Source organism: Pseudorasbora parva, chromosome 4 (assembly GCF_024679245.1).
Source record: "Pseudorasbora parva isolate DD20220531a chromosome 4, ASM2467924v1, whole genome shotgun sequence".
NCBI classification, from domain to species: domain Eukaryota; kingdom Metazoa; phylum Chordata; class Actinopteri; order Cypriniformes; family Gobionidae; genus Pseudorasbora; species Pseudorasbora parva.
Window position 1 is genome coordinate 27840444 of NC_090175.1, and position 72089 is coordinate 27912532.

The 72089-nt window shown below is 38.5% G+C and overlaps 2 protein-coding genes across 2 annotated transcripts; both read right to left on the reverse strand.

Moving 5' to 3' along the window:
• Positions 1-6466: 6466 nt before the first annotated feature.
• On the reverse strand, positions 6467-49097 carry sts (steroid sulfatase (microsomal), isozyme S). Its single transcript, XM_067441425.1, has 10 exons — positions 48723-49097; positions 42971-43124; positions 42524-42645; positions 33778-33900; positions 13694-14108; positions 10980-11116; positions 8168-8305; positions 7857-8016; positions 7464-7585; positions 6467-7208 (listed from the first exon to the last, which is right to left on the reverse strand). Exons 2-10 carry the CDS (start codon positions 43114-43116, stop codon positions 6820-6822), a joined length of 1752 nt encoding a protein of 583 aa, XP_067297526.1. The 5' UTR covers positions 43117-43124; positions 48723-49097; the 3' UTR covers positions 6467-6819.
• LOC137073191 (uncharacterized) lies at positions 23823-26248 on the reverse strand. The gene has a single exon (XM_067441423.1). The coding sequence runs from the start codon at positions 26171-26173 to the stop codon at positions 23876-23878; it is 2298 nt and encodes a 765-aa protein (XP_067297524.1). The 5' UTR covers positions 26174-26248; the 3' UTR covers positions 23823-23875.
• Positions 49098-72089: the final 22992 nt, after the last annotated feature.

The following is a 72089-nucleotide window of genomic DNA, read 5'->3' on the forward strand; positions in this document are numbered from 1 at the left end:
ATAATAGGTATATGAGCTAATTGCATTTTCTGTATAAAGTTTCTGTATTTAATAGAACATAACATGCAATTATGTTTAAAAAATTTATTGAATATTTATCTGAAAAATATATCAAAAGAATATATTGAACAACAGACCCTCTTAAAGCCACAATATGTTGTTTTTCGGTTGCTTATTCAAAACAAAGGCATAATCTAGATTCATGTATTCTTTTTTTTTAAACACTTGAATGTTGGTAAGTATAAAAAAAGCCACATTTTGAGCAAAAAGCTGAGAAAATCATGTTTTGTCAAAGACTACAACTGGATGGGATTCATAAGGATTATCAAATCACAGACGGAGTAGATCGAGTCACCAACACCAGTACCCCCAAAACTTGCACAGTCCTATAGTTCGTCCTGGGCCGACATTTCATTCATTAACCTTAGGCAATTTCAATTTATTTGCTGTTTAAAGCATATTCAAAACAAAGGTGTAGTTTGATGACGGCAAGTTTGAGCGCAGAATTTTGGGACATGTGGTCTTCACCTCACAGCTAGTGGAAAAGATTCGGGATAGGACTCATGTTCATGAATGTGATTATTAACGTTACGGTAGTATGAAGCAGAGCAGGGGCGAGTGTTGTGGAGCTCAGCAAGGCCGCTGGAGCGATTGTTGAACAACACACGGCTCACGAGCACCGGGGCTCAGGGCCGACCCTGACTAATTTGCTGCCCTAGGTAAGATTTTACTTGGTGCCCCCTGTATCAAGGTTTAGCACTAACGTTACATGTTAAGTTGTGGAAACACTGATACTGTTTTATTTTTGTAATGCGTGTTGTTGTTTTTGTTGTTGATTGTGTTTTAAAAATTACCCTGAATCCAGTCTATTCTACTATGTCAATGTGTTTATAATGTGTATGTATGTGTGTGTGTATAAAAGTTGTATAAAAGGCTGACGAAAGTTAAACTATGCAAAATTAGCACCTTTGCCACATTACAGCCTAAACACAAATAGCAAGAGTAAATTCCTCTGACATTAGTGCACAGCTATTCATTGAGAAATTGCTAAAGTGTTTGTTTTCCAGTAGATGGCAGCAATCTTCCACTAAACTATGCACATTCATGTTTTCTCCATGAATTAACCTGAGAAATGTAGATATTTAATGTGCATTTTACAAAAATGTTTGCTATTTTAAATGAGTCTGCATATAAATATCATTACTAATTTCGGAAAATACATTTTAAAAATGCCATATATCCCCATTAAATTGCACAACTGTAAAAACATTAGGCTATTAAAAAAGTGATGTGTTAACAAAAACTGAGTACCCAGAACAGCTGCTATTTTTACTATGTAATTAGACAAACTGTTCATTCATTACATTACCTCTGTCTTTATCCCCTTATTCCTTATCTCCCCTGCATCAGAGGGCTTCTGTCTTTTTGACACGGTGATATTGGCCATCCGTTATAAATAATCAGGCAACTTTTACTGTCTGGCACAAGCGACCAAGCACACTAAAAACGAAAGCAATCCTGTCTACATTAGATGCGCGAGAGCCGACGCAACACAACACATTCCCTACGTTAAACTGATCGCACGTTCTATAGCTGACGGACTAAAGCACTTGCTGGGCTTTTTTCTTTTTTTTAATTTCGAATGAATATTAATAAAATAGCACCAGTAATAAAAACGGAAAAAAAAAAAATCACACATTTTGCCACCCCTATGGATGAGTGCCGCCCCTAGCATTTTCCTATTCCGCAGGCCGGCCTTGCCGGGACTTTTATTATGACGGGACGGGACCCAGTTGTGTGTGGCCGTCACAGCCATTTCTGCTTTTCAGGTAATAAGTATGAGGTAACACTGCTCTGTTTATCATATTAGATACATTTAAGTGTGTTTAAAATGATGTTACTCTGTGCACTTGCTCAGGGACTGCTGTGAAACTTGTTCAGACTGCTAAGAGTAAAAACTGCGTTTCTGCCAAAAAAATTGACAAGCAACTCCCTCAGATGCTATGCTCAGACATTCTGGCTTCTTGGTTAAAATAGCACTATTTTTTTTCCTCACAATTTACAAATATAGTTGGAAACATTTGGGATATTGTAAGAACTCAACTGAACAAAATATATAACGCTGACCTAGTGTTTTTTTGTTGTTGTTGATATTTTACTGCAACAATACTACATAGTGCACCTTTAATGTTGAAGATCGTTATTTTACATATGCTATTGTTTCTGCTTCCTCTCTGTCTGTGTTTTAATCGGGAGATCCAGTACTCTCACAAAATGCGTAATAAGCCCCCCACCCTATAAAATTGAAAACAGAAATACAGAAATTTCCATCAATAGCGAGAAGTGTTTTCTCACCAATTACGACTAAATAACGCAATTTGTACATGCAAAACATAACATTCAATTGTGTTCAAAAACATCACATTCAGTTTGCACAAGAATATTCTTTAAATTATTTTCATATTCTTTTTAAAAGTATGTGTTCCTTCTTTTTCACAAGGAAAATATGATGCAAAGTCTGCCTGTCTGCCTGCCTGTTTTCAAACAGGTTTCAGGTGAGTCACGACCCAAACATAATGACTGAGCTGCTGTAACAAATAAAGCAATATTGAAAGTGCAAGAGTTTTTCCAACTCCCAAAAAGTCATTACAAATAAAGTTTCTATAGGTTTTAGAAACCTATCCTTAAGCAGAGATCGTGCTCTCTTCTCGTGCCTTTGATCATTTAAGCCAAGCAGACCTCCCATAATGCAATTGATTGATCTCTGCCCTTTGCAAAAGCACCCGGAAAATCAGAATGATTGAACTTGTCTATTTTGACATAGGCCTAGATCTTTTTCAGTTTGAGGAGCCCCATGCTTCAATCATTTTTAAGGCTCCCCTGGGTAACGCCATCTGCTCTTTTAGCTATATCTTTAAAAGTCAGTATCTGTTCACATAAAAGTGATGCAGCTTAGAAGATATGCTGTAAGAAGTGGTCAAAATGTTTTTACATTTTATTCAGAAAGATGCTAGTTATTTGTCAAGTAACACCCACTTGAAATAATTTTAAGGCCCAGCACTATTTATTCAGGACTGTGGATAATTTATCATGAAATCTTGAGGAAATTATGTATAATGCTGTATCAAATGGTTAACATTATTTAAGGATCAAAAGATCATACAGCTGACACTCTCAAATATGAAATTTACTATCGTTATCTGATTAGCAAACTTGTTAAATATTCCAGGAACAGTGATAAATACATCAAGCCATGAAGTACAGCCTAATTTCAATAAATATCACATCTGGCTCTTGAAAATTAGGCAAAACATCTTTTTTTTATTTCCTGATACAGACCATTTTAAAATGTGATGAGATTAGTGTAATGAACATGATGCTGAGAGCGTGGAGAGCCTCTTAAGGCTGGCAAACCATCCATTGCAGTCTGATTAGTCACAAAAATAAGCAAAACATATTGGATACCAAAAATACTACAAAAACCCTCAAAGCACCAAAGCCTATAAGAGGCATTATGGTATTGAGTCGTTACCGGTTGCGGGCTAGATCAAAGCTTGCGAGCATAAAAGTAGTAATTACAGCTTCACGAAATCCTTGACCTGATGCTGTTAAATCAGGATGATGCATCTCCAAACTAGGAGGAATACAGAACTCAGAACAGGGAATCTGTCTGCACTTACAAACACTCTTGCCACAAGTGACCTTAGATCAAGATCTTGTGACACAAATTTCGTTTTTCACTCAAGGGTGTAAATATATGTTCAAAATACCTTTGCAGGTACACCGTTTGAAAAACATCCTGATGCCGTATGTGCTGCTGTGAGAGGCATTTGGATATGGTAATATGTTCTGAGCGCTTACCTATCAATAACAAAATAATCAACAAAAATTACAGCAGTGAGAAAACAGCAGTTAAGAAAGCGTTTGATCATAGTGAAGCATGTGCACCAGTTCTGCAATTCAGCACTCCAATCAAGTCACTGCATCGTGTTTATTTGTACTTTATAGATTGCTCTAAATCAGGGGTCCCCAAACTCGGTCCTGGAGGGCCACTGTGCTGCAGAGTTTAGCTCCAACCCCAATCAAACACACCTGAAACAGCTAATCAGTATCTTTATAGGCCATAGTAAGACAGTGATTAGCTGGTTCAGGTGTGTTAGATTGGGGTTGGAGCTAAACTCTGCAGGACAGTGGCCCTCCAGGACCGAGATTGGGGTGCCCTGCTCTAAAGCGAGCAGCTTTAAATGGAGTCAAACCCATGCCATATATATTTGCAAAAGAATAAAGTATATTGCAAAAATTACAGCCTGGAAAGTACTGCGTATGTTATATTTTGGGAATAAAGGGAAATATATTAATAAATTCTATTTTTTTTTTATAATTTATCTACTAGAAAATTTCCACAAAATAGTACATATTGTTCCCTTATACCTATGTTACTCTATAATTACCGAAAGCTACACCGTAAATAAATTTTACTTATGTAGAACTTTTTGGGCCGTAATTACCAAAAAAAATATATGTTTTTGCAAACAGCAGTAAAGAATTACTATAGTTAAGGAATAATAAAGTATTGAGAGAAAAATAAAGAATTGATGAATAAAACAAAGTAGCTTGCAAAAATAAAGATATTATTAATCGCAAAAATCAATGACAGCTGTAAAAGAAGCGCAAGAACTTTGATCCTATTCTATATCTGCAACTGGTTTTCTTTTTTTACAATTATTTTTCAACACATTTTCCATGGTCACGCTTAATGGAGCTTGAGTGATCGAATGGAATTCAAGCGTAGTTCAGGTAAACCACTGATCGCTAAATGTTATCAGCTGACGCTGGGCTGATTTTTTTACTCCAGTTACTCTAATCAACTAGTATTTAAACTCATGTTCATTCAAACTCATGTTCCTCAGTCTGTCGCGAAGACATTTACACCCACCTCCACCCATTCCCCTTCTAGTATCTTCATCATTAATGTAATGTTAACATTCATAAATGCAAATGGATGAAGACGAAAACATTTCTGTATTGAACATACTTTAGAACATACTCTAATGACTTTCCATCATTGGATTGTATGAACATTAAAAAGGCACATTATTTTTATTTTTTAATAATAAGAGACCTTGGTTCTTTTAGAAGAGGAATGAAGTAGAACTTTTGAATTCGTTTTTTGCTTTGTATTCATTTATTTTTTTCTTTCTTTTCTTTAAATATTTGTCATTTTCTTTTATTATTATTTTTATATTTAAAAATAAGTGCCTTACTTAATACTTGTATTCGTCAATGCCATTGTAGATGTATATTTTATGTATATTATCAGATGTAGATTAGTATTAATGGCAGCTAGTCAGTTCTCTCAATGTGCATGCTTTTATACTGATGGATTATTTTGTTTACTTTTATTGATTATATGATGTTCTTACACTACAAATGATGCAGAATATATATTATAGTGTGTCTGCAGACAGTAAATGGATAGATAAAATGTTAACTGGTTGTAACAAATGTGCACATCCCCTCTCCTCCCCTGTACGATTATTTTGGTAAATCTCATATAATTATTTTGCTATTACCTCTTTAGCAGAGAGAGAACCCAGACATTGCTATGGCGGCACAGATTCAGGCAGCTCAAGGTCAGCAGCAGCTTCTCCTATTATTTGTCCACCAGGAATAGAGCAGGATATGATCAGGTTATCAGCACCCTCTCCCAGAGGTGTAAAGTGTACCTGAAAACCATACTTGAGTGAAAGTAAAGATACCTTACAGTGAAAATTACTCCAAGTTAAATGTCACAAATTCTGATACGATTTAGAGTATCTGATTTGAACAGTACTTAAGTATTTTTCTTGTAGCCTACTGAATGTAGGCTCAAAGATGCACTAGTCCTCGATACCTATGCCACGTAAAATATGAACCAATTAATTTAAGATTATAAATCATGTTTATTTTCTAAAACACCTCATTACTGCAATAAATCAGGTCAACACAACATAACTCTTAAACACCTACCAACTCTCAATTCTCATTTAAGCTTAAGTGCACAAAAAGTCGGAGGCATGTAAGGACGAGCGACAACAGTGAAGGCCTGGATTTTATGTTGTGTTTTGTCCATGTTTTATTATAGTGTGTGTACAGCAGTCGCCCGTGAGGGGCTGTCTGTGTTTAACTTTCAGTTTGTTTATTTTTAATTAAAGTCTGGTTAATTATTCACCAGTTCCCACCTCCTTCTTCCCTGAACTAAAGACTGTATTACAATCACTCATCAAAAATATATTGGAGTAAAAAGTATATTTACTTTAAAAATAAATATACTACGTTCAAAAATGTAGTCAAGTAGAGAGTAAGTTGCTCATATATTTGATAATCAGAAAATGTTAAAGTAGCCCAAAAGATATATATATATATATATATATATATATATATATATATATATATATATATATATATATATATATATATATATTATAGCCAAATTTTAGTGAAATTTCAATTGTCACTGTTGTGCAATTGCGGTTTCATCACTGTATTCGTATAGAAATTAATGGCAGTGAAAAATAGCATTCAGAAAATTAGCTGAACAACATTAAACAGTACAGCACCTTTAAGTTACCTATTAATGTCAAAAGATAGTTCACCCCAAAATGAAAATTATGCTATCATTTACTCACCCTCATATCAAACCAAATGGTTGATTTTCTTTTTTTAAGGGGTTTTGAACAACATGTGTGAGTTAATGGTGACAATTTTCTGAGTTACAACTATCCCTTTAAGTATTCCATTCCATTCGAATGCCTTAAAGCCATGATTTTGAGTACAGGACTATTGTTCTTGAAGCTCATTTCGTAGCTTCTCTATCTGATGATCTCGTTCACACCTGCAAAGCTGACTGAGAGAAGAGCAGCAGGGCTGGAGCCAGGGCTTCCATACTATTTGCAGAGGTGAAAGCTGCATTGGGACGGGCTTCAGACTCAGTGTATGACGGCTTACTGCTGCCCTTATGACCTCTAGAACTGAGTAGAACTGGGGCTCAGTGTCTGGGCTCAGAGGGATGCTTTCTGACGGGTCTCTCGACAGGTCATAAAGCAGCGGAGGGTCATGGAGCGTGATAAATGGCTTGATGCAAAAGCAGATATGAGTGTGAAAGCATCCAGAGCTGTTCTGTGGGTAGAAGTCCGGTGTAAAGAAAAAGGCCTTCCAGATTGCAGTACCTGGAAAAACAGGAAAGCCAGTGAAGAATCTTCTCCTTTATCTATCCATTTCTCAATAACTTACTCAAATCTCTCTAAATGTTATATAACCATGAGAAATTCTATCCATCCATCCCTCACTTGAAGTTTGAAACTCAAAAAAATGTGTACTTTACAACTAACAGACTACTAATGGCAATTACTAAGATTATCAAAATAGCTATTAGTTGCTTCTTAAGAGTGTTGAAGGGTGGATGCATTCAAATTAGGACTCACTGTTAGGCGGGTGCCATCGGACAGCATTCAGTTCAGCATTGCAGTAATGAAACATGAACTCATGTTCAGAATGCTCCACTTGCCCTTGCAGCAGAGGCATAAGATCACGGCCATCAATGACTCTGTAATGGAAACAAGTTGCAATGCACTGGAATTACTACCCTATTTAGTCTATTAAGCATTTTGGGTGGCCAAAATACAAACCCTGATTATTGACAAATGAGCTAATTTGGGCATATGTTCATCTTATTAATGACTGAAAACACAATGTAATCTATTGATTTCTGTATATCCAAATATTTCAAAGCATCTCCCGATAAGTGGCATCTATCTGTTTTCTCAGTGACCAAATCCATGACTGGCAGATCTTGTTGCTAGGCGACATATTCACACCTGTCACTGGGTATGGAAGCACCAGCTAAATTCAGCACCATGGGGAAAATATCCATGTTGCTAGTGGGCTCATCAATGACCTTCCCGGCAGGCAAGACACCTGGCCAACGAAGAATCCCCGGTATCCGAATCCCACCTTCCCAATTGGTTGACTTGCCAGCTGCTCCAGAGAGGGCATGGAGAAACAGAGGGAGTGAAATCACACATTGTTACGGTTCACCTTTAAAACTGAAAATAATGCTGAAATGTTATGCTTGTTTGACCAGGGTTGATAAACTGGCTCTCAGGACTATTCTGTGGGCAAACGCTACCTTTGTAAATGCTGCTATAACCCCCGTGCATCTCTCCATGGATGGAAATCTCTTCCAGGTGAGGTCCCTGATCTGAAGTCATGTACACCAAAGTGTTTTGCTTCAAGTTTAAGCGCTCCAGAGTCTGCATTATCTGACCTAAGAACAGCAACAGCATAGTCTCAGACTAAAAATAATATCAATATTAAAATACTAAAATCAAACTGGTGCAACATTTAGCTATAACTACAAAAAGGGTTCCAGTGAAATGCAGTACTGAATTAAACATACTCATTTTGGATTTGATTAAACTAGGGATTTTAACAATTAATTGGCAATCTATTAATTGTTGATAAGACATTTAATCAATAAAACATATCGATTAAGCAGGGTCATGCGCACGCGTGCTGCTCAAACGCGGCACAAAACAGACACGAGGAAAAATTAAGCAAGCGGGCCGGAGTTATATTTGGGAGTTACACCTTCATGACTACGTTTGCATGTGCATTAGCAGCCTTTTGTTTTGTACAAATATAATTTGTAATACTTTGTTTATTGTGTAGGGCTATCTATATCTGATTTTTATATCCTATATCTATATCCAATATCTGATCTCATTTAGGATGCATTTGTTTAAGAATTAATGCGGTATAAAGCATGCCAGAGATCAGCTTCAACTTTAGTGCATGCAGCTCTAAAAGCAACTTACAACTAATAATGACTGGGACTGTCATATTACATAACATTTTAAAGAAAGTAATATTGTCAATTAATTTTGTTTAGTTTCATCGTGTGGGGAGAGGGGATACACCGCTCTACAGTCAATTAAAAGTGATTGCAATACCAGTTTTGGCCACAATCTTACATACACTTCCTTTAAAATTTGGTCCTTTGCCATGTACGACTTTCTTTCTTCTGCATAAACAAAATATCATATTTTAAAGAATGTTGATTAAAGAACTGACTTATGTTTTATGGAAGTGAAACAAGCGAGACATTGTTTCTAAATATTCATTCAGGTTTGAAATAGCGTATGGGTGTGTAAATGATTTAACGTTTAAGTGAACTATCCCTTTATCCCTCTATAGCCACCATTACACAAAAAGGACAAACGTTCTGATGCAGAACTTCATTTACACAGATTAATCTTTGTTCTTAAAATTAAAATATAAAACATTAACGAGGAAATGCACGTCTAACTAAACTAACTTGAAACTCACCAAATCACCACTCTGTCAAAAACAACCATTTATTTGACCAGTCAAAGGTTAATACAATTGACAGAATAGAGGTTATGATCTTAAAAAAACACTAGATATTAAAGATCAGGCTTTAATACTTGAATAATACTAGAGGAAAAGAAATTGTGCTTGGACATAAATTTGTACAATATCTTGTTAACTCAAAGGCTTAAAAAACACGATCCAATTATCTGGTTACCAACTTGCTGTTTGCAACAAAATCAATTCATTTCTTCAGCTTAATCTCCCAAACACTCAAGCATGACTAACTGTCCTTCGCTTTAAAATGACCCCTCTTACGCAACAGTGATGACAATATAAATGATGTGCTGTAAACAATGTCTTTATTGCATTTATATGGTAACTATACTCATTTTTCAAAAAAAAGAAGCTTCACAGACATTTTTAGAAACCATTCATTGTGGCCTTTTAAGGGACACTCACTGGTTTATGATAAATTCTATCTCAGCTCAGCAACCTCAGAAGATACATTTAGCAAATCTGATGAATCAGATTAATTAAAGGCAAAAACAGAATAAAGATGTAGTTCAGTTTGAGGTAATAGCTTATTACCATGATTTACAATGTAAGGCCAAACACCACACCTATATTGCCATTGTCCTGCATAGTTTAACACCAAACCCTAGCGAAACACGTCTAAACTAGCTAATTAAGGTTTTAAGGATTACTAGAAGTTCCAGGCAGGTGTTTTTGGAGCTGATGTCTTAAAGAGATACTCCACCCAGAAAAAGAAAATTCTCTCATCATTTGCTCACCCTCATGCATAAGTGTATAAGACTTTTTTTCTTCAGAAGAACAAATATTTTGATTTTGAGAAAAATAATCCATCTCTATGAGACAATATAGCGCAAGTTAATGATTCAAAAACCACAAAAATAAACATGACAGGAATTTATACAATCTCAGTTGATTAATCAATGTCTTGCCAAATGATACAAAGATTGTAAATATGCTATCATCATCTTTCACAACATGCTGGTAATGCTTTACGGGGCTCTCGTGACAGCCTTGTATGACAGCTGACCGGAAGCGATGGTTTATCATTTAAAGTTTGTATTTACACACACACACACACACACACACACGCGCATCATTTGGCAATACTTATTTTCCTCACTATATATATATATATATATATATATATATATAGATTTATATATATATATATATATATATCACATACAGCATGTACAGTTAATGTTAATCCACCGTATTCTAATCCACTTTTTGCGAAACTCCCTCGACTCCCTTTTCCTATCACATTTCAAAAAGGACAAGCAATTGTTTTTAATAAAAATTAAGAAAATGGTAAAAGAAAGTGGAAATAAAGTGTTTAATGTGTGTTTAATAATAAAGTGTTTAGTGCTGGGGTAGATGTATAGGGAAATAAATTAAATAATTTAAACTATGTTATGAAATTGCATTATTAGGTGACCTATTGATTTTAAGATACCCATCTAACGGGTCCACATACTTTTGGCAATTTACTAGGGTACTTGCTTTTAAATGCATCATTTTATCTTTAGAATATTTATATGACAGGGCAAAAGTCATTCATTCAAGTCATTCACCTACACTCCAGTCTACCTCCATGACAGCGTCACCATAGAGGCCATGCTGGCTCTTTCCCCTGAACAGAGGAGAGGCAAAAAGTCCAGTGTGGACTTGAAGGAATGAGAAGAAGAGCAAGAAAGGCCTCTCTGAATTCCTGTGGGAAGAAAAAAAATAAAAACAGAAAACCCTTAAATGTACCATCTTACATAACAGATGGACAAACACAAAGCATGTAATTTCAGGGTTTTATTATCCCATCAGATCAGGGATCAGAGCCTGGCTGAAAGGGATTTGCTTTCATGTGAGTTTTCATAAGGCTTTGTTGATGACATCTCTTACAGTGCCTTACAAATCATACAATAGTGCAAGAGGAGAATTTAAACTTGAACATTACTGAAGAATCTGTCATTGGTTCTGCAGATGAAAACCACTATTTCCCAATAAACTGATTCTCTGATAAAGCTAAGAATTGAGGCTGAGAGATACTGTGTTTCAATTAGAGACATAACCAAAAAACTGAAATTCTGTCATTATATACTCATCCACATTTAGTTTTAAGCCTTTATGACTGACTGACTTTCTTCCATTTTGAAGAATCGTACTGATCCGTTATTTTCACAAAATAAATCGGACCTGATGTGTTCAAACTTCAAAGGACACAAAAGGACCATTTTATAATCATAAAAGTGGTCTATATGATTTCAAATCTATTTCAGATCTTCTGAAGCCATGCAATAAAATGTGGTCATTATTCACTGAAAATTATACTTTTATGATATATTTGTTTCTTTTCAGAAGTTTGAAAGGAATTAATAAGGCTGGAATACAGACTTTGTAGATTTGGGGCAGTCAAAATTAACAGAACTTTTACAGATTTCACATTGCATTTCAGGAGTTCAGACAGCAACGCTTGTTAATAATAACAACATTGATAAAGTTCTCTAAAAAATCTAGATATCGGTTGATAATGTTTTGCTTATTTATTATTGTTCTTTCTTGTGGTGTTCTTTTGCACTTTACTGTTCAAGGTTAATTTTAGATTATAATATGATATGATATAAGTGTTATATAATCAAATTATTATCCAAATTGTTATTAATAGAAATAATACTTATTTCATTTTACAGGAGACCAGTAACATTACAAAACAAACATTTATTGTTGCCCTAATTTCTTTGCTTTCAACTGTTAAACCACTGAGCTTTTAATTTATTTGTTGGTGCAAAACCACAGGGAGATCTTAATGCTTCTCTTTGTTGACAACAGATTTATAAACAATTCTAACAAATTTAGGAAGATGGTTGGCACATCACGTGACTCAAACTCAAAGCACTTGCAGAGTTCTTGTGGAGTACCATTTACTCTGAATTGTAAATAAAAATGAATATATATATATATTTATTTATTTATGGGGGGTGGGGTATATATGAAAAATATTAACTTATTATTGAGAGGACAACAATGAAGTTTATCTTTTAAACCTGCATTTGTAATTCAATATTACAGCTATTGTAATCTGAAAATTTGATACCTGACATGCATAATTGGCTGTATCGCTATACTTGTGACCCTGGACCACAAAATCAGTCATATTGTTATTTTTTTTTTATTGAGATTTATGCATCATAAAGCAAAATAAATAAGCTTTCCATTGGTGCATGGTTTGTTAGGATAGGATATACAACTTTTTAAAAATCTGGAATCTGAGGGTGCAAAAAAAATCTAAATACTGAGAAAACCACCTTTAAAGGTGTCCACATGAAGTCCTTATCAATGCATATTACTACTACTAATAATTTTTTGATATATTTACCATAAGAAGTTTAATAAATATCTTCATGAAACATGATCTTTACTTAAAATCCTAAAAAATAATTGCCACAAAAAGAAAATGTATTATTTTGATCCATACAATGTATTGTTGGCTATTGTGACTTATGACTGGTTTGGTTGTCCAGGTTCACATATTGTAATGCATAATACTTCAGATAGCTGCAGTCCTATGCTACAAAAATTATATTTTATATATATTCTATTAATTTATGAGAAGCAAACTGACAGGTGATGCTTAAAACAATCAAAGGTTTGCTTTAAAAAACAAAACAAAAAGTTTGTATAGGTAGGCCTCCTTTTGAAAAAAGGGCCGACCCTGAGTGTATGATGGGCACAGACATTTTTTTAAGGCTCAAACACAGAGGATTTCAAACATGTTTGATATTTTGAGCCAATTTTAGAACACATACTGTTTTCTTTTGTCATGCGTCTCCTAGCAACAAGATGCATGTTTCTGTGTGTGTTCGGAATAACTTAAAATTCTGGCTGTGTGTGATCCTCAATCGTTTAGTACATTCTTTTTAGCCCAGTTTTCCTCTATGATCATTTTAGAAGTCAGAAAGTGTATGAATCCTAGTGTAAAATCTTTTTTGACTTTAGTTGTGCAGTGTACTGTTACATTTTGTCCCCATGCATTGTAGTTGCAACAGCGACCAGTAAAACAAGTTTGGAATGAAAATTTGTACATAATGACAGAATTTCCTTATTTGGATTAAGTCTACATTTAATCGAATTAATAATGCAAAGGCTTAAGCAAGACCTTCAATTTTAATAGTCCTTTCAAAATGGATTGACAATTTTCCTTGATATTAATTTAGTCACTGCATTTGCTTAGCTCAAATTGATTACCTAAAAAGCTTTTGCACTTTAAAATGAATATAAAAAAGCGGACACATACCTTTCCAGATACTCTATGGCTTCACTGGTCATCCTTTGAGTGAGGTTCTCCGATGTATATGGTTGCTCAACAATCTCCGCCCCTCGCATGACAAAGCAATTGAGATTGGGGAATGTGTAGAACACCATACCAAAGAGACTCACCAACAACCCTACCAGGACCAGAAAACCAAAAACTACTTTCCTGGTCACAGTTATCGTGCCTCGAATATGCAGTAGCACCAGGGAAACCAGACCAATGCCAAGGGTATTGTATGGGATGTGCACATGGACCTGATGTAAGACAGAGCCATGTCCAGGCTGGCAATCCCGAAGGTGCGTCATAACGGTGCCGTAGAAGTAGTCGAAGCCATGAGATTTAGGATGGTGGCAGTGATCATCACTGTCTTCACAGTTTAGACCCAGGTGCCATTTCCCTAAAAAAAAAAAGAGTTTATTGATGAATTGAGCAATTGATGGCAAATATTACATTAAAGAAAAACATTTTTAATACATTAATATTGAATGTTCATTGTACATTAATATTGAATACATTAACATAAATATATTCTCATGTTAATGTTCATTCAATGGCCACGTTCAGACAGCGGCAGAATATGGTTGTCAGTTCTGTATTTCAGTCCTTAAAGGGATAGTTCACCCAAAAATGAAAATTTGATGTTTATCTGCTTACCTAGCCTAGAAATCTAGACGCACCCTAGCGGCAGCAAATTTAATCTGCCGCAAGTCATGTCTAGCAACTCTCAATACCCTTCTGAGCTGTAAACGCCAAACTCTGGTCGGGCCAATCACATCGTGTATAGAGTCAGTGGGCGGGGCTTAACATAATGACGGCAGAGTTGAGCTTGTATGCTTCTAGCTTTCTTTTACTGTCTATGGCTTCTAGTATACTCAAAAACTGGCGAACGGCGGTCTTTCGAATCAGCTTTGACCGCAACTCTGGAAGACTTGGAGTTAAGCTTTTCTCTGAGAAATGAACGGCACTGAAGTCATTCTTAAAGGGGTACTTCAGTGCTGGGAAGATGAATCTGTATTTAAACTGGGTCATCAATGTAGTAGAAATGTGAAATTATTTTTAAATTTGGTGCCTTCTAGACTGAGAAAAGACTACAATTCCCAGAATGCTTTGCTGCCCTGTGAGGCCATTCCAAAAGCCACCAACTTGATTACCGTATTTTCCGGACTATAAGTCGCTCCGGAGTATAAGTCACATCAGTCAAAAAATGCGTCATGACGCGGAAAAAAACATATATAAGTCGCACTGGACTATAAGTCGCATTAGGGCAGAGCTGGAGCCGCGCGCGCATGCGAGCACCCGCGCGCGCATGCGAGCACCTGCTCGCGTGCACTCGCTCGTGCCTGCTTCACTGCATAACCCGAGCAGAAGAAAGAAAGTTTGAAGTGAGTGAGAAACTTGTAAGGGACTGGCGAAAAGCAGAGGTTACTTTAATTGTGATGAAGAAGAAAAAGAAATCTACTTGCGGACTGTAAGCAAGATGGCCAGAGCTGAAGGAACGAGTCCACAGAGGCTTGAACTCTCTGCCTGGAGAGGCTCTGCCGCGCGAGACGAACGCTGTGAGAATTGTCCTCCGCTGCATGTTTTACTACATGCAGTTTGTATTTTGCAGAATAAGATTTTCTTTATGGGGGCAGTTGTTATCTATAAGTAAATATTAGGCTACAGGAGCAGCATAGAGCGCATTCTCGCGGCTATATGTTTATTCTTGTCAGTCAGTATGAATTAAATTTGATATATAAGTCGCACCTGACTATAAGTCGCAGGACCAGCCAAACTATGAAAAAAAGTGCGACTTATAGTCCGGAAAATACGGTACTGTGACTGAGTTGGAGAAGACACTACAATTAAAAACTGAACATGTCTGTTCAATATAATGAGTGAGTCACCGCGCCAGTATCACAGCACTGAGCACTAACTGCAGGAGTCAGATAAATGAGCTGATGAGCTCTTGTAAAGAGAGCTGAGGTAATCACGACTACACTCGCGGCATACATTCACAACGCGAGTTCAGTCAGGCGCGTTTCAGTTCATGCCTTTGCAAGCTTAACTTTCATTGAAATTAATTTGAGAAGTTAAAAGAATTACATTGCTCACCATAGCTCCGTTTAAATGAGTGCCTGTAGCTGTGAGCTGAGCTGTGAGTGATCTCCTATCCCCCACACGCAATTCAAAACATGTGGAAATGGCTCCCTCTGCTGGCTGTAGTCTTTAGCCTTTGGCCAAACATTCCTCCTATGATGGAAATATCATCAATTTGCATCATAGGAGGAATTTTTCCAGAAATAAAATGCATAAATCTCTTGTCTCAGGGGGATATGAGGGGGGAAAGCTTAATCATTTAAATATACTTCAGGGTTTCTACTGATACAAAGCCATATGCTAATCGCTGAAGTAACCCTTTAAGAAGGAAAGATGTGTTCGGAGTTTTGCCGACCGGATGCAGCGAAAGTTTAGTCTTTCAACGAGCTCTGCTTCACCTTTGTTGCTCTGGTAGGTTTTAGCGCTATCCAATTGCGTGCAGAGGGAGTTTGAAAGACAACCGTTTATCCCGCCCCTCGGATTGAGCCCTGTCAATGGTGAGTTTCCAGACCAAACATCTTGAGTCTAACTGGACAACCCCCAGTCTAATTCAAATTAGACCCCATTGACATGCATTATACGAGCAACGGTTGGAGTTAAAAAAATCTTTATTTGTGTTCTACTGAAGAAACAAACACACCTAAATCTTGGATGCCCCGGGGGTAAGCAGATAAACATCACATTTTTATTTTTGGGTGAACTATCCCTTTAATACAGTTTTTCACAAACAGTTCAGTTATTTATGGGAGTGACAACTGTATAACCGAACTGAAACCTGTACATTTTTTAGCACTCACTTTTTTTCAAAAAAAATTCTCTGCTCTTCACCCAGACATAAAAGCTGCTGCCGATGAAGATTTGACGGATGAACTCACAGCTTGATTGGACTCTTGTCGGGTCAAAAGCGATAAGACTTTTCAGTTTTATGCACATCGCCATTTTTGATATCATTTTAATTGGATATGCACAACAACAACAACAACAAAAATCGGATTTGGACTGACAGTCGGAACGTAGCCAAAGTGCACCAGGGCATTTTTCAAAAGCATTCTGAGCCATTGGTGGCAACGGTCCTACGACGCTTTTGGGAAATGCAGCCCTGGTATACTTTGGCTACATTGAGACTGTAAGTCCAAATCCGATTGTTGTGCATACCTGATTGAAATCCGATCAGATTTAGGAAGTGCAAGAAAAAAAGAAAATGAAAAAAATGACCATGAAATTGCGATCTGATTGTTTCATGGACCTACCTCCATGTATTCTGTCATACTTGCAAAGTATTCATCTCTCCAACTTGTTAAAAAAAAAAATCCCACAGACATTTACCTGCAAACAACACATTTTTTATGTTTCCCAGAGACAAACTCACAAAAATCAAACAATATAATTTGGTCTCTCTATCGCCCCTTGGGTGTTAAAGGCAGCTTTGTGAAATGTTGACATCAGTGTGGTTGCTTGTTTAGACAATCTGCTTCTCTGCACTCCTTCTCATAATAGTTAAGGACAAGTATATTCCTTCAGGATGTGTCTTTGTCTGTCGAGCATAGTGGCCTCGACATGGGCTGTTAATATCTTGGAAATGACAGAGTTTCTGCACTGGATAGCCACCATCACCCTTAACTATCAGTTGATAGGTTATTTAGTCTGCATGACCCCTTATTTATAAGAACTAGAATCTAGTGAGGGCAGCGCTCGACATTAAGCCTTGTCATGTGCTTGTCCTTTGGAAGTAAATAGGATTTTTGGTGGTTATACATTAAATAATATCCTTAAGCAATATCAGCTTTAACACTAATTGTCTATAACACACATCAACTTCTTACATTTGATCAATACATGTTATTATAATAAGACACTGTAGGGCTGTTACTAATTCAATTAAATTAAATTAACTACAAATGGAACAAAAACAGTCAATATTGTGTTTAAAATGCAAGTAACTTTATTAGTAATTAACTATTTGTTTATTGAACTATGAAATCAATTTAACATTTACATTTGTGATGATATTCAGAAAACAGCTCAGTTGCTTGTGTAACTTAACTGTATAATACGTTATAAATAAAGAAACTCAACTTTTTTTTTTACCTCAGAATACATATTCAACCTCAGATTATATTTAGCATTATGCTCATTTTTTTTTAACTTAATTTGTTTAGAGCCTCAACACGACGACCTTGTTGCCAGAAAAACACTATTCATTATCAAATCGCTTCTAACGCTGAATATAATTCTGACTTTCGATGTCTCCCTAGTAATTTTTGTTCACTGAAGTTTCAATCAGGCTACTTAAAAGTAAAATTCACTTCCACTTGCCCCTTGACCCAGACAAGCGATCGAGCATTAAAGGGTTAGTTCACCCAAAAATGAAATGTATGTCATTAATGACTCACCCAAATGTAGTTCCTCACCCGTAAGACCTCTATTCATCTTCGGAACACAGTTTAAGATATTTAATATTTTAGTCCCAGAACATATGCAGTCTATGCACACTTTACTGTCCATGTACAGAAAGCTAATAAAAACATAATCACAGTAGTCCATATGTGACATCAGTTAATTAGAATCTCTTGAAGCATCGATAAAATACATTTTGGTCCAAAAATATAAAAAACTAAGACTTTATTCAGCACTGTCTTCACTTCCGTGTTCCTCAAATAAAGATTCATACGGTCATGAATCAGTGAATCGATCAGTTATTCGGATCGCCAATGTCACGTGATTTCAGCAGTTTGGATCGCGTGTCAAACTTCCAAACTTCTGAAATCACGTGACATTGGCGATCATTGATTTTTGGGTGAACTAACCCTTTAATGTCGAGCCCTGAGTGAGGGCCAATTTCACTGAGCAAGGGCGATAAACATGAGCACTTATTTGCTGAGGGCATGAGTTTGAGGGCAGAACGGTGAATACTTTGCTGCCCCCACAATTTCAATGAAGAAACAATTTATTATGTTTCTGGTTTTGAAACTTTGTACACTTTCACTGAAAGCACTGCGTTCTGGTCAGATCAGACATCACAGCGGTGGCATGCATAAATCAGCAGGGGGACACACTTGCCACAGCTGTACAGTTTGGCAGTTAAGTGGTGGAATGCACATTCCCATTCATTATGTGTGACACTAATCAACTGGTGACTCAAGTGTGAGAGAGATATGGATGTGTCATTTTATGAAGGACGTACATCATTTAAAAAAAACACTAAAACCATCCTGGGATCCAACTGTGGAACACAATTTCTCAATCCCCTTTTGAACTAAACACTGATTCTCCACAAAAGATGAAAAGCATCTACTTTCCCTAAAGAGAGCTTTGCAGCTTGAACAGTTTCCTGCAAAGTGAGTCAGCAAGCTGCATGATTACTTTACCCGGCTTGCGTGCATACCCACATTTGACCCTGAGATGAGCCACTCATTTTTTAGTTGCCCGTCTGTAGAGGTGCTGGCTTTTGATCCAGTGTTATATCATGCTCTATCACTGATTTTGATACACAGAACAACGCAGACTACAAAAGCGGAAAACATTTTATTAAAGTGTTATTCTATTTAAGTTCTAATTTTGTTTTGGAGGTCTCCAACAACATGGTTTGCATGCATCAAAGGTCAAAAAACGGTTTAATTTTCTCATAATATACATTGTAAATCACCACAATGTTCAATGATTCTCAAATGATTTGATGGATGAACCAGTCTCTCTAAATCCCTCCTTTCCGCGAGCCTGCTCTGCTTGGTCAGATGGCGCAATCTGTTGTGATTGGTCTAATGTGTCCAGTGCGGATTTTGGAAGCAAACACCCATCGCCATAACTGATCATCAGCTTCGTCAGAATAGTTCCTATTCTTAAAGCTCTGCCACTGTACACACTGTAAAGACAGTAAAGATGAAGCAGATTTTACACCAAAGTCCAGCATGAGTCCGAATCGATGACGAAACATCGGAAGAACTAGGAAGTAGTAGTAAGAAGTAAGAAAAACAAGAAGTAGTAAGATTGACAGACGATCTGCATTAATTGACATATTTTTAGGTAATAGTGCAGCCCAAATCTGATTTAAAGTAGTATTTCAGTAAGATGTGAGTTAGTTGGTAAGCCAGATACATACACAATATGTAACACTAGAATAGTGAAATCCAATATACACTGCACTGTTTAAGGTTTCCCTGGTGTCTGCGCATGCAATAAGTAGACGGACTATATGCTAATGTTTCATTGTGACGAACAAAGTGACTTGCGATTTGTTTGATAAAAAAGATTTGTTTAATCGATGATTAAGTCGACTCTTAATTTAGAGAGACAATAACTTTATATATGCTGCACTTTCAGATTTAAAACTCTGAGTATCTTTTCATTCCCTTAGAGCTATGTTACACACTACATGAAAGATCATTTTCAAAGCTCCATAGTAGGACTTTAAATGTATTTGAGCAACCCCAAGCTTATTCTAGCCTTACGTGATCATACTCAATTCTAGTCAGAATAAGAGTCTGATACTGCTCCATTGGGCTGTGATTATGGGGTGTGTTTCAACCGAACTAGGAGAGACATCAGTTGGATAGACCTACAACCAAGCTACAGAGTAAGTGACGCATAACGTTAGTTGTCAAATGTCAACAGAACTCAAATGCACTGTGTTGCCAAGTATACGTTTTATTTCCATGTCCGCGAGTTGAAGCGACCTCAATTATGTGATTATATATATATATATATATATATATATATATATATATATATATATATATATATATACACACAGTCCCTGAAAAAAGTCTTGTCGCTTGTGTACAAATTGACCTAAAGTGGCGCTGAAATATATTTCTAAGCAAGATTTTTTTTACAAGAAATGGCTCATTTTAATCCCACCAGCTTTTGTGATAATGTTTCAGTGAAAAACTAAACTTTCAAAAAGTATTCTAATATTCACAGCTTGGTAAAGCCCATTGAGTCAATTTTTGCAAAGACATAAGTGTTGTCGCCTTGTCATATGAGCTTCACCTGTGACTAATAATGGATCAATTAGGTCTCAAGTGTGTATAAAAAGAACCCCAGTACGCTAGACCTTCACATCAACTGCAACTAGACCTCTGCAAACATGCCTAAGATTCACCCAGAGACTAAAGTTTTGATTATCAAGAGGCTGAAGACCAGATCCACTGCTGATGTGGCAGACACCTTCAATGTGTCTCAGCGTCAAGTACAGAGGATAAAACATTTTTTTGAAGAGACTGGAAACATTTTTGACAAGCCCAGGTCAGGCAGACCTCGCAAGACAACTGCTCGAGAGGACCGTTTGTTGGCTCGAAAATCCAAGGCCAGCCCATTTTCCACTGCAGCAGAGCTCCACGAGACCTGGTCACCTGAAGTCCCTGTGTCAACCAGAACAGTTTGTCGGATTCTGTCTCGAAATGGCCTCCATGGTCGAATCAGTGCCCAGAAGCCAGCACTAAACAAAAGACAATTGAAAAACCGTGTGGCATTTGCCAAGGCCCACAGCCTGCTAAAAGGATGGACGCTGGAAAAGTGGCAGAAGGTGGATTTTTCAGATGAATCTTCTGTTGAATTACACCAAAGTCACCGCAAATATTGCAGGAGACCTACTGGAGCCAGAATGGATCTGAGATTCACCCAGAAAACAGTGAAGTTTGGTGGCGGAAAAGTCATGGTCTGGGGTTATATCCAGTGTGGGGGTGTGCGAGATCTGCAGGGTGGAAGGCAACATCAATAGTCTAAAATACCAAGAAATCTTAGCTACCTCTTATATTCCCAACCATAAAAGAGGCCAAATTCTGCAGCTGGACGGTGCTCCATCGCATACTTCCATTTCCACATCAAAGTTCCTCAAGGCGAAGAAGATCACGATGCTCCAGGATTGGCCAGCCCAGTCACCAGACATGAACATCATTGAGCATATGTGGGGTAGGATGAAAGAGGACGCATGGAAGACGAAACCAAAGAATATTGATGAACTCTGGGAGGCATGCAAGACTGCTTTCTTAGCTATTCCTGATGACTTCATCAATAAATTGTATGAATTCTTGCCAAACCGCATGGATGCAGTCCTTCAAGCTCATGGAAGTCATACAAGATATTAAATTTGGATCTCACAGCACCCCAACTTAATTTGCTGACATATTTTTGTATTTGCAGTAAATTTGTTCAATTTCTGTATAGCCGACAAAACTTTTGTCTTGCCAAAATTTGACCTTTCTGTCTTGATTAAATTATAAATATATTTTCTGTGAACATTATTTATTTCAGTGCATTAAACATCATTTGGGAGGGTTTTAGCTTTTCATATGAGCTATTTCTAACACCAATTAATTAATTAAAAGTCAGGTTAATATCAGGTATTTCTAGAAAATAGATAAGCTACAAGACTTTTGTCAGGGACTGTATATATTATATATATATATATATATATATATATATATATATATATATATATATATATATATATATATATATATATATATATATATATATATATATATATATATATATATACACACACACATATATATATAAATTTTAGCAGGCAACATTGCCAAAATAACACACATTTTACCCCCATGTCATATCTAATACTGAATGAACGAACGAACAAACGAATACAGAGGATGGTTTGAATTGAGTTAAATCACTAAATCTGATCTGACAGCTGATGACAACTATATTTTGCATATATTTAAATGTAGAATGTATATACACTACTGTTCAAAGGTTTGGGCCAGTAAGCTTTGTTTTACGACATGTATACTTTTATTTTAATGTAGTTGTTCTTTTGAACCTGTTCATCAAATAATCCTGGACAAAATATGCAGTTTCTAAAATTCTGTATTCAACATTTTGTCTGACAATCACCAGACTAAGCTCAATTTAAAATTAAACATTGGTCTGGGGAGTCTGCTCTGTATTTTCTACTGCACAAGAGGCATTATAAATAAGCATTATTTGAATGACTCTGTATGCAATTGGATAGTCCTTCAACCAATCAGACCACAAGAGGCGTGATGATCAGGCAACAACCCATCCCTTCTCTATCCGTCATCGTGTTAAACCTGCCAAAAGTGCGCCAGGTGGATAGCGCCTGTTTCACACCGCAAGCGTGAGCAGCGCGTGAGCTGCACTTCAGCGTAACTACACCGTGACTGCAGCTGCAGACGCGCGAGTGTATTCACACTGGAAGCGTTGGTGCAGCGTCACAGCAGCGGCTCCCACAATGATAGAGCCTATACCTGTCTGAGTATTAAATACTAAACTAAAATAAATTATTATATTTTCTGCCTAGTTTACTTTACTTTTTATAATACTTTCACCCAAACTGAATAATTAAAACAAGTTTAAATGGGTAAATCTTCTACAGATGATTTTTATTCTTCGTTTTCTTTTTCTGCATTTTGAGCGCTTTTGTGATATTATATTTATTTTGTCCATCAAAAGTGTGCTTTCGCTTTGCACCGTGACTGCAGCTGCAGACCGAGAGCCTTTACCTGTCTGAGTATTAAATACTAAACTAAACGAAAGTTTGTTATATTTTCTGGCTAGATTTGAAGACTTTATTTTTTATAATCATAACAATAGGTTACTATCGTAACCCCGGTTCTCTGAAACATCGAGTGGAGAGATCCACCTATGGGAAGGGCATCCGTACCTGACCTCTGCAGAAGCATCCAATTGCACCAAGTCTGACAAGACAGGCAGGAGCGCGCAGCCAATGCCCAGTAAGGCCCCACCCCTTACCAGCGGGCATATATGGGCTGCATACGCTACTGTACATCAGTAAGTATATTCGCTTCTCGTGCGGTAAGCGGGGCAACGCTGGTGGATCTCTCCACTCGATGTTTCAGAGAACCGGGGTTACGATAGTAACCTATTGTTCTCTTTCATCATCTCGTTTCGAGATCCACCTATGGGAGAGACATGGACAGCTCCCCGATTGCCCAATACACTCACAGTGAGGTCCTGTTAGCCAGAAAAAGACGGTCACCCCGAGGGGCGGTGCACGACGCGTCTCATAATCATGAACGTAACTGCGGTGTGAAGCAGGACATGAAACATAGGCTATGTGTGTCACACATAAGGAAGGCAGGGTTAGGAAGACCCCACCCCCAAGACCGAATGTGCTACTGAGGTTCTGGTGACATCCAGCCTGTAGTAACGCACAAACGTATGGGGAGAAGCCCAACTGGCCGCAGAACAGATATCCTGCAGTGATACTCCCCTGAACAGAGCCCAAGAGGCGGCCAAGCCCCTCGTGGAATGAGCTCTGATGTTCCCTGGGGGTTGCACTCCCTTTGATTCATATGCCAAGATTATAGCGTCCACAAGCCAATGTGAGAGGCGTTGTTTAGACAGGGGATCCCCTTTGCGAGGAGGAGCCCATGAAACGAAGAGTTGGTCACTCTTCCGGAACGCGCTGGTCCTAGACACATACGTTTGTAACGCACGGACTGGACACAGGGCATTTAGCCTCTGATCCTCCGCGGAGGAAAAGGGCGGAGGGTGAAAAGCGGATAGCTCCAACACCTCCGATGTGAACGCAGGGAAACATTTCGGCATGAATGCTGGATTAGGCTTGAGGAAAACCTTATCTCCACCCAGAGAGAAATTGATGCACGAGGGGTGGACCGAGAGTGCATGTAACTCACTGACACGTTTGGCTGACGCCAAGGCCAAGAGCAAGGCTGTTTTGAAGGACAGCAACTTAAGGGGAATATTCCCCAGAGGCTCAAAAGGGAATTGAGACAGAGCTTCCAGCACCATGGAGAGGTCCCATTCAGGGATCGTTCTCCTAATGACTGGCAAGGAGCGACGGGCGCCCTTCATAAATCTGCGGATTAGAGAATGCTGCCCAACCGTTGAGCCCTCAAAACCCACATGACAAGCAGAGATAGCTGCCAGATAGACCTTAATAGTGGAAAAAGACCTGCCCTTATCCATAAGGTCTTGGAGGAAACACAAGATATCAGCGACTGAGCACTGATATGACGTGAGACCCCGCCCATCACACCACTCATCGAACACCTGCCACTTACAGCCATACAAGGACCGTGTAGAAACGGCCCTGGCATTCTGTATAGTAGCCACCACGCGCGGGGGAAGCCCTAACGCGCTTAGGTTCGTCCTCTCACGGGCCAAGCCCAGAGAGCTACCCTGTCCGGGTGTGGGTGATAAATCTCCCCGTTCGCTTAAGACAATAGGTCTGTGCGGAGGGGGAGGCACCACGGCTGGGCATACAACAGAGGGATTATCTCTGCCAGCCACGGCGCTTTGGGCCACCTGGGTGCTATCAGGATGAGAGAAAACCCCCCCTCTCTCGCCCTGGCCAGTGTGAGAATTATCAGGCACAGGGGAGGAAAGGCATACAGCAGCACTCTGGGCCACGGGTGGGCCAGTGTGTCCACCTCGAGGGGCGCGTCCAAGTCCTTTAGCGAGAAGAACATAGGACAATGGCTGTTTTCGCGCGAGGCGAACAGATCTACGGGCGCCCGTAGTCTCATCCATATCATGTCTACTATCTGAGGGTGGAGGTGCCAATCTCCGAAGAGCGGGTTCCCCCTCGATAGAAGATCCGCGCCTCTGTTCAGAATTCCCGGAACATGAGTCGCGCGTAACGACAGGAAAACTCGCCCGCTCCATACCAAACGCTTGTAAGCTAGGGCATGAAGCTTCGGCGAGCGCGCGCCGCCTTGACGATTGATAGCCCCTGTCGTGGTATCGTCGCAGCGTACGAGCACATGATGTCCCTGCAGACGAGGCAGAAAATGATTCAGAGCCTTCTAATTGGTTAGAAGCTCTAAATAATCTATGTGCTCTGAACGTAGTTTGCTCGGCCGCAAACCGTTCACAGTTCTGCCCTCCTGGGTGGCACCCCAGCCTGTTAGGGACGCGTCCGTCGTCACGACTTTCCGCAACATGACAGTCCCCAGAGGGGTACCCTGTGCGTAAAAGTCCGCGCTCTTCCAGTGGCGCAGAGCTGCAGCGCAGGTGCGCGTCACTGTTACAGAGCGGCAAAGATCGTGTAACGGGCTGAAATGTAGTGACAAAACCCATTTCATGAACGCCCTCATCCTCAGGGGTCCTAGTGGCAAAAACTGGATAGCTAAAGCCATAAGACCCTGTAGCCTGAGACATGTGCGATATCGCACCCTCGCCCCCTCTCTGAACTGTGACAGACAGTTCGTCAGAGAGAGAAAGCGCTCCTGAGAGAGACGCGCTCGCATGGAGACTGAGTTCAGCTCCATGCCCTGGAAGATCACCCTCTGACTGGGTGTAAAGCTGCTCTTGTTCACATTCACCCTGAAGTCCAGAGATCGGGTGTGCGCGAGCACACGGGAGGTGTCCTGCAACACCTTTTCCCACGAATCGGCTATGATGAGCCAATCGCATATGTATGTCAGGATCCGTAGACCAGACATTCTTAGGGGAGTGAAGCCCGCTTCCACACGCAAACAGAAAGTTCGGGGGCTTAATTTTTGCTCATTCGTAACAAATGCCTTGATAGGCCAAACGAAGAAACTTCCGGTGTGGTGGATAAATGCTTATGTGGAGAAAAGCATCTCTCAGATCGACCGATGTGAACCAGTCGTTCCGTTTCATGACACGGGCGAGCGAACCAAGGGTTAACATTATGAATCTGTATTTCCTCAAATGTTTGTTCAACACCCTGGGGTCCAGAATAGGACGGAGGGAACCGTCCTTCTTTGTGACCAGGAAATAATGGGAAAAGAAACCCTGGTTTATCAGATTGTGGGGAACCACCTGAATCGCACCTTTGTTTAGAAGAGAGGAGATTTCCTCCTTCAGGACGTGGGCCGTGCTTTCCTCTGTGTGAGAAAAGAGAACGCTGCTGAAACGTGGATGTTTCATAGCAATCTGCAGATGATAGCCCTGTAATATCATGCGTAATACAGTAAGCCAGGCTGACACACAGCTCGTGTGAATGCTCGTCCAGGCCGTGCTGGCTTCGAGCATGCCTAGCTGGCTTATTTGTGATGCAATGGCGCCCTCTAGTGGAGAAACTAGGGACGACACGTGCAGGTTCACCATTACGAGAGAAAGGGTATTTCCCTACATTGAGAGGGTATCTCGCTGTGACGAATTCATTTGATTCGTTAGATTTATTGTGTTTCTGTGTGTGTTGTGTTTTCTGGGAAACACTGGGGCCGAAGCCTTTATTATTTGGGTGAGGGGAACACAGTATGTGCGGTGTGGTTACACTGCTTTTGAACTTTTCCTCACGACAATCCCCTTGAACAGGGGGGAACACACATCGTCCACTAAACATATGGGCTGGGCAGCCACGGGAGGGGGACACCCTACAGCAGGAACCTTCCGTCCTTTGGACAGGGGTTCTGGGGCAGGGAGAAAGCCCAGAAAACTTCTTTCGAGGCTTTTCCTTGACCTGATTAAAATTACGTCCCGGGACCGGGGGGTTAGGCAAACGCACAGGGGGCGCCTGGCGTGGGACCGTCTTCCTGGGAAGATACAATATGAAGGCCTCGTGCTCCTTCTTGTCGTCGCATCGTTGTTGCATCATAGCAACTGCGGGGCCAAAGAGAGCCCGGCCGGGCTCTACCGGGGCGCCTGCGATACGTTTCTTTTCACTATCCGGGAGACCAGACAGGTTGAGCCAGAGCGAGCGCTCTCCTACCACGGAAAGCGCCATAGAGCGCCCGCAGGTTTGGACGACCTGACGAGCATTACGGAGAACGAGGTCGTTAACCGTGATGATCTCCTTCCACAGTGCAGGAGAGGGAGAAGATCCCTTATCTAACTGCTGGCCCAGATCGTCCAGGATCTCCGCTTGGTAAGCGGAAAGGAGGGAGGAGACGTTCAGAGTCCTAACAGCCAAGGCCGAGGATTTATAAACGGCCTGGTGCACCGAGGCAGAAAAACGGTCCATCCTGTTAGGAAGGACCGGCTTCGGGGGGGCGGGCAGCCCTCCCTGGACTGGGTTGAGGTGTCTGGCAATGGAGGGCTCAATGGCAGGCGGTTCGCCCATGCCGCGAGCCGCCATATCTTTAACCTCCAGCCCCGCGAGACCGTGTTTAAGATCGAGCGGGTCGTTCCAGTAGTGCCTCATGTGCTTAGCGCACGCTGGAAGAACGGGAAAGAGTTCTTTCCTCTGGCCGGGGGGGGCTCCCAACACTTTACCGTCATAAATATCCCTCTCCTGGTCGGTGGCGCTCTGTGGAGCCGGCCATTTAATGTTGAGACGAGCGGCCGCTCGTTCACACACATCCAGGAGGATGGATTCAGGCAAGGCCGCGGGGGCGCTAGCCTGGGGAATAACAGAGGGCGGGATGGCCTCCTCGTCCTCCGAAATTCCAAGAAGGCCCGCGTCGTCGTAATCACCGGACCCGGCAAGATCGTCGGCGAGCGGGAGGTTACCCGTGAAGATGTCCTCTTCGGGGAACTCAGGATTGGGCTGGTCAGCCAAAACAAGAGCCGTCGCGCCCCGGGAGGTCCCCGGTAGCGCGCTATCGTCACCGTGTTCCATATCCGAGTACGACAAGTCGAGCTCGCCACACTGAGTAGCGGCAACTTTAAGGCGGTGTCGCAGGAGTTTCTTAGGCAGTACCAGGCAGTAACTGCAGTTCTCCGGGTTCTCTATTGCCTCCTCTGCGTGCTTGAGGCCCAAGCAGACCACACAGAAAGGGTGAAAATCCTTAGCGGCGATAAGAGACCCACACGCGGCCGGGCAGGCCCGTAATAGGCTAGACACAGAAGGAGAAGACTGAGAGAGCGACATACCCGCGAAAAACTCAGAAAGGTCCGTGGCGGCAGCCGTGGAACAGGAAGACGGACGAGAGCGCGAGCGGCTCCGAATGCAGACACAGAATGTGGCAGAATAGAACTGTCACGCCCGGTGGAGGCTGATCTGGCGATATTTCCTCCTGCAGACAATAAGTGAGCAGCGCAAATCTAACCGAACTGTGTCAGTGCAGAGATCGCGAGAAGCGAATGTCAACTGATGTACAGTAGCGTATGCAGCCCATATATGCCCGCTGGTAAGGGGTGGGGCCTTACTGGGCATTGGCTGCGCGCTCCTGCCTGTCTTGTCAGACTTGGTGCAATTGGATGCTTCTGCAGAGGTCAGGTACGGATGCCCTTCCCATAGGTGGATCTCGAAACGAGATGATGAAAGAGAACCATACTTTCACCCAAACTGAATAATCAAAACAAGTTTAAATTGCTAAAATCTTCCACAGATATTTTTATTCTTCGTTTTCTTCTCTGACATACTCCAGTTATTGTTCAAATACACTACACGTGCTTCCTGTGTGCATTTTAGGCACTTTTTGTGTGAAATCACATTTGTTTTGTCCTTTAAAAGTGTGCTTTCACTTTAATTGAGCGTCAGAAGCGTCAGCAGCGCAGCAAAAATAGGCTCGCAGCCGAAACCCCCGCTTCACTGCTGCTCACGCGACGCTCCTGCTTGACGCTCACGTGCTGCTCCTGCTCCCGGTGTGAATGCACTCATTGATTAACATGGGCGGCGAAAAAAATACGCGCTGCTCACGCGCCGCTCACGCTTGCGGTGTGAAACGGCCGTAAGCCAGTCTGTGATTGGTTCCCGCAAAAGTGTAACAGAAGTAGTAGAAATTAATGTACAGGTTTTCAGACTGAGTTGCCGGGTGAAATCAAACCGCCGGCAAATCAGGCTGGGTTTACCCAGTCTATTCAACATTGATAATAATAACCATTTCTTGAGCAACAAGCAGCAATATCTGAATGATTTAGTAATGGCTGCTGAAAAGAAAACTCAGCTTTGGCATAACAGGAATGAATTACATTTAAAGGTAGCACGTTATTCAGAAATGATGTTGACTAGTATTGTTGCACCTACAGTCAAACCAAAACATTTTCACACACCAGTATTCATGAAAAATCTTAATGCAAAGAGTGACTCCTAGTAACAAAATTCCAAGAAAAATCTTAGAAAATTCCTCTTAGAATTAAAGAAAAAAATACTAGTACAGAAAAATGTAATTCATAAAGCATCTTAAGAGGTCAAAGATTCTTAAGAGTGCGGACGAGGACTTTTAAGAGGCTCAATAGTTTCTTTAGCAGCGGAGAAAATGGGCGAAACTTGAAGAGGGAGATGAAAAGTGCTGCACACAATGCATGAGTGAGTTAATAAGACACTAAACTAAATATTAGATCATGCAGGGATCATGTTTGTGACCGATCTTATTAGACATAGCATAGAAATGCCATATAGCGCCACAAATGGAAGTAATCATTACATTAACATGTTTAGCAACTGGAAAAATACAACTATCCAGCAGTGATGATTTGGTCTCTCACAACCTTATATAAGCACAGTGATCACACAATTACAGCAATTTCTGAATCTTATTGTGTTTCTGTTCATCAAATACATTAATTAAAACATTATCAGCATGGTAAATAAAATACTTATTGTTATTATACGTCATAAAGACATCTCAATGTTATCTTTGCATTAAAAATGATATGATTGAGCAAATGACACTTAATGATAGTTGCATACATGCATAAAACCACATTCATATTCATGACGTGTCATGTCATGATTATGATGGTATCATGTCAGTCTTATGCATACCCCTTCAAGTAAAGTGTTACCATGTGAGAGACAGAGAGTATGATAAAACCGCAAAAATGACACCTGTCCTTTCAAAGTGAAGGTTTATATCTACTCTAAACTTAAAAGCGCTCTTTTTCGTGGACAACCAACCAATCAAAGTCTTCAAAAATCTGTCATACATAACAATAGGGTCAGTCTCACCTCCACATTTAGATAAATGTTTTTGTATTTCCATTGCTCAGAATTGCTCTCAGATCGATCCTGAATCACTCTTAAGCTACGTAGGAGGTTTTAAGTTAAATTATGAACTTTCTGAAAGGATTTGTAGAAGCTTTAAGAATACAAATATCATTTTTTACTAGTGGGTGCAGGAAAGACACTATAGTGTAGTGTAGTGTTGTGCATTTATGTAAGTGAGGAGGATGGCAAAATAAAGTGAACTGTGACATTATACCCAAAAATATTTAATACAGTGGACTACTAGTAAAAATGATAAAAACATTTGGAACCAAAGTTATTCAGACACTTTGACCTGACCATGTTTTGCTTAAGTGTTTTTTTTTTGTTGTTGCTTTAATTGTTAATGCGACCTTTTACACCACAGACCGAACAAAATGAATCATTGCTTGGTAATTGGTTGACCTCAATTGGTATTATATAATTGTGTACTTAACAGCTGACAGCTGATTGCAAAACATTACATACTTTTCTATTAAATTTATCTGACATTATCAAGATTAATTTGCTCTGACACAGTTTAACACAGTTCTTGACATATTTTATTACCATTTTTTCTAAACTATAGCGAACAAACTGATAATGTGAGAAAATGTTGAATGTGTCTTAATATGGTGTGTCTCTCTTTAGAGTATTTGACTGTACGGTCTCGATAATGTAAATTAAAATGTTTAATAAACATGTATAAATCTACATTCACACACACACACACATTATATGCACAAATATATACATACACAGGTCCAAAAAATTAGCATATTGTGATAAAAGTTCATTATTTTCCATAATGTAATGATACAAATTAAACTTTCATATATTTTCGATTCATTGTACACCAACTGAAATATTTCAGGTCTTTTATTGTTTTAATACTGATGATTTTGGCATACAGCTCATGAAATCTCAAAAAATTAAAAAAAGTCACAATATGCTAATTTTTTGAGAAGGATCTGTATAATCTATATATATTACATAAATTGTCCTGATATAACAATTTTGATGAAATAAAGAGATAATGCAATAAAATTATATGTGTGGTAACATTCTATTCAAACTAACATGCTATAATCATGTTTTTGTTTTTGTTTTTGAAGTGGAAATTGAGCTATTTTTAAAACTAATAGCAAGTAAAATTGCAGGACATCTTTCTCAGGAATCGGTGATACCAAATTACATTAAAATGAGCTTAAAGCAATTATTGTACATTATGGATACTAAATATTTGTATATAGTTCCAGAGAAATAAGCACCACATCAACTTGGGCATCATTGCCCTCAATTATGACATTTTAGAGGCACCATTCTGAGTAGGTCCAAAGATAAAAAATAAATAAATAAATGTTTATTTAATTTATTAATTTGAGTCATACAAACTACGAAGAGCTGATAGCCCAACCACTGGAATACTAAAATATGGGTTCTGGAATTGAGCTGTTTATATCCCTAATTAGATACTATTAGACAGAACTATTTTAAAGGGGTACTTCACCGCTGGCAAAACAGGCTTTCCGGCTAACCCCCTGAAGCAAAACACTGTCGCACACAGCTAAGGAAGTTGTTGCTATTGTGTTCCGTTTTTACCATAATGCTGTTTAAAGTTTAGACATAGTACAATACAATTTTCAGCGATAAAATTGTAAAATTTCTTTTTTACAATAACGTTACAATAACAGTTCTGTTAATAAACCATCTGTCAATAGTTTTGAAATGTAGCTGATAAATTGTGAATTTCTCTATCCAGGGGCCTCTACTTTATGTAGATTTCATCCTTAAAGTGTGTGTATGAGATTTTTCCAGAACCTGCACAAAATTCCTTTTATAAAGCCCAGTAGGGGAAGATTGTGAGTACATGCAATTCCACCCCATCTTCTCCCCAATATAACCATATATGGAGCTTGCACTGCCTAGTTTTACTATGCATATCCTCATTTGTATTTAATTTCCATATGCATATTCCCATTCACATGATACCATGTTTAATAGTACAAGATATTATGAAAATATGAGATACGGACTTTTATTGTAAGTTTTCATTTCATAAAATGTTGTAAAAGCCTACTCATTCTTTTCCACTGGCTACATTTTTAATAAAACAAATAAAATGCTCACAATTTTGCCTATTGGGTAAATCTGTTTTAGGATATTTTAATTTAAACTGTTTTATATATTTTTAATGGAAACAGGTAGGCCTTTTTTTTTGCAGTGTAAATATGATTTTCTGAGTGTCATTAACAAAACATAAAATAAAAAAATATAATTTTTTTCATAGTGTTGGGAAGATCACAGGAGTTATCATTAGGATCCTGTCTGTCCCACATGATATCAACAGCACACCTTAAGCAGCTGTGGTTGTACAGTATTGTCATCTGACCTTTTCAAACCGACCAATGGACCGTTCTACCACAAAACGAAAGTGTGCCTCATTGATCATTTGTTCTCGCAATAAATATTTTCTCAGAACAATTTACTTTAAAGAGGATTATCATGCGCCTAGCACTCTCTGCTTTCATTAAAACATTAAAACTTAGCATGCCACAGGTAAGGTGTTCAAAATCAGCACATTCTCTACATCTATATATATATTTTTTTTTTACTTCTGGATAATGACTTTATTAATAAATATTTATTCCAAATGTGTATTACAAAATGGAGAAAGAGTTTAAAATTATTGTGTTTACTTAATTATTTTGCTCACTCCAGTAAAAGAGTGCATTGCATATGCATGGTCTAGACTCTAGAGTGTGCGGATGATGCGCGCATATTTAGGCATACATATTACTATTCACTAAGTTGATATGTGCATGGAAAATTGCATATATGCACATTTAAATGATTTTCTTGTGCATACGCAATGTTTATACATCCAGCCCCAGGTAACGCAGAGAATAAGAAAAAATTGTATACTACAGACAAATACAAAGCAGGTCTATAATTGGCAAAGTTACACTTTAAGGTTAATGGGTGTAACTCCAATTCTCTGATAATACTGGTCTCACCTCCTTGCAGTCAGAATGAAGAAGATATAATGCTAAGCATAGCACAATGGTAGGTTATGTAAGGGACATGATGTGGTGCCGGTGACCGGTTGGTCAGCCACCACATGTTTTGTCATTGATTACCCACAGTGACATACTATACACGACTCTGTTATCAGATAACCAGGGATATGAAAGTAACATACCAATTACAGCAGTGGAATAGCCTTGCCCTTTGACAGCCTTGGCAAAGGTGATTTCCTCTTGTGGAAGGCCTCCTGATGATGCAGAAAAAAGAAAAACTCCCAAACGACCTCGTCCTGCCATACCTATGCCCTCAAAAATAAAATAAATGATAATAATAATAATAGTAATTTTTTCATTCAATTAATAATTTGTAAATTAATTATTTAATACAATGATCTTATTGTGTACATACACTGTAAAACAAAGGGCAAATTTTGAACTTTTGCAGTACAATCGACTCGATGTTGAAGTTATTTCAACTTAAATTATGTTACATCTTGTATAACTAATAAAAACAAGTTTAACATTTCTTAACTTATTTTGATGAGTTAAGTCATAACTTGTTGAACATAATTTTTTATAATATATTTTTACACTGTACATTTATTTTCTAGACACCTGCATGTAATTACTGCAGTAATTAACTGTTGTACTTACATCTTGAATAACACCCAACGCTAGCCTAGCTAAGCACAAAGACTGGAGGTAAACAACTACGGCTCAATAAGTGACAAAATAACACCCAAGTAAGAACATTGTCCTATTTACATGCTGTGATGTGTATAGTTGCATTGTGTACAAAGGCAGACAGAAAATTAAAAGTTGTGATATTCTATCTAGACCAATTTGTTAGGGACTATACTCTGATTGCTGCTTAAAGGGTTACTTCAGCGATTAGCATATGGCTTTGTATCAGTAGAATCCTTGGAGTATTTTCGAATGATCGTGCTCCCCCATCTCATATCCCCCTGAGACAAGAGATTTATGCATTTTATTTCTGGAAAAATTACTCCAGTGACACAAATATTGTCGATTTGTGTCATCTGTAAAATGTTTGGCCAGACACTTAAGACTACAGCCAGCAGAGGGAGCTATTTCTATGGCGTTTAAATGAAGTCAAAAGTCGCGCGCACGAAAACCACGAGCACGCGAATAAACCCAAGCGCGCAAAACAGACCCACGAGAGGAAAATAGCAACGCGAGAGCGCATCTGTGCACCCGCGAGAGCGCATATGTGCAGCCGCGAGCGCATTTGTACACCGCGAGCGCGCATTTGTACACCGCGAGCGCGCGAAACAGTATTTAGGGGCGGAAATGAATATTAGCGCAAGCCCCTGCTGCCTAGCGCGCACAACTGCAAATGAGCGCTCGCGTGACTACTCAACACTCGCTCGCTCCTCGAGTTGACTTTTGACACTGTGAGGGCGGGGCAATGACTTTTGTCTTCCCACCTGTGATTGGTCATTTGTTTAATCAGTTTTACTCTTCTTTAAACATGTAGCAGCAGGACTAGGACAAGGCACGTTTTAAGGAACCATTATGTCGGACCCTGAGTAGGTAATTTAATTTTTAAGTCTTTGTGTTTCGAGTGCAATATATTCAATATATGAAATTGTATTGTACAATTTCGAAGGTATTTTGTTTACAATCATCTTGAATAGTTTGTATAGGACCTTAACACTTAAAAAAGATAAGCTAATTTAAGATAAAGCTGACTAACCCATAAATGTAGGATGTTAAAGGTTAGTTTTGACCTACATTGACAATATACAGTAAATAAATCATCGCTGAGTAGCATTTCTAGCTACTTAACAAAGCTAGTATCCTAATGTATAAACAAAGCAGCGTAAATGCATCTTTGTGATTTATTTATCTGACACATGGTGCTGGATGTTCCGCTTGTGCCCGTATAAGGTCAAAGAGCTCTTACAAAGCCTGGGTGATACCACCCATTGGGCCACTGAATCTGCATTAACGACAACAGCTGGGGCAACAGCCTTAGTCCTAATGGGTTGTTATCATAGCTATCAAAATCCAGTGTTTTGTATTTTGCGTACGTGAGTTTTTGTTGTACATGTCTATTAAAAAAAAATTAAAAATTAAAAAAATGTACTGTGCTAATTAATTGAGATTTCTTACAGCTCTTACAGGTTGTTGGCCTTGTCTGTTTCGTTGCTTCTATTACTCTCCCCTTTTTTGTAAGTCGCTTTGGATAAAAGCGTCTGCTAAATGATTAAATGTAAATGTAAATGATAGCAGGGGATACTTGTATGTGACTGGACAGGGCCTCCAGAATATACAGCTCCTGACGACACAGAAACTCCAGATAATCTAAATCCAGTGGTATTGTGCTGAAGGCCTGTTGCAACTTGTGTAAAAGATTTGCCAAAAAGTGGTGTCTTAGCTATTGACAGAACAAAGAATAATTAATGAGATGTTAAGATACCATGTCACTTTTGTGATAAACACACTTCAAAAGTTGAAAGGGTTACATTATCTCTACTCATCCTTTGAGTCCAGGAAAGTATTAAAAAAAATAGATAATGAGCATCAAAGTTTGATTTTACTTACTAATTTCCCTATTTCAAACATGGTCTTAGTAGTAAATCTATCAAAATTATTTTCTTAATTGTTTGCATATAGGATGACAGAAAACATCAAAACGTCACTTTTTTTTGTTTTACACTTTTTACAGGGTCACATAGACCATCAGCAGAAAAACGCTTTCAGTGATGTAACCCTTAAAGGGGGGGTGAAATGCTGTTTCATGCATACTGATCTTTTTACACTGTTAAAGACTTGGAATCCCATACTAAACATAGACAAAGTTTCAAAAGTTAAGGTGGACGTTTGATGGGAGTATTTCTTTGTCAAAAATACTACTTCCGGTTAGTCATAAATTTCGGCAAGTTTTTTGAGATCATGCGTCCCCATTGACGTTAGTGGGGGCGGAATTTCCTTGTATGGGCCTTACGGACAATTCTACCGGAAGCGCGTGAGAGAGAGCGAGGGAGAGAGCGAAAGCAACAGGCTATGCCCATCAAAACGCTGGTTTGTAGGATGCTGGACAGGTGACAATTACACATAGCACATAACAATGTCACCAAAAAAGTGGGTTTTTGGTTGCCAGACCAAGACAGTCCTGCACAGATTCGCCAAAAACCCCGCGGTAAGGCAACAGTGGATGTAATTTGCTTTTCCGGATCAGCAACTGAGTTGCGCGAATGTTTATATCTGTTCGCTGCATTTCGGTGCCGACTGTTTCATAAACAAGGCCCAGCTTGACGCCGGCTTTTCCAATCGCCTAATGCTGAAGGATGGAGCAGTCCCAACGATAAAGGTCCTAACGTTAGAACCGCAGGCTGTGAGTAAGAGTGCTTCAAATGTCTGTGTCTTTGCCTATGCTCATCAAGTAGCCCAAACATGATCACGTATAGTTAATTGATCAATGGAGCATGCGATGTGTAGTGCGTGTACATTTGTTTAGCTGGCCACTATATGTGTAACTTTATGTTTGTGTATTGTAAAAGCACTCCAAACAACAATACACAAAGGGGGGAAATATGTTGAACTAAATAAGCACGCTTCTTCATTCAAATGCGCTACTATTCCGTGTCTATCTATGTAAACACTAGCCTGCGGTGCAAAACCAGTCCGCTTACTAACGTTACAATTGTCTACACAAACCACGCGTAAACACACAAACACACGTGCACAACTGCACTTCCCACATGTACACCTTCAAAGACAAAAATACGACGATATAATTCAAGTATAAATATGTAAATAACACAAGCCGCTAAGCATATTATATAGTTAGTGTATAACTTGTAACTTACCACATACAGACGTCCTGCTCTAGTCGTTTTTGCTGCTGCTCCTGTTCAACTGCAGCCTCTGGGTCTGATTCCGGATCATAGATGTATGGCTGTATCTGATTAAAAGCCATATTTTTTTTTTGAATAAAGTTTTTTTACCGCTGTTAGGGATGACGCTCGACTCAACACACAGCGCGCTGCTGCACACGTCATTATTTAGCTCCGCTCACACGACACGCCCCCACCCGCTCGGCTTTTTTCGGAAAGACTCGGAACAGCGCATCTTTCTTATATAATTATTAAAAAAATAAAGACTTTTCGGAGATATGCAGGATGCAATGCTACTCTATAGGTACTCAAGATTGACATGACACTGACTGAAACTGAGTGTTTCACCCCCCCTTTAAGTTTCACTAATGCCGTTTGTAATGTGTTCTAATCATTTTATAAACGGCATTACGATAATAGCAATAGGGCAATAGGGGTCGGTGCTGTGGTTTGAATAAATTACAAAGATTGCATTTACGCTGCTTTGTTTAGTACATTATTGATGTACTTAATGCGATGATTTATTTACTGTATATTGTCAATGTAGGTCAAAACTAACCTTTAACATCCTACATTTATGGGTTAGTCAGCTTTATCTTAAATTAGCTTATCTTTTTTAAGTGTTAAGGTCCTATACAAACTATTCAAGATGATTGTAAACAAAATACCTTCGAAATTGTACAATACAATTTCATATATTGAATATATTGCACTCGAAACACAAAGACTTAAAAATTAAATTACCTACTCAGGGTCCGACATAATGGTTCCTTAAAACGTGCCTTGTCCTAGTCCTGCTACATGTTTAAACAAGAGTAAAACTGATTAAACAAATGACCAATCACAGGTGGGAAGACAAAAGTCATTGCCCCGCCCTCACAGTGTCAAAAGTCAACTCGAGGAGCGAGCGAGTGTTGAGTAGTCACGCGAGCACTCATTTGCAGTTGGGCGCGCTAGGCAGCAGGGGCTTGCGCTAATATTCATTTCCGCCCCTAAATACTGTTTCGCGCGCTCGCGGTGTACAAATGCGCGCTCGCGGTGTACAAATGCGCTCGCGGCTGCACAGATGCGCTCTCGCGGGTGCACAGATGCGCTCTCGCGTTGCTATTTTCCTCTCGTGGGTCTGTTTTGCACGCTTGGGTTTATTCGCGTGCTCGTGGTTTTCGTGCGCGCGACTTTTGACTTTATCTAAACGCCATATATTTCCGCCTGTTTTCAACTCACGCATGGGGAATGGGGTCGCACTCACAGCTCAGCTCGGCTCAGGCATTCATGTAAACGGTGTGGCCGGCGGAGCAAAGTGAGAGAAATTTTATCTTCTCAAGTTAATTCCTATGAAAGTTAATCTTCCAAAGGCATGAACTGAAAACACGCATGACGCGTAGACGCGGTTACAGCTCTCATCACGAGAGCTCATTCAACTCATCACGATGCATGTAGAATCTGACTCCTGCTGCGTTTGTGCTGACACTTCCTCAGCAGCTACCACAATATATTGAATGGACACTTTCAATTTTCAATTGTAGTGTCTGTTCTCTAACTGAACTGATTTTATGAAGATGAACGCGGTGGTGGGAAATTGAAAGTGATTCAGTAGCGTTGGCTTTGGGAGTGGCCTCACAGGGCAGCGAAGCATTCTGGGAATTGTAGTCTTTCATCCCCATGAGACAAAAATACATTTTCTGTCTTTTCTCAGTCTAGAAAGCACCAAATTCAAAAATAATTTCACATTTCTACTACATTAATGACCCAGTTTAAATACAGATTCATCTTCCCAGCGCTGAAGTACCCCTTTAATAATCCAGGAACTTTGCTGTTATACCATGGGTACAGTGGCACAATGATATTACGCCTGAAAATAGGCCCCAGCATGCCTTCTGTAGGGTTGGGCATCGAGAACCGGTTCCAACTTGGAACTGTTTAAAAAAATAACGATTCCATTGGAATCGTTTAGAAAATTTTGTTTTCGGTTCCGATCATCGGTTCCAAACGCGCAAGTTTTGGTTTCCATGGCCACCCGATTTCCGGTGCTTGCACGCCCGCTTGTTCTTTTAGCCATGGAAGCCCGGTAAACGGCTTTCTGAAGTGTGGATTTATTTCACTTTTAAAAGCCGGTGTCGGCACAGTGCAACTAGTGTTGTCAAAAATATTGATACTGAAATATCTGAAAAGATACGATAGCCTGCTCAGTTTCTACAGTATCGATCCCAGCTGCACCCTCCTCTCCTCTCCTCTCTGACCAACAGTGAGTTGACGCGCAGCCGCATATTCTCATTCAGCCCGGTTACACGGCGAACGCGCGTTCTGCTGGACTTTTCCTTACGACAGCGTGTTAGTTTTCGTGTGTGTGATCGGTCTGAATTTTGTGCGGGATTGCACATAATTCTATGAATCCCTCAGATTTCGCGCTCACATCTGAAGCGCACACACACATAGCCTACCGCAATAAAGCCCCCTCTGACATACAAGAGCAAATATTTGCTTCTTTTTCCAGCTTATTATTGGTCAAATACAATCAACTAAATTGTCAGTGCACATTTTGAAGAGTATTAATGTAAACACAGTCATAATCAATTCAGGAAGAAATGAAGAATGAGTAACAGGAGCAGTGTTCAGGATCCATGAGTGCGGCAGTTCTTAAAGGGACCACAGTCATTTGTTATTTAAAGTCAAACTACAAAAAGACAAACGATCACACTGCTCTTGAATGATCAACGTGTGTAACTTTAATGGTTTTATATGAAACTATTTAATTTTTTGCAAAAAAACATTATCCAATGTTATTTTAAATTTAATTAGCCACTTCGCATTTTTTAATTCAGTTTCTTACCTGAATGTTAGACCTACCTGAAACAATAAAGCAGTCTTTCATTTATATATTTTATTCTATTATTTACTTATCTACTATTATCTACTTATTTATTTGTGCTATTTTTTGTAAAATGTTTATTTGTTCTTATTTAATTACTGTTTAGTCGTCTTTTTAAATTCAATTTACAATTCAAAATCAAGCTTACTTGTGCTGTGTGTAAGCTATTGCAACACAATTACCCCGTTGTAAAAAAATACATAGAGTTAGCAAATATTTGTGAGAGAATTTTAATAGTAATTGATCAATGTTTATATAGGAGACTTTCAAAAGGCAGACAAAAAAAAAAGAAATTATCTAAAAAAATATCTAGTTGACAGTATATGCAGCGTTTTTCCCCCGTGGTATTGAAAATAGCATTGAATATCGATGTGATATGTTTTGACTCCACCCCTCAAAGAATCGGAATCGAGAATCGAAAAGAACCGGAATCGAAAGTAAGAATCGGAATCAGAATCGTTCAAATCAAAACGATGCCCAACCCTAGCCTTCTGTGCAAGTAGGTTGTCAAGTCGGTTATTCTGACGGAAGTTAGGCTATTTTCAGGCGCTGCGTAATATCATTACACCGCTGCACCAATGGTACAGCAGTAAAGTTCCCTGATTATTATGCAGGAATGAGAGTATAGTTCCTCGCCATTTCAGTGTAGAAAATCACAACTATTCATTTTGTAACTATGCACATCCCAACATGAGTTCTCAGGAAAAAAAAAAAAAATCAAACCTGTGCCCTATTACTTTTACTAAAAATAATATGATGATATTTGTATTATTATTATAACTTACAGTACTGTTAAAAACACTGATGATAGATTCCTGCTAAACAGGACAAATAATAATACTACAAATAATAATAATATTCTGCTATTTAACAGAAAACAAAAACATTTTCTCAACAAATCTTTAAAGGGGTGGTAAAACATTCTTTCGAAAGCTTAATTGTGTTTGTGGGGTGGACTGTAACTGTAATGTTCATGCTTCGTTTTAAAAAAATATGTTATTATTTTTCATATATTTTACACTGCTCTGTCCCTCCTTGCAAAAACGGTCTGATGATTTCCAGGTTCTATGAAGCCGGTCTCTCAAAAATACACAATGGGCTCAGATTGGTCAGCTGGCCCAGCTGTGTTCTGATTCGCTAACCGCCTAGTGCACGTGTTTGTTTGATCGGTAAGTTATCACAGGCTGTGGTCATCTGCACCGCCATTATATGTTGACAACACTGACGGACTGACTGCTGGATTTACAAAACAAAATCATCCACTTCTCCTTATATAGGGTTAGTTCAAGGTGATTGGGACACTTTTTGGCATTGAGATGACTTGGGAAAAGTGTCTCAATCATCCTGAATTCACCTTATGTGACATTACGTAAGGGAACAGGGTAAAAAAAGATTGTGTTAGTTGATCGGTAAAGTTATCAGGGGCTGTGGGCATCCGGCTGCTGTTATATTTTTAAACACTGACGGAGATGGGGCATGCTGGATTTACAACATAGGATCATCCACTTCTCCTGATATATGTGACATTTTTGTGATTGTGTAATGTAATTTGAAGTGTATGATACCTAAAATAAACATTAAAAGACACTGAGCTCAAGTCAGTCTCTCACTCACTCAGTCTCTGGCTCAGCACCAGATCAACGGCATTTTACAAACTATTACAGGAAAACACATCGACAAAACATAAATCATACTTACAGGTTGTGGCCCGTAAATAGCTTCTGTTAAAAAATTAATTTTAACCATTGATCCCATACTCCCCCATCCCTAGGAAGGCTGAACAAAGTGGACCTGCAATCCGGATGAAAATAATAGCATTTTGTCTGCATTGCACGATCGACGGCACTCCAGCCTACTATTCCATAGCAATAATAAAAAAAACGGTCTCGTCCCCTTTATTTAATATTCTCGGAGGAGGGATTTATGTAAATATTGGAGCTGCTGATGTCAGCTACCCTGGAGGAAAAGGCTGTAGTTCCCTACCGGCCGTTTGCTGTAGTCCTTAGAAATGGATTTCTTTGAAAGCATATATCTCCCTTTGCTTTAAACTTTGAGCGTAACTTTGCAAATGTTGTTTATACTCAAACAGAAGCATTACACACTAGCTAAAGTTAAAAAAGGGAAATTGTGTTTTACCACCCCTTTAAAAAAGCAAAAATGGCTTATTTCAGCAGTAACTTCAGGACTGACCTGATCGGATAGGGTATCTGCCTGTGAGGAAGGCTGCCCTGCTGGGAGTGCACAGAGGCGCAGCAGCTATGTGTTGGGTAAGTTTCACCCCTTCCCGGGCCAGTCTGTCAATGTTAGGTGTCCTGCAGACCAGGACAACCACAACACAGTCTCATTATGGTTGTGAGAGAAATGTCCATTCATCTGAGATCAAAACTTTCTTCATCTTTGAAATATAGTATAAGCATTGAGGAAAACCCAATGCATGTCAAATCTATACTTTGCTTGCATGAGCAACTTTTAATTCTGTGGGAACTTACTTGACACTGCCAGCATTAATGTACACTACTTCTTATGCAAAATACAGAACAGCTAAAATGTAGGAGATTTCCACTTAACACGTCTATAGGCAGCCAGCTAGTGTGAATTTCCTAGAACAAAAACATAAACTTAATGGTATGAACGAACCTGAGAGTTGTGTTTCCATAGCACCCAAGGTCTCCTATTCCCAAATCGTCCACCATCATAAAGACAAAATTAGGTTTTTTACCACTGTCTGCATCAGTATAGAGACAAAGGCCAAGAGTGCACAGGATCCACAGAAGGGATTTCATTTTACACCCTGAAAGAGAAAGTTAACAAGTTTTCAACACGTTTAAATTAAATAAAAATATAGAAATAATATATAGGGGTCTAGTTTAAGGCCAAAGAGGTATATTGATGTTTAATTAATGGATGATCAATGGAAGCCAGAGTTATTTTATTACAGTAGGGTGAAGGTTGATCTCATCGTTGAGATGACTGGGAAAAATTGTCCCAATTAACATGAACGCACCTTATGTAGTATTTTGAAACAGCTTGTATTTCTATATTTGCAGGTAATTTAAAATTCCAGTTTAAGTTTTAGTAAGTTCTTACTGCCTTTGTCAGTTCTTCAAATTATTATTTTTTAAACACACACACACACACACACACACACACACACACACACACACACACACACACATACAGTCACCTAAAAGATTATTAGGAACACCTGTACAATTTCTCATTAATGCAACTATCTAATCAATCAATCACATTTCAGTTGCTGCAATACATTTAGGGAACATTTCAATGCACTCCAAACTGAATGTCAGAATGTTCTGCTCAGTTACTGGGATTATCAAGCACAACCATTTCTAGGGTTTACAAAGAATGGTGTAAAAAGGGAAAAACACTCGTTACAACCGAGGTATGCAGCAAAGCATTTGTGAAGCCACAACACGCACAACCTTGAGGCGGATGGGCTACAACAGCAGAAGACCCCACCGGGTACCACTCATCTACACTACAAATAGGAAAAAGAGGCTACAATTCGCACAAGCTCAACAAAATTGAGTCAGAATTTGGCATAAACAGAATGAGAACATGGATCCATCATGCCTTGTTACCACTGTGCAGGCTGGTGGTGGTGGTGTAATGGTGTGGGGGATGTTTTCTTGGCACACTTTAGGCCCCTTAGTGCCAATTGGGCATCGTTTAAATGCCACGGCCTACCTGAGCATGGTTCTGACCATGTCCATTAGAGGTCGACTGATTCATCGGATTTTTCGATTAATCGGCAAGGCTAGCTGATTGATGGAACAATCGTTATCGGCAAAAATCAATACCGATAGTTTGTCCGATTTGCGTCCATTGCGGGAGTGGCTGAGAAGGCTGCTGTCATTACACAGTAGCCTACGAGAGCTCTAAGAAGGGTCTGCTGGCATTATATAGTGCAAGAGCGGCCTCTAGAGGCCAAATGAAAAACTATCCCTGATTGTTTACATTAACACGTGAGGCTCCACGCTTCCCAGCTCACGCTGCACAGAGCGCGCTGACACATCTGATGTGCGTTTAAAACACCAACAGAGAAACGGTATGAACACAGAACACTTCAGTACATGTTGCCAAATCATTATAAAGTAATTGATTTGTTGACTAGATGCTTTAGCAGGGGAAGAACAGCAGTATGTACTTTGTCGTCGAGGCTGACAGGACGCTAATATTAGCAGCAACGGTTACCTCAAGCATTTAAAACGATGTAACTGTAACTGAGAAACTTTTTTTGATGTGAGAAACTGTATCATGCATACAACAGAAATATAAATGCATTAGATGTCAATACATATGTTGTTATTTTGATAAGAAAACCGTTGTGTTAAAAAAAATTGGATTTATATGAAATAATAACACTTAATATAATACAATAATATTCAATTTGTAACATTAAGTAGGGTTAATAAATGCTGTAGAAGTTTTATTCATTGTTAGTTTTATCTGTTAATGGTCCCATTCTTTGCGTGTTTTCGAAGCTTTAATTATGTTTACAGTGTGCAATATAACATGAGTTCATGTTTAGCGTGTAAAAAAACACAGTATTTTTCACAAAATTTACTTATCTGTATACCGCTGTTTTCTCTGTCCTAAAAACTGCCTGATGATTTCCTTGTTCCCTCCTTCAGAAACACGTAATGAGTTCTGATTAGGCCAGCGCTTCCCGTGTTGTGATTGGACAGCAGCTTAGCGCACTTTGCCCGGAAAGGTCCCGCCTCTTACCATTACGTGTAGATACGCGCGCTCAATGTTATTGCAAAAATGTCTATTGCCTTATCAATTTGAGCCGGAATCATAACCGGAGAATATCGAAGAGGATCGATTACAACCTGCTCAGGAAAGACTTTTGCTGGATGTTTCAGAATGGTAAGCTGTCTATTCAGAAGTTTAAACTGATCATTACAAACACCAACAATCGATGGTGTCTGAATGAATTACTACACTTATATGTTAAGTTTTTCGGATTAGTTCAATTACCATCTAACGTTAGTTAACAAAGAATAATAATCTTTTATTAAGAATAATCTTTCTGCGAATCCGGCATTAAACTGATTGAGATTGAGGAAGCAGTCCTCAGCAAAATGTGCTGCACATAGTTTCATTGATCTCTATGTATCGTCCGTGGAAAGGCCAAACAAAGGTGATTTGACTCCGGGATGAAAATAACAGCGTTTCAATGGCATGGCGACAAACACACTCTACAAAAACAACGCTTCCTATTCTCGACCTGCGAGAGCAAAAGGACCACGCCCCCGAATTTGCGTGTTCTTGTGGGCGGAGGGTTCGTCATTAAACCTGGTTTTAGTTGCGTCATTAAACCTGGAAGTGCGTAGTCCAAACCGGCCGTTCGCTGTAGGCTTTGAAAGGGAACTTCTGTTAAATAAAATATCTCGCTTGGCATTGAACTTTGAACTTTATAATTTTACAGGTATTATTTATGCTCTAACAGCAACATTACACACTAACTAAAGTTTGAAAGATGGAATCGCAAATGGGACCTTTAACCTTTTTTTATGGACTATGAACTAATATGAATGATTAAGGTAGAATTGTATTGATCGAATATTAATACATGCTGTAAAATGTACATTACATAATGCATTTAGTTCATGTAAGCTAGCTAAATAAATACATCATTGTTAACAAATGGGATTTGCAGTCTGTTACCTGACATTTACATACATGTTTCTAGGTTATAGCTTAAGAAACATTTATTTGTAATATTTTAATGTTTTAGTTATATTCTGTAGAATTTTTTTTCTGTTAGAACTCATTTTAATATTTTCATATTTACATATGAAATTTAACACATTTTCATGGTTCAGTACTTTTTTACATTTCTTGTAATAAAGTTCAGCACTGCTTTGTTACCTGTTATTTTCTGTATTATTATTATATTTTAATCTAGTATCTTTTTTAAAAACTATCGGTCGATTAATCGGTTATCGGCAGGGATGTAGTGGAGGCTAAACGCACGTAAACGCCGTTTACGCACCTCCCAAAATTCAGAAATAGCGTTTACCCACCTCCAAAGTGCGTTTATCCACCTCTAAATAGAGTTTATCCACTTCTAAATAGCCTACAGTTCCAAAGCCATTTTAAATTAAGCTTGTGTCGTTTTAGTTTCATATTGTTCATTTTCATTGGTTGTCTTTCATATCGTGCTGCAACTGTCAGTGAGAGTAGTGGGAAGTTCGGATCATTTTACTGACTGGATCTTTTAGTCTCGTTCAGCAAAATGAACCAATCTTTTCTCTTGCCGTCTCTATGGGACTGACAGGAACAACAAAAGACTCGGATCTCACCTGTCGATTCAGGATCAGAACGATCAGAACCCATATGTTGCGTAACGCGCACGTGCAGTCAAAACAAAGTGAACGAATCACTCTCTGAGACAACTCGGTAGTCCCGAGTCATAATAAAGATTCGTTCAAAATGAACGAATCACTCTCTGAGACAACTCGGTAGTCCCGAGTCATATTAAAGATTCGTTCAAAATGAACGAATCATTCATGAACGACACGCAACCAAGATTCAAAAATGCATATTCAGAAATTTTCAAAATGACAATTATCCATTTGTAGTACATTTAATCAGCTTGTGACACTTTTCAATCACTTTTCAAGTGGACAAAGAGGCACTTTGGACAATTAATCACAGGCAGCTGGTTTAATGTAGAGAGCATGTCGAAACCCTGTAAAAAAGCTGTAATGATGCAGTGTATTTTGTGTTCAAATAGAACATTTTTGGTTTTATTGTTTTTATAGTTTAGCAAAATTGTCTGTTAATGTCGGCAGCCATTAGGCTACACTTGTGGAAACTACAGTCCAACTTATATTGTCTTTCTTCTGTTGATTACAGAAACTGAGTTTTCTTTAAATTAAAATATGTGGCACCAAATTCATCCTTCTGTCGTTAATCTGCACCTGCCTCATTAGCAATTGGCAAAAACTGAAATCTACAACTATTTTGATAATCGATTAGTCGACTTAAGTAATTTTTTAAGACAACAGTCAAATTCTTTGATTCCAGCTTGTTTAATGTGAATATCTTCTAGTGTGTTCTCTCATATGTGCTCATATTAGCCACCTCGTATTAGTACAAATTGCCGTGAGATCGGGCTGCATACACCGGTAGGCAGTGGCCCACCTTACCGTGACCACGATGCAGTCACCCAGAATTTATAGTTTACCCACCTCTTTTTTTACCACTACACCTCTGGTTATCGGCAAGCGAGGTCCAACCTAGCTATCAGTCGACCTCTAAATGTCCATCCTTTTATGGCCACCATGTACCCATTCTCTGATGGCTACTTCCAGCGGGATAATGCACCATGTCACAAAAATTGAATCATTTCAAATTGGTTTCTTGAACATGACAATGAGTTCACTGTACTAAAATGGCCCCCACAGTCACCAGATCTCCACCAATAGAGCATCTTTGGGATGTGGTGGAACAGGAGCTTCGTGCCCTGGATGTGCATCCCACAAATCTCCATCAATCTTCATCTATCAATATGGGCCAACATTTTTAAAGAATGCTTTCAGCACACCTTGTTGAATCAATGCTACATAGAATTAAGGCAGTTCTGAAGGCGAAAGGGGGTCAAACACAGTATTATGGTGTTCCTAATAATCCTTTAGGTGAGTAATATATATATATATATATATATATATATATATATATATATATATATATATATATATATATATATATATATATATATATATATATATAAAGTTGAAGTTCTAAAATCACTTGATTTATATATATATATATATATATATATATATATATATATATATATATATATATATATATATATATATATATATATATATATCAAGGGATTTTAGAACTTCAAATTTGTTTTAGTAAGGCTACATTTATGTTACCAAATCAATAGTTCAACGAGTCCAAGTTCAAATCATATTTCCCTTAATGAATCATGGATTCAAAACAAAACGGGAAAAAAATGATTATAGTTAAACCATGGTAGCCACAAATTAACCATTTGCTACTCTAACCATATTTAACAGCTGCTTGTGGTAAACCTGTGGTTATATAAATGGTAATCAATTGAACAAAAAAGATGATTATTACACTTCAATGGGTTTAGTGTTGCTGTTTTCTACAAAAACTGCTGGAGGCTCTGGAAAAATGCTGAACGGTATAGCTGTCAGTTCAATGCCAATGAAAGTTTACGAAACAGCATAAGTCAGCACAGGCATAAGTTAAGTGCACTAGCCGCTCGTGTAATGGGTTAAATTAAATATTCCTAAATTGAAATGCTGAACTAGCCAATAGGCTGTTTTAAATACAGGATATACTTTTTAGCAGAAACAGTTCTGCCGTGGCCTACCTGGTCGATGCTCCCGGGACGTGAAGGAAATCACCTGACAGCTGAGTTAAACATTACTCTACAGAATGGCGGTGAATGCTATAAGCTATAACATGCGCTTGAATTTTCTACAGTGTAAACAAATTCATTCACGTTAGCTGAGCTCGAGATCACGTGCTTCAATGTTCAGGATGTTCAGTTCACGCATTGATTGGTCAGTTGATAGGGCGGACTATAGCAATTAACAAATTTGACCTTTAATCTCCCTATATGTCCAAAACAGGCACTTTCAGCTTCATATGAATGAAACGCTAAAATAAAATGTCCACGGGAACTGTGTCGCACATGTTAACAATTGCGTTGTTTTCCCGTTCCATGAATTAGCAGCAATTTTCTCCCTGACGAAATGGTCTTTTGGTAAGCCTGCTAACATGCAAGACAGACTTTCGTTTTGTTTGCCTGCAGCAACATGCTTAGAGATTATTATAGATTTCCAGTGAAATAGCGCCACCTCTTGCTCATTTTTAATGCAGAAGTCACTCCCTCTGATGCAGGATTTGTGTGGTGGTGCATGGTCTACCGTTTTCATGACAGGAAAGAGATCGTGCTATGACAAGCCTGTCAAAACACCGTTTGCAACAGATAATCCAGCTGCATATTAGCATAATATTTAAATTTTAACTTTTAAAGCTCGCACATCAGAGACTGACAGAAATTGCTCTGAAATGAGCTCTTTTGAGGTTTATCTCATTGTGCTGGGATAGTGAGTTGATGGAGAATGAGCTCCCTCAGTGGAAATGCGTTTTCAGTTTTTCCTCTTTTATATTAAGCTTAGCAGGATGCGATGTCAACCTAACAGATCTGTTTCATACAAACTGCAGCAATCTCAAGCTGCTCAGCTCAGAAATATTCTCTTTAGCAATTGACACTACTTGTGGCCATTAGACCTAGCAAAAAAAACAAAAACTATGCTGTATAAATTCCTTAAAAACTGGCCGCACAGGGCACAAGTTAATTTCAATTAAATTGATTGACTAAGCCAATTTACAGTACAGTTTGATTGCATGAACATATAATCTCAAATATTTTACAGTCAATTGCTAGTTAATAATATTACGTGTTAATGTAATTAGCAAACATATTTTCACTTCATACACACTTGCAATATGCAATTAAGGACCATACAGAATTTTCAGTCTTAAAGGGATAGTTCACTTTAAAATGAAAATTCTGTCATCCTTTAGGCTACTCCCCCTCAAGTGGTTTCAAACCTGTATGAATTTCTTTCTTCAGCTGAACACAAGGAAAGATATTTTGAAGAACGTCAGTAACCAAACAGTTAACTGGAGCCATTGACTTCCATATAGGAAAAAAAATAGGCTACTATGGAAGTCATGGCTCCAGTTAACTTTTTGGTTACTGACATTCTTTAAAAATGTCTTCCCTTGTGTTCAACTGAAGAAAGAAATTCATACAGGTTTGAAACAACTTGTGGGTGAGTAAAGGATGACAGAATTTTCATTTTAAAGTGAACTATCCCTTTAAAGTTGTAGTTCAAACAGACTTAAAGGTTCTACTCACCACAATGGTAACCCCTGCAAAAATACTTATAGCGAAACCCTATGAACAAAAGAAAATTACAGAATATCAAGCACTAACACATTTTGTGCTATATTAATCTTGTGGAAAAACAGAAAAAAAATAACACTTAATTATTCTCTTTATACAATCTAGAGCAAAGCATGTTGGGAACTGGGTATCTGCAGCAACTTGTTCAGCTTAATATGATAATTTATTGAGTTTACACACTTTTTTCATATGGCAGTGAAATTAGCTAATTTTATGACATTAATTTAACTGTTCATTTATTCCCTTGGGTTCAACAGATGAAAGAAAATCATACATTTTTGGGTAACCATCCCACATGTAGTGTATAATACAGATAATATTCCTTTAATGTCTTTTTTCTGATACTCCTGAGTCCCAGACTCCTGATACAAACCCAGTCTGGCAGAATTGTCTGTTGCTTGTTTATTTCTCTGTTCTTGCTCCTAACCATTCTTTGTCTAACATTTTCCAGTCTATCACCAAATTAAAGGAACTGTGTGTAAGAAATGTATTTCGATTAATCATAAAATGACCCTGATATGTCACTAGACATTAAGAAATCATGTTAATTTCAAATACTTATATCACTGACAACAGTAGTCTGGATATTGTCATTTAAAAGTTGTTGTTGCAGCCCTCAACTGCATGATGTACATGATGTTGATGTTGTCATGTTGTGTTTTGGCCTGAAGCTCCACCCTCCACCTATCTACCACTCACGAAGTCAGCAGTGTTTCAGCATCTGGGTTGCCAGCTCTGTTCTAGTTACTACAGCTGCAGCTCAAGCGGCAACCTCCTGCAATCTCTCTTGAAGCCAATACAGAAGTAATGTAAACTGCAATTCATCGACTGGCCACTAGGGACAGGCTCCAGAAGGGAGCGGAATCTCATTGAGCCCCATGTTAAAATTCCCAACTTTACAGCAGAATAAAACATGTTTGCAGCTTTGTACAAATTGTGGTTTTGGCCTATACGGCTAATTTTGATTTTCATGACAACTCTGAGGGGGGTGAATTTTTTTATAACTCATTCATTTATGTTATATAAAGCCTTAAAGATCTGCATAATTAAGGGCGTGATTACTTTGAGTAACAGGTGGATAGCCATTTATCCGCCGTCTATAGTCATTGCGTCACCTAAGCTCCGCGCTCATCCCGCCTTTTTGCCCATTTTCTGTTATCCGGGAGTGACACGCAATGACGCGTTTGCAAGATGGCAACGTCCAGCTCGCCCCTACTTTAAGCTTCAGAATGGCTTATCAGAATCCTATGGGTGACGTCACGGACACTACATCCATATTTTTTTTTACAGTCTATGCTGCAGCTACAAACATTCCTGCTGGACCCTGGAGACTATATGGCAACCTCGGGTCAGGGGGGAGGGGGGAGAGGGGATACACCGCTCTACAGTCATTTGAAAGTGAATGCAGTACCAGTTTTGGCCACAAAATACACTTCCTCTAAAACAGTTGCTCTCGAATAAGGGCTTAGAATTGGTTATTCATGCAATTATAGCATGCTGAATAGATTACTGCAATTCCTTTTGGGTATCAGACATGGGCGTAGATTACGCGGGGGACGGGGGGGACGTGTCCCCCTCACTTTTAATAAAATGTATTTTCGTCCCCCGCACTTTTACTGGGTCTCACCGATCCTAGTCGACCCGCTCCGAGCGGGATTCGAACCGGGGTTACCCTGTGTGGGGGCGGACAAGTTAACAGAGACGCTAAAGACAGCCTTCTCTAAACTCGGTTGATAGCGCGCTTCTTGAGGTCAGGGGCAAGTGTATTTACATAGAAACCAATGTGAATACATCAAGATTTAAATTCAGAGACAAAAAATTATCTATGCATGACCTGTAATTTTTTCCGAATCTTAATATGAGGAGGGCGCTCTCACAGAAAGTCCAAAAGTGGGTTCGTAATACCCTGTCAAGCTGGAGCTGCAGCTGAAGGAAAACAATCGTTATGATGATGAAACGTGACGACGACAATCAGGCGAGTGCGACAATATGCTTTATGTGTGTTTTTTAAGTCATCTCAATGTAGGCTATTTATTGACAATAAAGTATCATATGAATAATGCAGCTTTTTTAATGTTTAGTATTCTGCTCACCACGGCTGCATTTATGTAATCGAAAATAGTTAAAACAGTAATATTTTGAACATTATTACAAATTAAAACCGCTTTTTTTTCCTATGTGAATATATAGTAATTTATTCCTGTGATCAAAGCTGAATTTATCATCATTGATCCAGTCTTCAGTGTCACATGATCCTTCACTAATCATTCTCAGATGAGGATTTCATAATCAAGAAACATTTATGATTATTATCTGTGCTGAAAACAGTTCCCAAAATGTTGTGGAAACCATGATAGCCTACATGTTATTTTTCAGGATTCTTTAATGAATAGAAAGTTCAATGGACAGCATTTATTTGCATTTATTAAATAAATTATCTAATTTGTAATATTAAAAATATCACTTGTGATCAATTTAATGCATGTCTGATCAATAAAAGTATTAATTTCTCTCTTTTTTTAATTTTACCACAAATGTTTAGAAAATTAAGCATCACCATGGGCAGCACAACTGATAATAATCCTAAATGTGTGTTGATCATCAGATCCTCATATGGGAATGATTAGTGAAGGATCACTGAAGACTGGAGTAATGATGATAAATTCAGCTTTGATCACATGAATAAATTACATTTTACTATATATTCACATAGAGAACAGATGAGTTACATCAGCATATATATATTTTTTTACATTGCATAAAATCTATGGAGTCTTAATGCAGAAGTGTAAAATAAATAAATAAAATTGGCAACAAAAAAGAAAAGAAAAGGAGAATAGGAGAATAATATTATAGATATTAATTATTGGTTATTGTTCAGCAGTGTATTTGATATCTTGCCCAATTAAAAGCAAGAGATGCGATAAATTATATTGGTCCAAAAAAAAAAAAAAAATGGTATTACGACATTTCTGTCCCTCTCACTTCTGAAAAGATGGCTACGCCCCTGGTATCAGACCAGTACCAGAAAGAGAGAGCACATCAACCCTGTGCTCGCTTCCCTACATTGGTTACCGGTTAGCTACAGGGTCAAATTTAAGGTTCTTCTGCATGTTTATAAAGCCTTGCCTGGTCTAACCCCAAAGTACATAATCTAATTCAACCACATTCTGTACACCGAGTTCTCTACACTCATTGAATCAGTGACTCCTCACTATTCCTCCTTCCCGAGGAAAGGGTGATCGGGTATTTGTAGTTGCAGCCCCCAGGAATGCATTCCGGTCTTCTTCCACATTGTCCATATTCAAATCTAGGTTGAAGAGGCTTTTATTTGTGTGATTTGTTTTAGCCTACTAATGCGTCTGCTTTTTCGCATTATACTTCGCTAATTTGATCTAATTTCAGTTTCTTTTACTGTATTTTCCTAATTGTACTGCACAACATTTGTTGTTTTTAAATGTGCTTTATAATTGAACTTGAACTAGAGCATCTCTATAGGCCTAGTATTTATCCATCGAATAAAACCACCCACGCATTTTTGCAGACTACACCGCCTAGCATTTATTCCACTGGATGTATCCAGTCTTATTAACTGCATTACACTTTTGTTTAAACTTTGAGACCACAGGGGCATCTGGGGGTCATTTGCTATTATTTACACTCAAGTGCTTAGATTGCGCAGGGAGCTGCTAGCCGGCAGTTGGTTTTGAGCACACTTCACATCACAGTACATAAAAATGGAAAAACTAACTGCTTAACATCATAAAACACATTTAGCTCATTTTGAAGGTTTGCTTGTATGCAAATACTGCCTATGGCCATAAACGTGCCAGCTGCCTTTACCGTCTGACACGATTCCCTGATTAATTGTGTAGGCTAGTTATAAAACCCCATTCCCCCGGGCTTGTTGCCGCTGCACACCAGTGCACAAGCAGTTATGCTGACATTACATTACATTACACTGTTTTACAACATTACCGTGTCCATGTCTCAGAGTTAACTTCTCCCTATAGACCTCATGCATCTATGGGACAGCAACTCTCAGGTAAAATTTAAAAAAAAACTAAATTACGCAGTGCAATCTAAATAAACAATACATTAGGTGCATTAAAAGCTGAATACTGATAATGGATTCTTTCATTTTAAGTTAAAATGCTTATGGGGAGTTATTGACAGATCCAATGTAGCGATGAAACATGGATCCCCCTTTGGAAAACACTATGCACGGATCATGATTTTTAATTGCAGATTCCGAATCTTTACAAGCAAATGGATTCCAATAGCGCTTTCTTTATTTAAGCGTGTTTATTTGCTCTATAAAAGGCCTAACTGGCCTGTTATACAAAAATCTTGGCAAACGGCCCTAAAAACGGCCTTAGACAGTCTGGAGCACGAGCTCCCTTTCAATATCGAATGCCAAATGGGTCAGAATCAGCATACTTTTGACCACCGACCCATTAGGTGTCCGATAACATCAGATAGCGAAACACAGCATCAGCTCATGTATGCGTTTGCTCTTGCGTATGTGTCACAATGCAACAGGAAGCTCACACTCCGGACTGTTAAATGCTCTCATGGACCGTTTGCCTATTATGGGCAAAATTGTTGTAAATAATGTTCTGTTTTTTGTTACTTTTGCCTCATACTTTAAGTCCTCAATGTAACGTCAGGAGCCATGGGTATTACTTTTGTTTTGCCTGTGTATATGCTTGTTTGACTCTCAAAGTGAGTGTAGCTGTTGACTTGCATTATATGATTCACCAAGAACCACAGTTTCAGCAAATAATCTCCTTTACTGTTCAACTGAAGAAGAAAAGACACCTATCTTGAATGGCCTGAGGGTGATTAAATTAACATTTTCATTTCTGGGTGAACTATCCCTTTAAAGAAGTTGCTATTCTCTTCCCTATTGTGATACCTAAGGGAAAGTTTGCAATCGTCTTTTCTTCTCTATTGAACGGTGGTGGTGTATGCTGATAAATGATGAATTTCATTTTTTTGTAAATTTAGTACACACAATGCATTCACAATCACATAATCATAGTAACCATTTAACTTTTTATGTTTAAAAAAATAAAAGGCATCAAGCAGTCAGTGTAACATCTTGACCAGTTGATGGCAGTATCAGCTTTCTGACATGGACTGAAGGGTTACTTGCATAGTCTCGTCCTTTAACCGCTGGCCATTTCCAAATCTCTTAGCTTTATTTTGTTACTAAAATAGAAGCTAGAGTCTAATGTGTCGACTATATGCAAATTACAGTAACATATAAAAACTGTATGCCATGTCGCTGACTCATTAAACTGAAACACTTTAGTACTCAGCACATGCTGGCTATGGATCACTGAACAAACTGAGAAGGGCATCAGAATCGTTTTTCTTCACCACATGCGTGGAACAGCATTGAAATCAGCACAGTATCAAACAGAATGTGTACTGGTGCAAGGCGTCATAATAAACAGTACAACACAAGAGATTATTAAAAAAAGAACCTGCTGGGCATCAGTGTATTACGCTTCAGGAAATTTTACACAAACAGGCTGAATAAAAAAACTCTCACCGGTAGGTTTTATTGGTAGGCGTTGTGATGAATTAGCCTTTAGAGCAGTATGCATATTAAATGGAACTCCATAGTAATATGATCCCCCTAAGGACCAGAAATGCAGATAACTGTTGGCAGTTCCTCCACCTTCTCCAACCAGGGTCATGCCACAGTCATTCAACACATGGGGGTCTTCTATCAGCGAGAGCCTTAGGCTCCTGTCTCAGCAGGTAGACCCCTCTGGCTCGTGTTGGCTCGTTCCAGCACAGCTGGCCCACCCAGGTGGAACAGACCATTGAATATCATGTTAGGGTCCTGAACTCACCTTTCATGGTTGGTGGTCGATGTTATCATAAAGGGTCTCTGAAAGACAGCACACCTGCACTGGCCTCTGAATGGTAGCAGGTTTGAAGACGAGGTTTTTTTATAGACTATTTAAAATGAGGTTTATCAATACCTATATTTTAGGAAATTAAAATAGCAGTTTAATTAAATGTGTTTAAGTAATCAGCTGGGCTGTTCCTAGCATAACCTGTTTTGTCTATTTTTTTGTCTCTTGTTTGAACAGAGTGAGCCTGGTGCATTGCTAAAGGCCCACATCCCCTCACTCTTGTAATGACTGAATAAAGACAATTTGTCAAACATGAGTGAACGCCTTAAGGGAGATAAAAGAGAAAGGAACATCTAACAAAGTTCCTTCACAGGAGCCTTAACAATGTGTTATAGAAAAGCTCTCTTAGAAGTGGCCGAATGGTTTACTCCCTGATCTTGTAGTAACATGTGCTTATTGTGAAAGTAATATGGTCCGAGCCTTAGGGTATAGCCTACAGTGATATCAATATTAAAGATCTAGGCCTAATTATAAAATTGACTCCCTTGATCCTGTAATTAGACGTATTATTAGATTTTATTGGAAATATTAATAATTTGCCCATTCGATTTGTTTCTTTTCATTTACATCTGCTGAGCATGCAGTGTATTACTGAATATATTTTAATCTCAGCAGGTATTTTATCTCAAGCCGCAAAGCTTTTTCCCAGCTAACAGGATAATTGTTCGCAAGATTGCAGACAGACAGATGAAGATCAGAAAAAGTTCAAATGCAGGGTTTAAAGATGAACCGGGTTTTTTTTTTTTTTTTTTTAAAGGATACTGTTGCCTGAGGTCAACTTAAGACATCCGCGTCGTTTTTACATTCAAAAACATCATATAATGATTAAGTAATAGGATATTTTCTACCCTAGTTTTGAGGCTCTCTCCTGCACGCTCAGTTTTGATGGGCGTGCACTGAAGACCTGGAAGTAACGCCCATGGCTAGGACTGGATAAGATTTGCATATTTAATGAGCTTCAGCTCCCTTATCAGTAGCAACCCATTCTCACTCCCAAGGCGTCAAAATCCGAAGCATGGTCAAGTTCCTTCAGTGTCACAAAACGCTAAAGGTACTCCTTGGCGTCATTTTTCGGCACGCGGGGTGCTCCATTCATTTCAATGAGAAACATTTGCCGTCATACACAGACGCACTGGGTATGGGAATGTTATTGTCATGGTGACATTTTATTGGTTTATAATTTTGCCATTATGACATGTTGGAGTGTGATTCTCAATTTCATCAGCAAGCATAATTTAATTTACATTTATTTTATTTACGCTATTTAGACACGTTTTAACATGTAACCCAACCCACCCCATCCCTAAACCTACCCATTTGTGTGAACATGATATAAAACACAGGATATAACATACAACTGCATCCACAAGTTATTCAAAAAAGTTAAACAATCAAAGTTTTCTAAGGCCAAACGATTGATTTGTATGAAGAAAATCTCCGATAGGCATCTCCATCCACCGAAGATCATGAACACAACAAATTTCAAAATTTGCCGCCCGTTACATGAGATTTCCATAATGAAATTGCATTGTCTCTCACATGTCTTGTGACCAATTGCATCATTACGTCAGCATTGATTGTAAAAAGTCATTGGCTCTCGTGTGTCTTGTGACCGATTGCATCATGCTCAAGAGTCTTTTGAATGAGTCGAGATATGAATGAGTTCGTTCACGGGGCAGCGGGATCATCATTTCAGCGATTAAAACATCAAGATCAACGCTGTTCTTCACATGAAGACATCGTATGACTTCAGAAGATTTCATACGATACTTTTATACTGTTTTGGTCAGTTTTTGCAATAAATACTTGTGAATGTACATTTATTTGCCTGTTATGTGTTTTATATTGTTTAGATGTGGGTAGGTTTAGGGTAGGAGTTGGGTTAGTTGCTCCAAAATATAAAAGTAGCCTTTAAATATGAATAAAATCATGTCTGCTTTTACAAACGCAAAGAATTCAATGCGTCTGTGTATGACGCCAAAGGTTTCTCATTGAAATGAATGGAGCACCCAGCGCATCGAAAAATGACGCCAAGGGGCACCTTTAGCATCTTTATTGTGGAAGGCACTTGACCATGCTTCGGATTTTGCCGCGTGGGAGTGAGAACGGGTTGCTAGTAGATGTGGGAATTGTTTTGAAAGCGTGTGGAGAAACGGCAACCAGAATGAATCGCCCAAAGGGCTCGCAAAACGTCTTAATTAAACAAACACAATGATTTCTCTCTCATCCACCCGCGATTGATTAGAATGTTATTATTTTTTAATTACTTCGACTGCCTGATCGGTGGATATAAATGCTAACCGCTGTCTTCCTCACGTGAGCTGGATATTTATTAAAAATAAAGTTAATCTATGCATTTATAATATTGGAAACTGAAAGAAGCTCATGCGACATGTTTATTGCTTAGAAGTTCGGTCCGGTTTAGCTCTAATGTCAGGCACAAGTCGATGGGTGGAGCTACAGAATCAGGCGCTCTTCTTATTCTGTTAAGGCAGCATTTCACTGCACGCTGAAATCAAGAGTTGGCATATTCTGAGATTTTTTGCTGGGCCTGGTGTGAATAAAAGCATTTCTTTGACTAACAAGGAAGTTTTCAGCTCTGAAAGTTACAGGATATTCTTATCATGAGCTTTTATATATCAAACGCTCGAGGGAAAGTTGATTTCTCAATTTGTGACCCCTTTAATAATACTTCAACAGGGAAAATAACTGACGGTATATCAACATCTTCACAAACGAGACCAGTTAAACACTGGCTGAATCCGAAATCACCTCCGCCTATACCCTTAAATAGGGCACTATTTGGGAGGACAGCCGTTTGTAGTGGTGTCCGGAACCACAGTGGACGTTACTGAGCGCACTCATTCTATCCCACACTGCACTACTATAACGATTGTATAGCCAGAGTGCACACAGTAGCTGTCTTAAAGGGTTAGTTCACCCAAAAATGAAAATTCTGTCATTACTCAACCTCATGTCGTTCGACACCCGTAAGTCCTCCGTTCATCTTCGGAACACAAATGAAGATATTTTTGCTGAAATCCGATGGCTCACACAGACCTTCATTGACACCAATGTCATTTCCTCTCTCAAGACCCGTAAAAGGCACTTAAGTCATCACAAAGCCCATCTCACTACAGTGGCTCTACAATCATTTTATAAAGCGACGAAAACAGTTTTTGTGCGCAAAAAAATAAATAAATAATAACATATAGTTAGTTTATTTACTCATGAGTCTGATCGCGTGTCAAACTGCTGAAATCACCTGACAATGGCGACCCGAATCCTGAATCGACATGCTGATTCATAACCGTTTGAATCTTTTTTTTGAAATCGGCCCGTCACTATATAAGTGTTATATATTATTATATTATTTAGTTGTTGTTTTTTGTGCACAAAAACAATTTTCGTCACTTCATAAAATTATTGTAGAGCCACTGTAGTGAGAGGGGCTTTGTAATGACTTTAGTACCTTTTATTGGTCTTGAGAGTGAGAATTGGTGTCAATGAAAGCCTTTCTGAGCCATCAGATTAAAAAAAAAATATCTTCATTTGTCTTCTGAAGATGAACGGAGGACTTACGGGTGTCAAACGACATGAGGGTAAGTAATTAATGATAATTTTTGGGTGAACTAACCCTTTAATTCACTCATTTGTTTTCATTCACTCCTTCATATGAACTGTAAAAGTGGATTAAAGAAGGGAATAGTGATTAGTTAGATTAATAGTGAGTTTCGGAGACGATTTCAGATTCAGCCACTGAGTAAAGGTGATGAACTTAAATACACGTGATGAACTAAATGCCAACAGCAGTGATGAAGATTAGTGTCCATGGAAACTAATGCGTGGAGGGAAACTAAAACAAAGGAATACATGTGACTAATGAATACAAACTAAAAGTCCAGCCCTGCGTCCCAGTTCACATGCACTAAATATCATTTGGAAACAGAATTAGTATGTTACAAATCATAGTATGTTGAAAAGAGTATTCCAGAGATACCCAGACGGTTTACTATTTCCGGTCAGAATTTGATGTGCGGATTGACTCACACTCTAACGGCTGATATTGCCCAAAACCCATTGCGAGTTGGACGAGGAAGTCTGATGGTTAAGTAGAGAGGTTTAGATAAAGTGGTTTGAGTGATCAAATATTAGTATTTACCCTGACAAAATATATTTATTCAGTGTTGTCCACATTATATTTCACCTGCAGCAGCAGTGTGAACTTTTGTAATAACACGTTTGGCTATTCATTTTTAAATGCATCATTATATTTAAACTGCAAACACACATGGAGAGTCACTGCATGAAAATCCCACACATAGCAGATCAACGTGCGGCTACATTTCGGTAGGAAATTAAATTGAATGCGGAGGATTTGAACTGTGATGATGCAGTTTAAACTTTTTCTTCACAAAAAGAGTAAATACTTTTAGGACGTAGTTACCTTAAAGTAACCTTTTTATTTTTTTATTTGGTGCCTTCTAGACTGAGAAAAGACAGCAAATGTATTTTTGTCTCATGGGGATGAAAGACAACAATTCCCAGGACGCTTCGCTGCCCAACGAGGCCACTCCCAAAGCCACTAGATTACTGAATCACTGATCACTTTCCCACCATGTTCAATTTCACAATATATTTATATTATTATATTCATAATTATATTATATTATATTATATTATATTATATTATATTATATTATATTATATTATATTATATTATATTATATTATATTATATTATATTATATTATATTATATTTGCCTATAATTGTAGTGCATAGTGTCAAAATGACACGGCCCTTATTACATCACTAGTAAAAGTGACTTTGCTTGTTCATTCATGTTTCCCGAGTGCACTAGAAGGCAATATGAGACCCAGTGTAAAGTTCAAAGAACTTTTCTTTTCTTTTTTTTAAAAAGGCCTAATATTTTAAAAATATTTTTTTAATTATTATTAATTTATTTCTGCCATTTTTTATGCATATGTTTTTACATGCAAAAAATCATTCTATGTGAACCGCACCTTATTTTTCCTTCTATTAATTTCTGTCTTATTTGCACAATGGCCTGGTATCTTTTATAAGATGAATATGGTCTCAAGAAATCCCAAAATGTAAACACTGCTTTTATTAGTTGGGGTGGTTCTCTTTAAAGGAATTTGAAATGCTTTATGAGGAAGAATGCATTTTAAGAGTAGATAACTTCCAGATTTCCTCTTTTTTTTCTGTTTCATCTGATGTCACTTTTGGGAAATATGAGACAGCAAACTGTTAGCTGGAAAAACAGCAGTAAAACAATTTGTACCAACAAAAAGCTGCTTGACAACTTTGAAATAAATAAAAAGGTTTGCGATTTATTTATTTATTTATTTTTTGGCAAGCTTGTGTTGGCCCATGTTTTCTATTTAATCACTGGACATATTTCTGTGGCATGATCATTTTGTTCTATTAAAATAAATTGCACCAGCAATGGTTTTCTGGCTCGAAAGGGCTCTCGTGGGAAACAGGGCCGTTTGTTGTGTTTGGGGCTTTGTCACTGGTAGACACAATACTGGCTTGAGTCCCATGGACCAGGAACAAACTGCTTTAAGTGGTTTCACACTTTTTTGAATTTAAACAACAAATACAATATCAAAATGGCCAATTTACTCGATGAGCTTACTAAATTATATGATTTTTTTTTTTTTTTTTACTAAGAAACTGTCTGTCCCTCTCCAGTGGTGCAAAAACCACAACAAATGCCTATATAGTTTCTGCAAACATCTTTTCTGCTCAGATTCAAAGGGAAAGCAAGCATGGACCATTAAAGTCAACTGACCATTGGTTTTATTATAAGGAGGATCTGATGAACTAGTCATAACCACTCAAAATTGTGCAGACAGCAATTGTGGATGATTACCAGACAATCAAAGAGTTATGTCTTCATAAAGTCTTCATGTAGGCCCACAGAACACTTTACAAGCAGGCATTTTTCTGGTTATGAGTAACAAGCTACACATATAGAAGACTTTGAAATCTACGAGGAACTGTCACTGAATATCAGATTTTGTCTGATGTAAATTATAACAGAAATTTTTCAACAAGCATAGTCAATTTCTCTTCTATTTGCAGTTTTACGAAAAAATAAGGTTGTGACAAGAACAGCCTTTCTCTCTCTATTAGATGTCATGTCATCACTTGTCGCTTCTTGTTTATTCTGCTTGGGCTGAACTCTCCCTCCTGCTTTCTCTTCATCTTTTGTTGTTTTTCATTTCTTACTTTGTGGATATTAATACTGTATTCCTTTGAGACTCAAATGTGTATAAATATATTGCAAACTGTAATCTTTCATATAGGCCTACAGTTGACATGTACAATGGTTTAAATGTAAAACCGTGTCACTGTAAAGGGTGGGGTGGCATAATGCTATTTTGTGCATTGTGACTTATTTACACTGTTCAAGAGTTAGAGTCTCATGCTAAACATGGCCAAAATTAAGTATGACAGAGTATTTCTGTGACTGTCCTTCAGGATTTTTCTCGAGTATGGCCCTGTATGATTTCATAAAGGGTGGAATTGCTTGTATGGGCACTTCTCCCGGATGAACCACATAAACCAGAGCGAGAGCGAGAGCAAGAGGAAGAGCGCGTCTATCAGCGATCTTTGTTTGGGTTACGGTAGCCGTTGGCAGCGCTGGCATTTTGTTTCTAGAACACGAAATCAACAACGTCACTAAAGAAGTGTGTTTTGTGGTTGTGAGGGAAACATAACCTTGTTCAGCTTCCCAAATAACCCAGCGTTAAGGAAAACAGTGGGACTTAAGAGTAAAGAGTAATGTAGTTTGTTTTTCCGGAGCAGCAACAGAGTTCTCCTAGTGTGTTTGTTTGTTCCCTGTCATGAGTCGAAACTGCAGGCGGTGAGTGAAACTGCATCAAATGTCTGTGTTCTGTTGCCAATCTGTGCGTAAGTGCGTATAATGTTAACAAAACAAATGTAGTGAATCGTATCCATACATGATGTATTGTGCGCGTGTGTGTGTGCACACAAGCTTGTGACTGGTTAGCTCTGCCTCCACGCCTCCACAAGCTCAGCTGTTTTCGGAAAGGATCAGTACAGCATACATGTCTTTTTTAAATATGATAAAACTAAAGACTTGGGAGATATGAAGGATGTAATACTACTCAGTGAGGTAGTTTGTTATGTACACTTTGTGTTTGAATACATAGTGTTGATTGTTTTTTAGTATGATGTTTGCATGCCCATGGGGTTAGGTTTAGGCCGTTGACCATTATTTTTTTAGGTTAAAATCGTCTTGTTTTGTCTGTGTGTATTTCCATACTGGCTCTAGAGAGACGATCTGAGTTACAATGAAAGAAAAGTGGAAATAAAACATCTAACATATTATTTAATAATAATTGTTTCCCGGTTAGAGAGTGTGGCAAGAGGCGGATTGGAACCTCTGATCGATTTGCGTCAAAACTTGATGAAATGCGCCATACCCCTACACTACAGCCACGGTCACGGATTTGACCCATTCCTCTGCTTTATCCCTGTCAAACAGATGCACAGTACATCCACAAAGAAGACCCCGGCAAACAGAAAGTGTGCCCGAATGGCTTATTGGAGGCTACGAAGAATACTTTTCTGTTTCTTATGGGGTGAATTTCCATAAACACCAAAGTTTGTCGATTTGCGTTTGTCGTTGCCATGCAACCATGCAGCTTTACGGGGGAGCTTTACAGAGGGTATGGCTTATCTAAATGAGATGTTAATGAGCCCTATTGTCACTCCCAGCAGGTGAGAACAGGTGAGAACTGCAAAACTTTATAGGCTGTTTTCTCTCGTTTAAACTTTTCTAAATGCCTACATTCAAATGGCCACAACATCTCCAAATATGTTCAGATTTCCATTTGTTACACATCATTGAAAAGCTTTGAGACTACACTTTCAGAATCTGTGAATAACTCAAAATGCCCCAGAACCGACTTGTGCCCCTACTTTCCGTGATTGGTCACAAATATCACAATAAAGCATTACATACAAAATTGCCAACTTGCAATACCTATGAATACAACTTTCTGTCTGCAATAGTGTTTTTAGAGCGATTCAAGCAGTCTCATTCCCAATCGCTCGGCCAATCAAATGTGAAGACCTGAAAAACTCTGAAAATGAGCCGACAGGATATTTCACATTTACAAGGCAAATTATTTCAGGATCAGTTTAAGTCCAGGTCTAAGAAACTAAACATCACTGTACCTTCTTGTGTGGTCTTGAGGAATTAGATCATTGCGGTGTACAGCAGAGTCCCCCCCTCCCCCCTCCCCTCAAATCCACAATATTGTTTAGACACAACACAAAAGAGGTGGCCTTGAGCTACGTCTGCATGTGTGTGTTCTGTGAGTGCGAGTCCCCCACAGTCCAGTAATGCTCTAGAAACATAGCACGTGCCTGAAGGTCGATGCGGCCCCGTGTCCTGCACGCATCCAGCATCAACCAAAAAGAGCCACTTAACTTGAAGAGTCATTTCCTGCACATCCCTTTGAAAACAAGCGGTTTGATCCCTCTCCACAGAGCCGTGCCACAATCTCCGCACTGTAGTCTGGAGAAAATGGAGACCATTAACACAGCGGGCGGCGACAATCTCTATTATTCCTTTTACTATTTGAAAAATGTGGCCTAGGGAAGCAATCACAGCTCGCTTCAAATGGCGGCGTATGTTTTTTGTCATCGGGCTGGCCAAGGTCTTCATGCAGTAATGAAACACCTCATATGGCAAAAAAAAATCTTCTTTTTTTTCTTCTGACCAGAAAATATTTCAGAAATATGCTAAATATATGTTGCAAACAACATAGGCTTAAACTATTTTTCAATTAGATTTTTTTTGTCTTCAGTTTAATCCTTTAAATCATCCATCTCTGAGAGGTGTTGCTATAGCAGAGACAGAGCCAAAGGTGATCAGAGAATCTCTTCACTGTGCAGATTATGACAACTTAATCGTTTCTCAGAGACACATGTGAATTGATCCAAAGGAAACCGCCATCAAGTTCTACTAAAATCAATGGACTCTTTGTTTGTTTTACGTAAAAACCCTTGTCAGTGCGCTTTGCTTGAGGTGTGAAACTTGTCAAGTGTTTTATTTATTTTTTAGGAGCAGAGAGAAAACTTCGTTTCAGAAAACCAGTGACATGGTGTCTAGAGGGATTAACTGCCCGAAAAATGATTTCACTCAAAATTACATAACTACATCATCACTTTGAAGTCTGTAATTTATGGTTAGAGCAAAATTAATAAACGTTCTCTATGATGGCGTAATGTTGACACTACTTTGTCCTATTTAGTTTCCCCCCTCTCGCTGCTCTAGTTTGAGGAATCCGCTCTGCGATTCATTCCCTTAAGGTGGCTTGCCTAATCTCCAGAGAAGCAGTTGCTGAATTCTTGGTTTTCATTTTGACCACATTTTTGCCTTTAGCAATTCTAACTGGGACAGTTTACAGAAAATGCCAGTTTTGAGGGATCGCTGGCACACGCTGACGTGCTAGCATTATGTTTTCATCACCTCAAACCTCTGTCTCTCAGGTTTAGCAATTCTATAAACAATCGTACAGGTGTGGAGAGGACCAGGTGCCCTTCGCCATCTAAACATCTCGCAGATGTCATCATTTCTATCAGGTGTACTGTATATGCTTTGATGTCTTTGGAAAGCTCTTCCTATGTTGAAGCTGATCTGTTATTTGTTGTGAGGCTATCTTTGGCAGCAGCTTTGACTTGTTTTCATTTTAATGTTGATCTTGAGTAATCCCAGTACTATCGTCGCCGTCAGGCTGTTGTTTTCTGAAGATTTTGAAGAGGAACCACACCCTTGAGAAACATCTTAATATCTTACAGTCGTCCAAGTTTGACTGTTTTAGGGCAAGCATTGTTTTCTTCTTCACATAAATTGCAATACTTTTTTTGGACCAAGTGCTAGTGTTGCTACTGACCTCTTACCGCTGATAAATAAAAAATTAACAGAATAAAAAAAACACTGGTCAAGGATGGCCAGGTTCTTCAACCTCATGACTGCATTAAAATCCTCATTTATCAGGACTGTTCTTACTAACTCATATGATAACACTTAATCAGTAAAGGATCATTTCAATCCACCATAAATCAATATGGAAAATATATTTAAATATAAATTATATTTATATTGTGGAATATTACAATTACTTATTATAAATGATCTATATTGCACTCTCATTTCTTGTGAGGTGTTAAATACTGTAATATGTTTCTTACTTTGCAATCTAACGGTTACTTTTCTTAAAATAGGCTGCCTCAATCACGTATGCACCCTTTATATGTGACCTCTGGAGGGTGCAGCCTTTGAAATGAGATGCAGCTGAGTGGTGCAGAGATGAGTGGTGCAGGTATGACAACACATTTGTGTGATTTGTTTATTTTATTTATTTATCCGGATAGTCGCTTACAGAAGTCCTTGCATGTTGACCACTCAGATGAACTCTCAATAAAAAAAACTAAGTTTGAATGGGAAGAATGAGGGTTAAATGGCTTAAGGTTTGTGGTGAACAAAAGCTCAAGACATAACATACATCAGTATTACCCCAGTCTTGATTTTTTTGAAGCCGTTACGTGTCTTGAGGCGGTTGCTAACAAGTGGCTAAATGGGACTTCAGAGGCTGTTGAGGAGATTAAACATCATCACGCCGAGCAGGCAACCTTAGCCCGCTTTTACAGCCTCATTATGCTTAGAATTGTGCTCTTTTAAACCATTCTAAATCTCAATAAAAAGTTAAGCTTTTATTAAACTTAAAATGTTTTAGATAAAAGCTGAAAGAATTGTCAGAAGCTTAGTGATGGTTACGTTATATTCGTGGGACTGTGGTGTAGTCCATATACCTTTAACTTTGTTCTTTTGGCAACTGCATTTAGGCTTCATAAAAGTTGTGTTCACCTGTGATAATCTTGGTGGACAAAATGTGCAAGTATCATAAACGTTTGTTGATCACAGAACTTGTTTTTAGCCATAATCCAAAATTCTCTTTTGTCGAGAGAACCAGTGCAATGCTAACTGCTGGTTAGCCTAAAAAGTGACATGGCTACTCATTACATCACAATAAGGAAGAAAAAGATACATTTAAAATTAATATAAAATGAAACACAAGTAGAAATGTACTTTTTGTATCCATGTTGGTTTCATATAATTTTGAAAAATAAATATATGCCTTACATTTTCAACAAAAAATTCAAATAAATTTCAATTTCAGGTGATGTATCCATAAAGGCCTTGTGACAAATGCTATATGTACTACTTACTGGTGTAATAACAGTAAAGTATGCATAATGTCACACACAGGGTGTTTTGGAGTTGGTTCATGTTCATGTTCTTGTTTTTGAGTTATGTTTCTGTTCACAGTCATAGGCCCTGTCCCAAATGGCACCCTAAACCCTCATGGTCTTTCTCTGAGTCTGCACTTTCACAACGTAATGCCGCTTAGACTGCCGGGTAGAAGTCCTCTGCGTACCTCGCAAACTTGCAAGTGCGCATCGAGGGCTCATAGCAGCCGCAAGCCGTAATCTTAAATGATGAATGGGACACCCTGCGGTCTTGTGGACTAAACGGACACGCACACGCAGTGGCCATTGTAAGACCACAAGACCGAAAGTGCACATGAAGTGTGCCATTTGGGACAGGACCATGCTTTGTTCTGTCATGCACTTCCTGGTATGTCATGTGATCCTGCCATGTGCTCCCTTGTCTTGTGTTCTGTCATGTCATTGGTTCATTGTTTGATCATTGTTCACAGGTGTCCCTTGTCCAGTCATTAGTCTGTGTATTTAAGCCCTCATGTTTGCCATGTGTCTTTGTCTGTTATTGATGTTGTAACCCACCGGTGGTGAGGCTGTTCAAGTCAAGTCTGTTTCAAGTCTGTTCAAATCAAGTATTTTGTTTGTGTTTGATTTTTTTTTTTTTAATAAACTGCACTTGGGTTCTCACAACTTTGCCTCCCTAGTGGATTACGTTACACATCATTACATGCAATTAACCCCAAACCTATATGTAGCACTTTATTTTATAGTCCTTTACTGCATGTACACACTGTAAAAAATCCAACGTATGACATATTCAGCTTTTAAAGTTTATTGAACTATTTAACATAAAAATATTGAGATAACTCAAACAAAGTTTGTACAATCATTGACCCTAAGTTGAATAACATGTTGAAAGTGCGATATTTTGAAATGCCATGCCAAATATTGGCTCATTCTGGACTTCATGAAAGCTACACATTCCAAAAAAGTTGGGACAGGTAGCAATAAGAGGCCAGAAAAAGTTAATTGTATGCTACACTGTAAAAAAATATGTTCAATAAGACACGTATGGGCAAGGGCTTGCAAAGCCTGGCAGGCCGATGAATCTCATTATATTCTGTTCTTGTTCTGCTATTCTCTGTCTCTTGTTGACATCTGAAGGGTGGCACGGGCTGAACGTGTATGTGTGTGCGCGTGCTTCGCGCTTATATCATCCGATCGTGTGGTCTATTTGTAATATAAAAATAATAGTCCAATCAATCGCGGGTGGATAAAAAATAAAACATTGTGTTTGTTTGATAAAGATGTTTACGAGCCCTGTGATCGAGATAATAATTCTGGTTCCTTCTCCCTCATTCTCTCCTCTCCCTCATGTCACTGAACTAACAGGGGAGCTGAAGCTCATTAAATATGCAAATCTTCTCCAATCCTAACCGTGGGCATTTATTTCCAAGTCTCCATTGGGTCACGCTCATCAAAACCCAGCGTTCAGGAGAGAGCCTCAAAACCAGTGTAGAAAATAGCCTATTACTTATTAGTTATGATGTTTTTGAATGTAAAAACCACACCAACATTATATGTTGACCCCAGACAACAGTATAAAAAAATAAAAAAGCCAGTTCATGACACCTTTAACTCGTCAAAAAAGGAAAGAAATGTTTAACTTTTTTAATAAGTTATACAAGATGCATCACATTTTTTAAAGCCAGTTTAGCATAATTTAAGTTGAAATAACTTAAACATCCAAGTCAATTGTACTTAAAAAATTTAGACTGTAACTTTTTTTACGGTGTACATAACAAGGAACAGCTGAAGGACCAATTAGCAACTTATTAGGTCAATTGGCAACATGATTAGGTATAAAAAGAGCCTCTCAGAGTGGCAGTGTCTCTAAGAAGTCAAGATGGGCAGAGGATCACCAATTCCCCCAATGCTGCGGCAAAAAAATGGAGCAATTTCAGAAAATAATTTCTAAGAGAAAAATTGCAAAGAGTTTGAAGTTATCATCTACAGTGCATAATATCATCAAAATATTCAGAGAATCCGGAACAATCTCTATGCAATACTGGATGCCAGGGATATTCGGGCCCTTCGATGGCACTGCATCACATACAGGAATGCTACTGTAATGGAAATCACAACATGGGCTCAGGAATACTTCCAGAAAACATTGTCGTGAACACAATCCACTGAGCCATTCGTTGTTGCCGGTTAAAACTCTATAGGTCAAAAAAGAAGCCATATCTAAACATGATCCAGAAGCGCAGGTGTTTTCTCTGGGCCAAGGCTCATTTAAAATGGACTGTGGCACAGTGGGAAGCTGTTCTGTGGTCAGATTAATCAAAATTTGAAGTTCTTTTTGGAAAACTGGGATGCCATGTCATCCAAACTAAAGAGGACAAGGACAACCCAAGTTGTTATCAGCGCCCGGTTCAGAAGCCTGCATCTCTGATGGTATGGGGTTGCATGAGTGCATGTGGCATGGGCAACTTACACAACACTATCAATGCTGAAAGTTGCATACAAGTTCTAGAACAACATATGCTCCCATCCAGACGTCGTGTCTTTCAGGGAAGAACTTGCATTTTCCAACATGACAATGCCAGATCACATACTGCATCAATTACAACATCATGGCTGCGTAGAAGAAGGATCCGGGTACTGAAAACGTCCCAATCTTGCAGTCCAGATCTTTCACCCATAGAAAACATGTGGCACATCATTAAGAAGAAGATGCAACAAAGAAGACCTAAGACAGTATTCGCACAGGATTAGTATTATCTAGGGACCTCTGGTGATTTGTAATAATTGCAGAGAATGTCTGTGATCTTAATCCCGTGCGAATCGACCATGTCTGAAATTAGTAAAGTACAAATTCGCCGCAAATGACCTACCATATTTTGCAGAACACGGAGGTCCTTTGATAATAGTAGTCCCGTGCGAATCAACATCTCTGTGATTTGGCAGATCGTATATAATTTTTGCAAGGTTTTTGTTTCCTGTGTGCATTTCTATCTTTATCTTTCACGAAGAATGGAGACTGCATTCATAATACGCACCGTTATGAATTCCCGTGCTGCGTTACGAATTACTTTCACTTTAGAATGAGCAAGGGCGTAGGTTTAGTCTCAGCTTTGGTGGGGACATCCCACCAGGTTTGCCCAGATTATATAGTCTATTATTTATTACTGCGTATGGAATTGCACCATAGTTTAGGAATGAATACGATTATTAATTTATGAGGCTTTTCAGCCCAATCCAGTACCATAATAATAATAAAATACAAAATACTCTTTAATTGTCAAGTTCATAAATGATTTTCAAAACTAATTTGGAAAAAAAACCCGACATGCACACATAATGACTTATTTTCAATATAAAAAATGATTGTGGACTGAATTTGTTTTTGTTTTTTTTACCTCATCACATTATTGAGCATGTCAAAGATTAGTAACAACTTTAGATTTGATGCATTGTTAGTTTTTGTACAGGATCAGTTTTTGTTTCTCCCTCATTTACTGTTCGTGGCTGTTTTTGCCCCATTGACTTCCATTATAACCACATTTTTTGATTGTAAAGCCATCATGCTATATAATCATGCACAATCACTTTTTATATTGAAAATAAGTTATTTTGTGTGTAAGTTTTTTTTTCCAAATCAGTTTTGAATCGGTTTTTGAAAATTATTTATGAACTTGGCCTTTAAAGAGTGATAAGAGTAAGAATTAAACAAGGACAACAGCTCAACAATAAAACATGGAATCAAGTGGGCCTATGCAAGCTTGCAACAGAACACATTTTATATTATTTTACATTTGATTATTTTATTTATTTCTAAAGAACTCTTTAATAGCCTATATTGGTGCACTTTAAAGGGATGGCTCACTCAAGAATAAAAATTCTGTCATCATTTACTCTCCCTCATGATGTTCCAAACCTGTATGAGTTTCTTTGTTCTGCTGAACACAAAAGAAGATATTTTGAAGAAAGTTTGTAACCAGGCTGCTTTGGGGGCACCATTTACTTCCATGGTAGGAATTCAACATAACAAAGAAATGTATACAGGTTTAAAAAGGAAATTGACAGATTTTTAATTTTTGGGTGCACTGTCTCTTTAAGCAGACATTTTGAACCAGTAACCACTTTACTGACAAAAAATTTCTGAAATTCAAAAATTAAATTAAATTTTCTATATTAATTTACTATTATGACTATATTATTATGCAAATATTTGTCCCATTTTTATCTAAATATTTTTTAAATGTCAAACTTTATATGAAAGGATTATTTATTATTAATATAGCCTATAGCTAAATGATAAATTATTAACATTAATTAGGCTATAATCTATTAATTAACCGGTCTAATGTCTAGAAAAATAAGTCTGCCAAGCTTTGATAATGTATAGAATATTATATTATCCATTAAAAAAACAATAGGCCTACCTAGAAGCACGGATGTGTCCGTCATCGCTGCTGCTTTAAGTCAGACAGTCTGAGACACTGAAATGCTTCTCTGCAAAGGCTGCAGTTT

Bases quoted from the DNA above. Each gene is read 5' to 3' on its own strand.
- sts (XM_067441425.1), bottom strand. From the start codon at position 43,116: ATGAAATCCCTTCTGTGGATCCTGTGCACTCTTGGCCTTTGTCTCTAT. The intron at 11,117-13,693 runs GTATGTGTCCGC...TTCTTCCCACAG, and splicing joins GCCATAGAGTATCTGGAAAG to GAATTCAGAGAGGCCTTTCT. The intron at 7,209-7,463 runs GTGAGTCCTAAT...CTGTTTTTCCAG, and splicing joins CCGATGGCACCCGCCTAACA to GTACTGCAATCTGGAAGGCC.
- LOC137073191 (XM_067441423.1), bottom strand. From the start codon at position 26,173: ATGCGATTGGCTCATCATAGCCGATTCGTGGGAAAAGGTGTTGCAGGA.